Raw genomic sequence first — 72089 nt, 5'->3', positions numbered from 1 at the left:
CATCTTCCACTAATTCCACACCGAGTCTTTCTAAGTCTATCTGTATCGGATGCCGAACTACCACTGCTAACTGTGCTGTGTCTCTTGATTTACGGATCAGTGCATCAGTTACCACATTTGCTTTACCTGGGTGATAACTGATGGTGCAGTCGTAATCCTTGATGAGTTCCAACCACCTCCTCTACCGCATATTCAACTCTTTCTGTGTAAAGAAGTACTTTAGGCTCTTGTGATCTGAAAATATTTCACACCTCTCACCATATAAATAATGTCTCCAGATCTTTAGCGCATGTACAACCGTAGCCAATTCTAGATCGTGAGTAGGGTAATTCTTTTCATATTCTTTCAACTACCTAGACGCATATGCTATCACCTTACCATGCTACATCAGCACACAACCAAGCCTTTTCAAAGATGCATCACTGTAAATAACATAACCATCGCCTCCCGATGGAATCGTCAGAACTGGTGCAGTGACGAGCCGCTGCTTTAATTCTTGGAAGCTCTGCTCACATTCTTCATCCCACACAAATCTGGCATTTTTCCTAGTCAACCGCGTAAGAGGTCCCGACAAAGTCGAAAACCCCTCAACAAATCATCGGTAATAACCTGCCACTCCTATGAAACTCTTAACTTCCTGCACATTCCTCGGCCTGGCCCAATTCACCACTGCATCAATCTTGCTGGGATCCACTGAAATACCGTACCCTGAGATCACGTGGCCTAAAAATGCAACTTTCTCAAGCCAGAACTCACACTTGCTAAACTTGGCGTAAAGCTTCTCCTCCCTGAGTATCTGTAGCACCTGCCTTAAATGCACCTCATGATCCTCAAAACTCCTCGAGTACACCAGTATATCATCAATGAAAACTACTACCAACTGATCTAGATACTGGTGAAAAACTCTATTCATTAAGTTCATGAACACGACTGGGGCATTCGTCAGACCATACGGCATAACGAGGAACTCGTAGTGCCCATACCTGGTCTTGAAGGTCGTCTTTGCGACGTCCTCTACTTTTACTCTCACTTGATGATACCCGGATCTAAGGTCAATCTTGGAATATACCCGTGTACCCTGGAGCTAATTAAATAAATCGTCTATACGGGGTAAAGGATATTTATTCTTGATAGTAACTTTGTTGTTTGCTCTGTAATCAATACACATCCTCAAAGACCCGTACTTCTTTTTTACGAACAACACTGAAGCTCCCCATGGTGATACACTAGGTCGTAAAAACACCTTGTTTAGTAAGTCTTGCAACTGCTCCTTTAATTCTCCTAATTCAGCTAGAGCCATATGATAAAGAACCTCAGAAATTGGCGCAGTCCCTGGAGGTAAATCTATAGGAAAATCTACCTCGCGCACTGGAGGCAATCCAGGTAACTCCTTTAGAAAAACATCTAGAAATTCTCGTACTACTAGAGTACTATCAATCTTCAATTCATTTTCGGATACTTCTTTCACAAATGCTATAAACCCCTGACCTCCATCCAGGAGTAATTTGCCCGCCTGCACAGCGGATACCAACTGCGTTGGAGCATATATCCATGAACCAACGAATCTGAATTCCTGCTCTCCAGGAGGTCTGAAAATTACTTCTTTCTGGAAACAATCAATGCTGGCATGATTGGCAGCCAACCAGTCCATACCTAGTATTATATCGAACCCACACTTATCAAACACAATCAAGTCAGCTGGTAGCACTTTCCCCTGAATTTCTATCAGATAGCCCCTAAGTACCCTCTGACATCTGATCACTGCCCCTGATGGTGTGACTACTGACAGCACTATATCTAATAACTGGGTCTCACTCTCAGATAATTTAACATAAGATGCAGAAATGAAAGAATGAGTAGCAACCGAGTCAAAAAGAACAATGACTGGATGTGATAAAATAGTAAATGTACCTGTCATCACATCCGCAACAGCCTCTGCATCACTTGGTGTTAGAGCGTATACTCGCGTTGGGGCCACATTCCTCTACTGGCCACCACGAGGCGCGTGGTATCCTCCTCGAGCTACCTGATGTCCTCCCTGATAGGGCCTGGGAGCTGGGGCCTAGTCTAGTTGGCCTGGCCATTCATATACCATGTGATCGGGTCTCCCACAACGATAACATACACCTCTACCTACCTGGCACTCCCCCAAATGATGTCTCCCGCACCACTGACACACTGGGTTAGTCGGCACACCCTGCTTTCCATGAGGTCCAGCCATCAGCCTCTGGTTTCCCCTATCATGACCTCCTCTCCATGGACCCCTACTGGTGTCAGCCTGAAAACCCTGAGGCGTAGGCCTCTTCCTCTGACTCTGAGCTGTTACACCCCTTTGAATGTCACTCTCGATAATCGCAGCTCTGTCTACAACCTCTGTGAATGTTTGAGCCCTAAAACCAATCACCGGCTCAAAATGATTCTGCCTCAGTCCTTGTTCAAATTTCCCTACCTTTTTCTCTTCGTCAAGTGCTAAATGTGGAGCAACGCAACAACTCGACAAATCAAGCCATGTACTGGGATACAGTCATTTGCCCCAGTACCAGATGTAGGATGTAACGTCCCTCATTAAAATATAACATAATAAATACAATGGTCGACCCGAACCTGTGGGTAACGGGGACTCCTATCATACACAACGGAAAACCTACGCAGCAATAAACATAAAAATCTATACATCCATCCATAAAACATAATACCAGAGCTTTTATAACATTATAATACTGTACTCGTGTACATATCTATATACATCAAAATATCTCTAGGGTCACACAAAATAACTCTAACCCTAGTACAAAAATCTTACCCTCCTCACGGGGTAATCTTTCTAACTCAACAGCGGCCCTGACCCGCCGGTCTCTCAGGGGCTCCTGAAAAATTTAATAATGATGGGGGTGAGACACTTCTCAGTAAGGGAAAGTAAACTAAATACAGCTGTGTGACAACATGAATATTTAAAGTGCTTATACGTATACAGTACATTTCATAACTCTAGAAATAATCATAATATCATACTGGATAATCATGTACTTTTATATTCATTAATAAATCATGACATACATAAATATCTGTTATAACTCGTAATACTGATAATCAAACCAGGATGAATAGCTAGCTAATGTCATGTATTACCCCCCATGATGGGTTGTGCAGCCCGAAGGCGGGACCCGACAATGGCTGGCCGACCACTGCCGAATCAAATATGTCTGTAAGTATGATGGGCCCGCCGCACCCTGGTCCGGACTGCCAGGTGGATGTCTACACTCTACTGAAAGCCTCATCGACTATCCATCTCCCATCCCCTCGTGGGACGGTAGCACTAATAAGGTCTCGTACCAAAATCAACCCATAGCTACGGTACCGAGCTCCTGGTCTAAACTAAACTAACATCCTAGTGGTGATAACATATAATACATGATCATACATAACATCATTACGGCCTCGTGTCGAAAACATAGATACGGCCTCGCGCCGAAATCATACATAGGGCCTCGTGCCAAAATCATAGTAAATATGGCATTGCGCCAATAATATCAATACGGTCTCGTGCCGAAATCATAGTAAATATGGCCTCGCGCCAATAATATCAATACAGCCTCGTGCCGATAACATAAAATACGGCCTCGTGCCGATAACATAAAATATGGCCTCGCGCCAAATCGTTTCAGGTATATACATTCTGAAAATACATTGTTCATCATATAATCGTCAAAACCATCACAATATAACTTATCGTTTCATAATACCTGAAAATGTGTTTTACTTGTAAAAGCATTCATATCTTATCTCATTTCACGTAAAATAATATTCATGCCACACATGCTCTTGTTAAAAGTCATACTAAAATCATGATTTTCTGGCATCTCATACATACATATACCTTTTTTCTTATAATGGCATTATTTTCCAAACATACGTTTCATTTATGATAAACAATTATAACATAGGCTTTTCTCAAAATATATGTGCTTATAAATAATAATAACTTGCATGGAAAATATCTGTTTTTTTTTATTCCCTTACCTAGCTACTGAAAAAGCCCCTCAAATTTCCTAGCCTGACCCCCGTAGGATTTCCTACTCAATACCCTGAAACTCAAAACTCCCAGTATTAATCATCAGTATTTTCATGCGTACATTAATTCCTATAACTACCATAAAGTCTAATTTGACTTAAAAAGCCTTACCTTAACTTAGGGATGATTTTCAACTCCGTTTTCCCGACGATCCGCTTCGAAAAACTTGCAGGGAACTTTGCCAGAAGCGTCATGGTAGCCTCAGGTCTTCGATCCAGCATAAAACCAGCCCAAAATCGAAGAGAGAGAGTGAGGGAGCCGAAGAGGAGAGAGAGGAGAGAGAGAGGAAACTTAAAAATGAATTTAAAATCGGATTTTTCATATTTATAGGCGGTGGAATTCATCGACGAGACCCTGTGTTCGTCGACGAGTCCTTCACAAATTTCGTCGACGAGGCCCTGTATTTGTCGACGAAATTCAGGTTGCCTCAGAACCCCTCTCGGTATTTTCTCGTCAACGAAGCCCTGTGTTCGTCGACGAAATCTTTAAAGCCTTTGTCGACGAAACCCTGTGTTCGTCAACGAAGCTTGGAAGCTTCCCTTCTTTTCCCTTTCTCAAAATTTCCTTTCTTTATTATTTAAATTTCGTTTAAAAATTTGGGTCGTTACATAGGAACTCTTCCGCCTTCACACTTCGAACAATAGCAGGGAAATACCGCTCGAAGAATAGTTCCTTGAATCGATCCCACGTCATTGGAACTGGAACCAGTCTCCACTCCTCTATCAGACGTGCTGCTCTCCTCCAGCGCTTCGCCTCCCCTGTCAACTTGAATGTTGCAAATGCTACATTCTGCTTATCCGTACATGGAAGCACCTCCAATGTTTCTTCGGTATCCTGTACCCAATTCTCAGCTACCATCGGGTCATCACCTTCAGCAAAGGATGGGGGCTTCATGCGCATAAACTGCTCAATCGAACAGCCACGCTCCCCAGAGCTCCTAGCCATCTCAGCCATCACCTGCCGAGTGACGCTACGCAGTATAACATCTGTATCTCCTCCACCTATGCTAGAAGGTTCTGGCCTATCCTCCCCAGCATTCGTGCCACTACTTCCTGGGTCCATCCTAAAAACAAGAAACACACTTAAGCACTTTATTTCCTATACGAACCTATCCTGTACCAACTCAAAATTAATTACCTTCCTTAACCTTAACTCTATATCCAGTTCTGTCACCTAGACACACGACTTGACAATAATTTACTATGGTTTTCCTGAAATAGTCACCCTAGGAAAAACACAGAAACCACCACGGTAATCCTATACCCAGATACAGAACAAACCTCAAATCCTTTTCCTATACTTTGGTATTGCTTTTGCTCTAAAGTCTACAGAACCTAGCAACCTAGGCTCTAATAACTGTAACGACCCGCTTAATTTACATGGTTTTTTTTTTTACACTGTAACATTTAACATGCTCTGATACCATAACATTAACCTAAGCAGCAAGAAGCATAAATCACATAGACATAACCATATGTAAACATATATACAATACCAGAGTACAAACATGGTTCCCAAAATATACACATATATCTGTTTCCCAAAAGTACCCTTATCTATGCTGGGATACACAAAAATTCTCCACAAATATACTCACTATCTACTAACAGGGCAGTACAGTAGCCCCTTTATCTGCGAGCTTGATCTGCTCGCCTACCTGGATCACCTGAAAAATGATTCAACACTAGGATGAGCCAACGCTCTATAAGACGAAATATGCTATTACTAGTGTGTGGCAAATGAGCTACAATATTATGAAAATATGTTTTCATATAATCATGTATAATTGGATATGTAAATACAGTACAAGTGATAAAATCCACCACCCTTTCCATGTTGCTTAACATAACAGTATTGTAGGTTATTATTCAAAATACTTCTAATGTACATAAGTATGTTCCCTGTTTCTGTAAATTTGTAAATACGTAATAGTAATTGAAAACTTTCCCTGTGGATAGCTGTGTGTCATGATTTAACCCGTCATGATAGGGTTGTGCGACCCGTAGGCGGGATCTACACTGGCTGGCCGACCAGGGTAAAATCACTATACTCCATCGGTTTGATCTGCCCACCTCAACCTATATCTGATAGGGAGCCTGTCCACATCGAGGGCCTAAGTGATCGACCTACTACCACGTATTATCTAAATAGGTGGTTGCACTCATAACATAAATATCTGTAGCAACGATACCATGCTCTATAACTACATAGTCCAACAGGGTCTAATATTATATAATATATCTCTATATATATCACTATCTGATTTACCATGATTCTGAAATAACCATAATAACCATGATACTGAATAAGCTGTAACTGTAATCCATACGTCATAGTACTGAGAACTGTATAATCATAACACTGAAAACTGCATAATCATAGTACTGAAATTCGTATAATCATGGTACTGAGATTCGTATAATCATGGTACTAAAATTTGTATAATCATGGTACTGAAATTTGTAAAATCATGGTACTAACATTCATATAATCATGGTACTAGAATTCGTATAATCATGGTAGTATAATTCGTAAAACATATCCCCATACTATATTCATATTCTCAAGGCACACCATACTTTAATACATAATATTCATAATTTAATAAACTGTATAATATTTTAAAATTACCTAGCATAGCATATTTCCCTTACTTGACTACTAGAAAGCCCTTATGGTATACTGGCCTAGCACTCGCAAGGCCTCCTACACAACACCCTGAAACAACATTTTTCAAAACAAAATATCAGTATTTCTTCACCTACATCATTTCCTATAACTGTCATAAGACCAAAAATGGACTAAAAGGCCTTACCCTGAATTTGGGATGAAATCCAACTTCGTTTCACCAACGATCCACTCCGGTAGACTTGCAGAGAACTTTGCCAGGAGCATCGTGGTGGCTTCAGATCGTCAATTCGGCGACTAGTAGGGCCAAAATCGGAGAGAGAAGTGACAGGGGCCATAGGAGAGAGAGAGAGAAGAGAGAGAGAGTGTGCTGAAAATGTGATAAAAATATGATTTTTCACTACTTATAGGACCAGATTCGTTGATGAGACACGTCACCTCGTCGACGAGTCCTTCAGTAAATTTGTCGACAAACCCTACCCTTCGTCGATGAAATTCAGAGTAGCCCAAATCCATCTCTTGGTATTTTCTCGTCGACGAAATGGGACCTTGTCGACGAGATCCTGAAGACCTTCGTCGACGAAGCCTACTGCCTCCTTTTGTTCCTATTTCCATCTCTCTCCCTCATCATTATTTAAATACTATTATTCTTTGGGTCACTACACTGTTGATCAGTGTATATATCTAAAGGTCAGTGGGAGCAAGTTTATCTTCTTGATTTTGTATGTTGACGATATTGTGCTTGCCAGTGAAGATCTTGGTTTATTGAATAACACCAAGAGATTTCTTTTATGAACTTTGAAATGAAAGATATGGATGAGACAACTTACGTGATAGGGATTGAAATATTCCATGATAGATCATGTGGATTGTTAAGGTTGTATCAGAAGGGATATATCAATAAAGTTCTAGAAAGATTTAATATGGTTGAATGTAAGCCAACTCCTACTCCTATTTGTAAAGGGGACAAGTTCAGTGAAAAAGATTGTGCATAGAATGAGTTCAAAAATAAAAGAATGGAAAATATTCCTTTTGCATCTGTTGTTGGGAATTTTATGTATTTGCAGATTTGTATGAGACCAGATATTAGCTTTGCAGTTGGCATGCTCGGGGAATACCAAAGTAATCCCGGAATGGAGCATTGGAAAGCTACAAAGAAGGTTTTGAGGTATTTGAAAGGAACAAGACACTATATGCTCACGTATTGAAGGCCATATCAGTTTGAGGTGATTGGTTACTTCGACTCAGATTTTTTTGGATGTGTTGATAGTCGAAAGTCAACTTTTGGTTATTTGTTCCTATTAGCTAGATGAGCAATATCATGTAAGAGCGCCAAACAGATTATCATAGCAGCATCTACTATGGAAGTTGAATTTGTGGCATACTTTGAGGCCACAATTCATGCTTTGTGGTTGTGGAACTTTATCTCAAGACTTGGAATTGTTGATAGTATAGCCAGGTCGTTGAGAAATTTTTGTGATAATTCCACAGCAGTCTTTTTCTCCAAGAACGACAAATATTCTAATAACGCTAAGCACATGAAGCTCAAATATTTGGCCATTAAGGAGGAAATTCTGAAACAGATAGTGCTTATAGAACATATAAGGACTAAGCTCGTGATAGTAGATCTTTTAACTAAGGGGTTGACACCGAAGATTTTTAAGGAACATGCTGATCACGTGAGTCTTTGTTGTAATCGTTGATGTATGATTGTGGATCTTTATGTTTTGTTCTATAGCATGTATAATGATATCAATAACGGTATTTCTGAACATTTTTTTATTATTTACCATCAATTACGTAATTATGAAGATGAATTATTGTTAATAGGAATGGTCTTTGACAAAGACATTACAGGAACATTATTGTTAATTCCTATTATGGATTGTAGTTAAGTAATTGGCTAACATTATAGTACATGGAATGGAAGATGTAGCTTTAATGATATTTATCGCCATGACTCGTGTTAGTGAGTTATTTAATTATGATATTATGGTAATCTCACTAAAAACATGAACAAGCTTATAGTTATGCGCATATTATGTTATCTTATTAATCCAACTTAATGTCATTTATATGGGTCAAGTGGGAGAATGTTGGATATGTCCCAAAGGATATGTCCCACATGAATGATATGGGGCTCACATGAAGGATAAGTGCACCATATGATAAGGGAAATGAAATGACTTATGATAAGGGTAGTGAAAGGTCTTATCCATGGATTAACTAAAGGGTTTAACTTAATTAATGTGAGATTATAATGGTTGGAAGTTGAAGAGTTTCCCATGTATCTATATATATAGCTATTGTTATGGGGAGTAGTGGAATGGATATATTATTCTGTATGGTAATAGAATAAAAGTAAGGCATATAGGAATTGTCTTCTCTCTGCCTTGACTCTTTGTTCATCAGCCATATTTCAATAAATTTGGTGAAGTATGGAAAGAGATCAGGGTGAAGTGAGAGAAACAATTTCTACGAATGTTCTTCTCGATTAACATATACCATGAATGATTCCGGTATGTAATTTATGACTTTCTTTATTTTCTGCATAAAGGTAACATATATGTGAAATTCATGATAATATAAAGATCCTGTGTTTATAGTAAATAACAGCATGTAATTTCTAACAAAATTTTCTTCCCTTATCTTAATATTTTTCCGAGTTCTAAATGAGGCCTAAAATTTGAATCTAAAAGTTTTAAAATGAAGCCTCAAATTTTTTGCAATCAAACTCCACTATGCTTGGACCAAATATTAAATGGCTGTTTTGGTGTTATTTTTGTTTGATATTTTTTATTTTCATTACTATAAAGTGAAGAAATAAATAACGAATATGTTAAGTTTCATTTGTTTCTTTCAAAACTAAAATATGAAAAGTGTTTTTTTATTCTAATATTTAGAGTTTATTTTTATAAATAAAACCATATTAATTCATAACTAAAATCAAATAAAGTAATACTTTCTAGAAATTTGAAAAAAAATTAATAAAATGTATTTAAAAAATTACTAATTTGTAAATTTTTTGTGAAACTAAAATGAGTTTTGTAATATAATTATGAAATAAATAGCTATACTTATTTTAATTTTTATATAGCATCGCTAATTAGTATTTTTATTGTATAGCTATATCTTAATTATTATTTGACTAAAAGATAAAAAATAAAAACTTTGTTTTTCAATTTTATTTCTGATTTTTAATTTTGAATTTTTTTTTCTCAATTTCAAACTGTGGATCTAATCTATGGTTAAACGCTAAAAGCTAACAGTTAGCTATTGTACTCTCTAATTCCAGTCAAAAAAAAATAAAACAGAATTTCTTTGGTAGAAAAATTAAAAAAGAGTTCAGCCAATCATATCTTGGCACGTCGACTTTAATATTGTCGCGACGACGCTTCGAGTCTTGAGAGTTGACGCCCAAGTGGAAAACTGCTTGATGCATCCTTCGCCTAAATGCCCGTAACCAAACACGCCTTTATAACTGTTCAAACTTAAAAACTACCAGCCAGTGGCCACCAGCAACAATGGTAAAAAAACAAGAGAACCAATTCGTCTCTCCGACATCCGCCGCCATGGATTCCTCGCCTCCATCCCCTCCTCGAGACCGCCCGCCCCTATCCCCGACGCCCGAAGAATCTCCGCGGGATTCCGCGGCCTCCTCCGATCACACCTCTCGCGGATACTCCCCAAGAGAAAATGAAAGGCCGGCCTCGCCGCCGGCGCTGTCGTGGTCGCCGGCGGCTCAGTTACGAGATCAGCCTCCGTCACCTGTAGTTGTAGTGATGAACCGGGTAGTCCGAGAAGAGCCGATGGCGGTGGTGGCGGCGAAGGTGGACCCTGGAGATCGATTCCCCGGCAGGGTTGCGGAGGAAGGCGGCGGCAGTAGTGGAGAAGGGCAGCGATCGAGACGCACGTTATCGATTGTGCGGAGAGCGCAGAGGGAGAGTATGGTGAAGAAGGCGGCTCTAGGGCTTAGGGTGTGTGGGTTTGTGTTCTGTTTAATCTCGTTCTCTGTCTTGGCCGCAGATAGGAACAGGGGTTGGAGCCTCGACTCCTTCGATCGGTACAAAGAATTCAGGTTTCTCCCTTTCTCCTCGCAATCGAATAAATCCATTTGCAGAAAAAAGGAAATTGGATTAATTTCATGATGAATCACATGAACTGGTAGATTATAAATTTATGTGACCTGAAGAGAAGTTAATGCGCGAGAATGTGGATGGCAGGTATTGTATATCAGTGACAGTGATAGGGGCAGGGTACTCTGCGTTGCAGGCGTACCATATATCTATGGATGCCGGAAAAGTTCTTCCTCGCCATCTGCACTTTTACTTCGACTTTTCCATGGATCAGGCAAGTCTAGATTATCTATCTTCTTTATTTATTACTATTTCTTTTTGCTGAGTACTTTTCTTAATTATTATAAAGCTAAACTTGTGAGGAACCTTTACCTGAGAGGCACGGGCTGTTGGTGGTGGCAGTCACCTGTCACCGCCCGGTGGCTCGTGGGGAGGGTGGTGGGTGTCGGAAGTGGGGCAGTAGTCATTGAGTTCTGAACATATGCCTCGGTTGGCACTGCGTCTAATCATAGTAAAAGTCATCTCTTAAGTACAGTGTTTAGTCTATTTTACAAGAAAAATGAAAAACATGTTTTTGTTTTTGGTCGTTAGATTATCTGAAAATTTTCAGCAAAAGGGAAACAATAAAAACAGCTTCCAGTTTTCTAAAAATTAATGATTATCTCAATAAGCATATATGAATAATTTGCTGCGTTCTACTCCACCAATAAAAGGCCGGTTGTTTCTTCAAAAAATTTTCTATGAAAGATATGTTTGTCAAGAGGTGATTTCCCAAACAGAAACTTAATTTTATGATTGTATGATTGTGTTTGAAAACAGTTTCATTTCATTTCTCTGCTTTTGCAGTTCTTCTGCTTGCCATTTTTTGGAAATCTATTTCTAGTTTCTTAACTTGCGAAAAATTTATAATCAAAATAATCTATTTCTAAAGGTATGCTTGAAAACATCCTACTTATAATTTTCTATTTTATTTTTTAAAAATTTGATTGCAGTGTTTCAGTTCATAGTGTGTAAGCACATGTTTTTAGGGAACTTCATGATCATATTTGAGCTTTTCTTTTTTCCCTTTTTAAGATTAAAGAAAAAAAAAACCACATATAGAATGTTGATCAAAACAGTGAAATAAAAACAACAAAAATCAAATGTTCTTGAATTTTTTTCACAATTATTGGCAGCAACGTTATTTAGTAGACACGTTTCATTCACTTTTTTGTTGAAAAAAAATTTGAAAAAATAAAAAATAACACAAACAATAAACAAGAAATTCCCAAATCATCTTGATGTTTAGGAAGTTTGGAATGCATCTAGATTATGGGTGACCAAAAATCATGAGTATATGGGTAAAAATTCTTCTAATATAGCTGTGTAGAGAGAGCGCCATATATTTTCCTTTCATTGTTTATTTCTTTTCGCCCGGTGGGTGCGTGGGGGGAGCATAGCTTAACATGGTGCTTTTTTAATTTGGATTTCCGATGTAATACATTGTTTTAGCATTTGTGTTTTCCTTTTTACAGTATACTGCAACTAGAATGTGTTTATTTTGCTCTTATGTAACATTTAAAGTGGATGTATGGTTTTCCTTTTGGATTTTGTTGATTCCTGTCCTTTTTTCAATAACTTTATCCGAAAGAACAGGATGCCTTTCTTAATGGAAAAAGTGCCATGGAAGCCCAAAAAGAAAAGAAAGGTATCATTTGGTTTTCATATGGTCCATAGTTGTTTGAATTCTATAGGTTGGTGGCTTGTCGAATGTCAGCAAGTGGCCTCCAACTTGGTATGCCTGTATGCACACCTCCTCTTGTTCGATACCTTCTTGAAATTCTGTTTTCTGCTGGAGTGGTTTCAAATTGAATAGACCCTTTTTAAGTTTTAAGAGTAGTTGGATTGTTTCATACAACCATTGGATTTGATTCTTGAAGAACTGTTGGTTTGGCGTTTCTGTCTCTTTAGCAATTTTTTGAGTACTTAACTTCTTTAACTTTGTGCAATTATGTGCGAAGCTCCTTCATCATGTTCACCCCTTAAGGCAGTGACAGAAATATTGAACTTGGACCCTCTGAACCTCCCCGGGGCCCTGAGTAGGCCATTTGATATATAGCGTGTTGAAAAGCCTATGCAGTATCCTTAAAGAGTGCACCCATGTTCAAATGAGAGCAGCTTTTTTTTTTTTTAATAATTATTTTTCATTTTCTCAAAATGCTTATTACCTATTGAAATTCTGTAGTTTTGTGTGTGGAATGACAGATACTGGCATATCTTCTGTTATCAGCATCATCATCGGCTGCCACCCGAGTTGACGACTGGAAATCTAACTGGGGTGAAGACAAGTTCCCTGAGATGGCAAGTGCTTCTGTGGGAATGTCCTTCATGGCGTTTGTAGCCTTTGCCTTGAGTTCTCTCATATCTGGTTATACCCTTTCAACTCTCATACACACGTAGTCAGCTCTGCAAGTTTGTTAATTGTTTGAAGGAGAATTAAAGGTGCTAGATGTTCTCCTGCCGTATAGTTTAGTTTTGTAAGTTTGGTAAATGCTAGAAATTGCAGTGTAAGAAAATTTGACGTTAGTATTTGTGTTTTTTTTTTTCGATAAAAAAATTGTCTTGGATGATTTATGTATATCATTGGCACACAGGCAGAATTTGGCATGGATCATTGTTCTTGATGTTATCGGCATCTGCCTTCTTGATGGCTGTTTCATGCATTTTCCTGGAGCAAAATTCTCTGTGGCATTGTGTGCTTTGCCCTAAACGCACCCTTGTCCCACTGCAGGTGCATAATGCACGAAAGGGCTGAGCTGGTTGGATCGGGTGAATTGGCAAAAAAAGAGTCATTTAGCCGACCTCATCTAGTGGGACTTAAGGCTTCTTGTTATTGTTGTATTGAGAGGTTTGTTGGACACAAGTTAAATGATTTGGAGACACCTTGCTTGTTGAATTCACCAACTCTTTATACTGAATCTATGTAGATTCCTACTATTAAAGATTAGGTCTTGTTCCATTGTTATGGATTGGGGAATGCTAAAGCAAAAGAAAATGTCTCACTAGTAAACCTAATGACTTCAAAGTCTCTTAAATTTCTATAATTTGTGACTTGTATCCACTTTATAAAATGGTTGGTAGTGCATATGCCTCCTTTGAGGAGGATTTACTTTCCCAATAATGTTGGGGCTTGTCCTTGGAAGGGCTATGTTTAAGTTGGAATGCAATCCTTTTCCAATTTTTTGCAGCCTCCACGTCCTTGATAAGCTTGGCCTCCCTTCAAGTACTTTACATAATCCTTTAAAATGGATGGAGAAAAGTATCTATATTTTCCTTCGAAACAAGCAGTGCATTTTCCCAACCATGGTAATTTTTTGGCTTCACCACTGGTTGAACATTTTAGCAGGAGTTGTTCAACTCAAAGACCTAAGTTCTCATCTCCCAAGAAATAAAACATAAATTTTAGTTTGACAATACTGTTGATAGCACACTAAGATGGTTAACGAAGTCCATACATGGTTAATTTCCTTACGGTCCTTATATTTACTTCCATGGTAAACATTCTTATGATCCGATCTAGCTAATTAACCCAAGCTTCATTTGCCCATTTGTCCTCTTAGAATTGATCATGGCAAAATATTCTTAACTAAGCTTGTGAAATCATGTACAATTAAAGGAAAAAAGATAATACCCCAATTTAATACAAGAAAGTACAAACTCAAACACAACTTCTCCATTAGAGAATATCTACACTATTTTATTTAAAGCTTTTGTGGTGGATGTAGTGTTCACAATGTCCAAAGGAATCTCCCTTGCCAAAATCCTCCTAAAGTGTCAAGAAGACGCCCGTGTGCAGCGGCAAGATTACATCAAGTCTAACCTTAGTCATACACATCCTAATTGAAGGAAACACTTAAATGTTGAACCCAGTGACCAAGTCTCATGGCTTAACCACCCTCAAACCAACTAAGGTCCTCACTAAGGAATCATATTTGAACAGTAATAGAAATAACTCATATTTCACCAGTGCTGAGGGTAACTCTCATCCCTTTAGCATAACTGGGGTCTTACATGGTATCACCAAATTATATAGTCGATGATTAAGAAGGATGTATACCCAAACCTTTTAATTAGAGAGACCCGCACAATCCCATTCCCAAATGGGTCATCCATGGGACTCCCAATCCCACATGGAAGCCTAAGACACCCCTTGAGGATGTCAAGAGCCCACCCTTGAGCACTCCTCAAGGTTGCTCACATAAACCCCATTAGGATACCACAAGAGTATTATAACACATACTTGGTGTACCCTTAAAAGTCATTTTTTGAATTATTTTTAATCGTATATAAGTAGCCACCAAGGATCTAATGATCATACATCTTAATTTTGAGAACACTATCATTAGAACTATTAAGACCAACTACAATGTCACAAAAATATACTAAAATCAACGAGTATCTTTGTTGATAAATATACACAAATCAAGTTTTAGTGATACTCGTTGAACCCCAATACAAGAGGCTCTAACCAACCCCAAACTGAAACTCTTCACACTATCCAATTTTGTTTTTGATCCAACGGTAGAATTGCTCTCAATATGCCCCGAAGTCAACCTAAACTCAAAATCGAAACATTGAAGCTTCCTTTGAACCACACTTAGGTCTCTACTCCAAGCTAGGACTTTTCACATCCTAAGTAACAACTCAATCACAAGTTGGCCACCACCCTAACATACTAGTAGTTCTAAAAATTAACACACTCCTAGAACTCAGACTCACCATCCTTGATACAAATCCAAAACAAAACTTTTACTAGAGTTTTGAAAAGTGTTCACCAATTGATTCATGAAGGCAAACGACTTCCCAAAAGCCAAATTCAATCTGAAACCAGTTGAGACTCATCTTAATTCAGCCCACTGAACAAACAACCAAAATATAATCTAGTCAAGGCTCTAACAACCTAATTTTGATACCTTGTATGGTACCATATTTAGACGATCCATACCATCTTAAAAGATTTCATGTCGACCTTACCATCCAGGAATAGATCCTATCTCGAAAATTTCTCAAGTTAATATCAATAACCTCCTTCGAACCAAGCAAATTTCAAAGCTCGAAACCAACACACCATTTCAACAATGAGTATCCACTCAAAAGGCTTAAAAGACACAACCCAAAAGATGAATCCACACTTTGGAGTCTTTTCACAAATAACTGATCACAAAACCATAGGTTTACCATTACCAACAATCCAATGAAACTGAAACTTGACAAGTTGTTCCAAAGGCGAGCCGCACCCAAGGAGTCTCTCAAAAACAACTTCAAGGATGAGTCTTACCCAAGGAAACTTCACAAAACACAATCAAGCTCAGCCTCTAGGGTACACAACCCAATTCCTTATGAGATAACCAACATAACTCATAATACCACAATTCTGAAGTTAACTAACTGGCATAATCCAACCACATGATCAACACGGGAATTACCTTGAGTCTTCAAGTCTCAAACTGAAACCATAACTCAAGTGACAATGTTCAATAAAAAATCGATCTTCCAAGTCCTCAAACATTCAAATCTCGAAACCCAAATTGAAGCTTAATGATTCATTATCTTTTGTCCTCAAACAAAATCAATCCCAATCAAATTTCGTCATGGTTACCATTCAAATATCTTTGCCATTTCATTTGAAAGGCATCCCTTTAGCTAAATTATGCTGTATAAACTTGCACAATAATGGCAAACAAAAAAGGCGCTTTGGCCACATCGACTCATGTGCTCGCTAGTAACATGACTCAAATGCCCTTTAATAAAGCTCATCACAATGCCCTCAGCAAAACCCATCCCAATACCCTCTGGCATTTATTGATAAGGTAACAAATGTAAGTTGTGCAACTGTGCTTTCGTCAATTCCACAATAGCGGTCTCTAACCGCATTTGTTCCGACTGGAACATATCACACGAGCAATTGGGTTCCAATAAAGTCCAATAAGAAAACATTCACGGTTCCTTGCAATTCCACATTGCACTAGGTAAACATTGCCATTGTGACCAACACAAAGCCGCACTCAAGGCTTAAGAATATCTATCTAAGGTGCTTATAATTAACTCGTTCTTCCCCAAAAATAAAAGAATATGACCTCTATCCATGAGTATGAAATTCTTAAGTTTCGTAAAGAAATTCTTGGACTAACTCCTATTACCATCCCCTTCCACCAAATCTAAGAGTATCACCTCTACTTGTGAGGCGAGGACAATGCAAAGTCTCAATGGATAACCATTTGAGCTCCAATACCAACCACAATAGGATGTCTCCCAAAGTGTGACAAAAAACTCACCTTAAAGGCATAAGGGTCCTTGTTCCCATCCGTAAACCTCACTAGTTTTCAAGGGTACATGGCTTTCAATTAACCCGACGTTTGTAAGATATTCACTGAAGGTCAACTTTCATTTTGCTGCCCACCATAGGTTACATGACAAGAGGGGAGTGCGAGACAAGAACCTACTCAAAGATAATGTAACGACCTGCTAATTAAATGAGTTTTTTATTTTATTTTATACTATGATAATCTACATGCTCTAATACCCTATTGAGATAAGTCCATCCATAAACCTAAGCAGCAAGAAGTAGAAACTAAATAAACACATCTATATACGTTTATGTACAATACCAAAGTGCTAGTATATAATCTCAAAATATACATATATCACTGTTCCCAAAATAACCTCAACTAGTCAGGGCTATACAAAAATGCTCCCAAAAATGATACTCACTCTCTGATAGGGCACTACTGATGCCCCTCTATTTGCGAGCCTGGTATGCTCGCCTACCTAGATCACTTGAAAAATATATTAACACTGGGATGAGCCAATGCTCAGTAAGGAGAAATATTCTATTGTTAGTGTGTGGCAAATGAGCTACTATATATATCATGAAATCTGTTTTCATATACACATGAATAACTGAGTACAAAAGTACAGTACAAATAATAGAATACACCACCCCTTTTTCCTATTGCTTAACATGAAAGTATTATGTTTATAATTCAAATACTTCTAGTGTACATAAGTATAGTCCTTGTTACTGTAAATCCGTACGTATGTAATAGTAACTGAAACTGTTCCCTATGACTATCTGTGTGTCATGACTTGCCCCCCCTCATGACAGGGTTGTGTGGCCTGTAGGCTGAATTTATCCTGGCTGGCCAACTAAGAATAAATCACTGAACTCCGTCAGTCGACTTGCCCACCTCAACCCATATATGGATGGGGAGCCTAACCTATTCAAGGGCCTAGGTGGTCGACCTTACCACGCATTATTTGAATAGATGGTTGCACTAAATAAGTAACATAGCATCTGTAGCAACAGTATCATGCTCTGTAGCTGCAAGTCCAACAGGGTCTGATATCATAATATATATATATATATATATATATATATATATCTATTTGATTTGTCATGATTCTGAAGTACTGAAATAATCATGATGCTACATAGACTATAATTGTAATTTATACGTAATACTGAGAACTGAGTAATCATAATACTGAAGCTGCATGATCATAATACTGAAATTCGTGTAATCATGGTACTGAGATCCGTATGTTCATGATACTAAAATCCATAAAATCATGGTACTGAAATTCGCATAATCATAATATTGAAATTCATAAAATCAAGAAACTAAATTCGTAAAACATATCCCCGTACCATATACATATTCACAAGTCACACCATACTAAATACATAATTTTTTTAATTAAATAAATTGTATCATATTTTAAGAAATGCCTAGCATAACATATTTCCCTTACCTGACTACTGGAAAGCCCCTAGGGAATACAAGCCTAACACCCGCAGGGCCTCCTACAAAACACCCTGAAACCAACATATGTAAGAACATAATATCAGTATTTTCCTGCCTACATCATTTCCTATAACTGCCAGGAAGTCAAAAACTAGATAAAAGTCCTTACCCTGAATTTGGGATGAAATCCAACTTTGTTTTTCGGACGATCTGCTCCGGCAGTCTTACAGAGAACTCCACCAGGATCGTCGTGGTAGCTTTGGATCGTCGATCCGGCGACTAGTGGGGCCGGAAACGAAGAGAGAAGGGAGAGAGAGTCGTAGGAGAGAGAGAGAGAGAGAGGAGAGAGAGAGCGGCGAGAGAAATGAGAAATATCCCGATTTTCCTCCTTAAATACTTCCAGATTCGTCGACGAGACACGTCACTTCGTCGATGAATCTTTCAGTAAATTCGTCAACGAAGCCCTGTATTCGTCGACGAAATTCAAACCACCCCGGACCCTCCTCGGTATTTTCTCGTCGACGAAATCCTTGAGGCCTTCGTCGACGAAACCCTGTGTTCGTCGATGAAGCTTGGCAAATTCTCTGAAATTATGATTATTTAATATTATCTCCAAAATATAATGTCGTCGACAAACACTCCGTGTTTGTTGATGAAGTCTACGACCTCCTTCTGTTTCTGTTTCTATTTTCTCTCCCTCTTTAATATTTAAAATACTATTATTTTTCGAGTCACTACAGATAACTTGCTCCTTCCCCCCTCTAAATGTCATAAACCAAATACTCATAATCGAGTCAATGCAAACATTTTCAATCTTATTCTCATTCAAGGCTGAGAGATCCACTCTAATACCAAATGTCAAATATGTGAAGTTCACAATGGCTAAAAGGAATCGCCTTTGCCAAAATTCTCCTAAAGAGTCAAAGACTCATGCTTCTATAGTGGCAAGACTACACCAAGTCTAGCCCAGCCGTACACATCCTTATCCAAGGGAACACTCAAGTGTCTAACTTGGTAGTCAAGTTTCATGGCTCGATTTCCCTTGAACAAACTAAGGTCATCACTAAAGGACCCATATTAAAATGGTAAGGGAAATAACTCATATTTCACTAGCACTGTGGGTAACTCTAATCCTCTTAGCACAATTGGAGTCTTAGAATGAACTGCGTAATTGTATAGTCAACAGTTAAGAAGGATGTACAACCAAACCTTTAAATCAAAGAGACCCGTGTGATCCCTTTCCCAAATAGATCATTTATGGGGCTCCTAATTCCACACGAAAGTCCAAGACACCCCTTGAGGATATCAAGAGTAGCCTTTAAGCACTCCTCAAAGTTGCTCATATAGTACCCATCATGATATCGGAGGAGGTAGGACACACACCTGGTGTACCCGTAAGAGTTAATCTCTGAAGTATTCTTAATCATATATAAGTAACCACAAAAAATCTAATAATACATCTCAAGTTCGAGAACACCACCATCAGAACTATCTATACCAACCAACCATAACATCACATAGACATATTAAACCATCCTTATGACAATCGCACAGTCGCATCCATGTTAAGAGACCATATACCTTCAAGTCAATAATTATACACCAAAAACATGCACTAGGGTTGTAGAGCTGTAAGACCCTAACACCCTATATAAATAAATATGGATTGCTTGTGTGACTGTGTCTCTCAACATTCTCTTAAGCTTACAATCCTTTGAAAGACTTTGTGACAAAAATACATGAAAATATTTTTAGCTTCAAAAGCTTCCATTGAGTAAGAAGAATAGAAATCAAGGGATTTGATAGATGTCTTTTGATCCTTTTGAATGTGTCATAATGCCTTTCCTTTCCTTCAAACTCCTCATGACACATAAGCTTCAAAGTGGCACAAAGGCCTTGACTTTTTTATGCCACAATTGAGATGAAAAGTGTAAAAAATAAACTTGTCTTAAGCACCTTTGTGATTCCCTATTATTATTAGAAGGATTAGCCTCTATACTGACCTTAAAGGTACTTTTGTATGCCTTAGTACCTCTACTATAGATTAGAAAGGCTAGAAAGTGTTTTTAAAAAAGTTTCTTGCACTCTCCCTAAAGGAAAACTTGAATTTGTTCATCATTAGGCCACATTGTCTAGCCTTATCAAAACTTACCTAAAGTTTAAAGAAGAATTTCAATTTTGGGAGTTCTTTTACAAATTTTTCAATATATACTTCTATGAACTTTGTCAAGGATATCATGAAAAATCCTATTCATAATTGTTTAGCAGGTTACTCTAGAGTTTTTTAGGCCCAACAAACATTCAAATTTGCCAACAAAATGATGTTCTTAGGCTTGTCCTCTCCCCCCACCCCCCAAAGACTTTTGAAAAGGAATTTTTAAAAATGAATTGATGAAAAAAGAGTTGATTGAAAATCTTGTAACAGTTGTCCCCCTTCCACCTAAGGAGCTATTAGAAAGAAAAAATTAGCTTTGAATATTTGGTAAACAAGTTGTGAGGTGCCTACAAGTATTTAAAATGACTGAAATGGATATTTATTTAGGAAATGTAATTAATGCATCAATAATTTTGTAATATTTGAAAAAAAAAGTAAGTGTTGACTTTTTGAGTCTGATCCCGTTTTGATAATGACAAACCACTTGTATTTTATCTGTGTATTTAGTATATGAACAAGTTTATAATTCAGCACACACATAAGGAAAAGGAAAATGGAAGCTAGAAGGGACTTAAAGATCATATCGTTTGGCGTATTCCATGGAAGACAGAAGAGCAAAGAAGAAGAAGACATATATTGTTTTTATTTGTAATGCATTCAGATATAGTTTGTAATAATGCATGTCTTGCATGGTATGATACAAAAGCTCAAATGACCATAGACAGACAGTAGGGCTCCTAACCTTTCATAAAAAACTGTTTTCTAAAATGATAAAATCTTAGAAAGGTTTTTAAAATGTTTTTGAAGTAAAAAAGGGGTTGAACCTTAATTTGTTCAAAGGCCCCGGTCGACCGGCCCTTACACATTTTGAAAGCCCCATTTGACCAGCCTTACACTTGGCCAAAATCCTTAAAATTGTATGTGCCCAGTTGACCGGTCATCCCATGCCTTATTGGCACTAGTCGACCGACCTACTCCTTTTACCTTGAATTGTTAAGCCCCAATTGACCGGCCACTTTTTTCCTTCTGAACCCCAGTCGACCGGCCTTCAAGCCCGGTCAACCAAACCTTAGGCGTGGCAGACCATTTCTTGAGGAATTGGAAGGTCGCCTAAGGCCAGCCAACCAGCAGTCTCCCCAGTTGACCAGGCCTCTCTGAAATTTGAATTTTTACCTAAGGCCAGTTGACTGGAGCAGTCCCTTGTCGACCAAACATCTCGGGTTGACCAATTTTTTAAAGCCAAAAATGTCATTACTTTTTGATTAAACACATTAATTAATGACCAACAAGTCCCTAACAGTCAAATTTTTTAGAGACTCTATAAATACCCTACTCATAACTCATTTATTAACTTTTGATTATCTTGAAAATCCTCTCTAATATTTTGGGCTTTATTCTTGCAAGCATCTACTCTCTTTCTCTTATTCATTTGAAAAATCATTTTGAAAGAGAGCTTTGATTATCATTCACTCCCTTCACTTGCAAATCTTTATTGCACTTGAGGGTTGTTAAAGAAAGCATTCTTTAAGCATTTATTTTTTCACATCAAAAGTTCATCTACTCTCGTATTTGTACTTATTTGGAAAATCCTTTTAGAGAGTTGATCTCGAGTTTTTCCCATATATTTTTCTTGATAAATATTTTTGGAGAAATTTTCTTATAGTTTGGGAATTTTTTTGCATCTCCATTGCAAGATTCAAAAGCTCACATATTCTTTATAATTAAAATATTTTTGGCAAAAACCCTAGCTTTCTAGGACAATATTTATGAATATTATTTTTGAAGAAAGCGCTTGGGATTTTAAGATATTTGGAGGCTTTTATTGTGCACTCATTTTTCATCAAAGATCATATACACATATTTGTGCAAAAAATCAATTGATAGAAAAACCCTAGGTTCTCCTACATTTTTATTGAAAAATATTTTGGAGAAATATTAATTAGGGTTAAATCTTTGAAGTATTCATCATATATATTTTATTTAAAGATTGCAAAAGTTTTGATTGAGAAAATTATCATACTCTAATGAGCTTAAACTCATATCATCTGAGGGTGTATATAGAGATATTGTACACATCAACTTATTTGACAAGTACTTTATTTGTACGTAAATTTTCATATCCGTGTGCTGGTTTGGCTCTGTCCGGTTAAGGGAGCTTGGAGGGCACCATCCTATAAGGTGTGTACGGTTGGCTCCACCCGGTTAAGTGAGCTAGGAGGACTCTATCCTGTAAGGAGAAATGGTTTGGCTCCACCTGGTAAGTGAGCTAGGGAGACTTTGCCTTGTAAGGAGTACTGTAAATGGCATTGCTCTGCCCAGTTAAGTGGGCAAGGTAATGGAATCCTTTAGCGGGTTGCGGGTTGGCTTGAGGCGGGGACGTAGGTAAGATTAGCCAAACCTCGATAAAAATATTGTGTCTGCGCTTTCTATTCCATTATCTCTTTACATTCAACACTTGTATGCTTATATTTAATTAGTTGTGATTGCTGTATTTATTTCAAATATTCGCATACATTATTATTTGTGAGATTGACGTCTATTTAGAAAGACCCTAGGTTGTGTAATATTGGTTTTGATTTTGAAAATAGGACGTACTTGACTTAGGAATTTTAAAATACCCAATTCACCCCTTCGTGGGAATACACCATTCCTGTCAATTGGTATCAGAGCCTCATTGCAAAAACCTTAATCGCTTGTGTTAAAGATCGCAATGGTTCAAACTGGTGCATCTCTATTCTATAAGGGACATTTGAAAAAACCTGATTCGTGATAAATGGATTAAATTGATTAAGAGAGGAGTAAAAAGGTAATTGTGCAGACTTCATCGACGAGGCCATCATTCGTCGATGAAGGCTAGTGGCTCCTCGTCGACGAAATTCAGAGGCTCGTCGACGAGGGAATGCCGAGAGGTTCGAATATCTGGCTCATCGACGAAACCGCCGTCTCGTTGATGAAGAAGGCATCTCGTCGACGAATCCACCCGAATCAAAGGGTTATAGATATCCAAATGGGTTGCTTTGGAGCTAAGTAATATCAAATATCCTCTTCCTCTCTCTCTAAAACTTGTATCTCTCTTTCTCTCTAGATTTCTCTGCTGTTTGTCCCTTGATTCGTAAATCCAATGTTACTGAGAGGATCAGAGAAGGATTCTCTACGTTTCTAGCGGATCAGAATCTCGTTTCGAGTAGTTTCGGGTTTCGGGCCAAAATCGAGGTAAGGCTCGGTTTTCCTTTCTGATTCGAAATATGTGTAGTAGTATAAGTTGTAAGCATGTATTGTACTGTGTTTTGTAGGTTTTGGAGTTTCAGTTCGTAGTTTCGGGGATCGTAGAATTCATAGTTGGATTTCGGGTTAAACTAAGGGGATTTAGTTTATATCAGTTACTTTTCGAAATCGGGATCGGTAAGCTTGTAGGCTATGATCGTATGTATGTTTTGATAACTTATTTGGGGAAATCTATCAGGTAAAATATGGGATTTTTGGGTTATAGTTTTTGGAAAAAAATTGAGATTTCGGGTATCATCTCTGCTTTGTTTGAAAAACTATTTGTTTTGTTTAAACTGTATTATTGAGATGACTGTTATCCATATTTGTATAAAACTATATACTTGAATTGGAAAATGATATGATTTGTTGTAAACCAAATAAGTGTGGTATGTATGGTTGTATGTAATTGTTCCAGGTATTTTGTAAAACAACTATGTGGCGGCTAATTACCATACACTGATGAGTATAGGAACATGAGTTCCAAAATGATTCCAGGTTTTGTGAAATTGGCTAGGGGCGACTAATTACCGTACGCCAAAATAACTATGTGACTGCTAATTACTGTACGCTGCGCCATGTACCGGTGTGAAAAACCGTGGGCGAAAGTGTCCGACTCTATATCCGAGGGTGTGAAATATCACCTGTGTATCCCGGCTGGTCACCGAGGGTGTGAGCTACACTGTATTGGCAATGTAATCGCTGTGAAGCTTCGAGTTTCATGGAGTAGTTGCGTATTAGTGTGAGCTACATCGTATTGGCAACGTAATCACTGTGAAGCTTCGGGTTTCATTGAGTAGTTGCATATTAGTGTGACAACACTGACCGTATGTTTGGGTATTGTATGCACTAGAATGGATTTGTGAAAATACTGGAACTGTATGGAACTGTATGGAAATGTTTTCAAACTTTATCGTATTGTATGGTGTTTTGTTTTACATAAAATAACACTGGTATGCCACACACTGATATAACCTTCTTTCTTCCTTACTGAGAGGTGTCTCACCCCAAATGTACATACAAATGTTTTCAGGTCCTTCAGGTAGCCGTAATTAGAATCCTAGCATTTGGAAGCAGGGGTGTCGTTAGCTGCTGTTAGTGCCTAACTAGGTACGAGTTTTGTAACCGGGTTGTCGTGATGGTTTTTGTAGACACCCGGAGTATGTATTGTAATTATGGGATTGCATATCTTAGTGTTGTATGGGTTTGTATATCCTAGTGTTGTATAGACTCTGGTATGGTATGTTATATGGATAGATGAAACATTTTTCGCTGCGTATTTGATGAGTATGGATGTATATGTGTATGTGAACAAGGCATCCGTATACCCCACAGGGTCGGACCCCTTTATTGTATTGTATTATGTATGTTTTAATTGATACAGAGATGGGTTAGGTTACTATATTCAAACCTGGGACCCATATGCAGGTTCGGGGCGTGACAACTTGGTATCAGAGCTAACTAGGTTGTTAGGTCTTGTAGACTTGGTTAGGTGAATTGATGTGTATATATCAGAGTATAGGATGTAGGAAATGGGTAGTGTAGGTCGAAGATTGTGTTGTTGTTAGACGGGGACTCATTGGCGGTGTTTTGTGTCCTTCCTAGAATGACGATTTCAGAAAGATCACGGCAAACTATTGATGGATGAGTCAGTGTGACGGGACAAGCCTAGACCCATGGGATTGGTAGTTAACATGATTAGGTGTTTGATTGTGTTAACTGTGTATGATGTAGGAATTCTAACTGATTCGTATTGTTTTCAAAATGGAGAATGGAGCCCAAGGATAATAACTTGGAGAGTGGCTTCGAGGAGACGGCAAACGATCAGTCTCCTTTTGTGTCTCATGGTTTGGCGAGGCAGGTGATCCGAGAGATTGGGCGGAGTGTTAGGAGATGCGAATGCTCTCCTACTGATGCAGGGTATACCATCGAGTGGTTCACACGCATGCACCCTCCGACATTTACGGGAGGACTTGATCCGATTGTGGCGGAGGACTGGGTCGAGAAGACCGAGAGGATTTTGGAAGTCTTCCACTACACTGAGAGACAGAAGGTCCTGTATGCTACCTTCTAGCTGACTGGGAAGGTAGGGCGTTGGTGGACTGCGGTGAGTCTGCTTGAGAGGTAGAGAGCTGGTCCATCTGGTATGACGTGGAGTTGCTTCAAGGAGGTATTTTTTGAGAGATACTTTTCGGTCTCCACTCAGGTTGTCGCAAGGAACTCTAACAGTGCAAAGGTATGCCGCCAGATTTATCAAGTTATCTCGGTTTGCACCGTACTTGGTCCCAAATGAGTACGAGAAGGGTTGAAGGTTCGAGAGGGGCTTGAGGAAAGACATCCGCTATCTTGTGGGGATGTTGTAGATCCATGAGTTCTCTGTTTTGGTGGATAAAGGCACCATAGTTGAGACCGACCTTCGGGGAGATGAAGTGGTGTAAGATCAGGGGAAGAGGCCGGCATCTTCTGGTCCTCGGAAGGGACAGTGGAAGAAGAAGAAGAACTACAATTCAGGTTATCGGTAGAATACCGAGCGATAGAGTTATCAGGGGGATCCATCCTCCGCACCATGCGCTAAGTGCCGTAAAAGGCACGATGATGAATGTCAGCCATTCTGGGGTAACTGCTACAACTGTGGCAAACTGGGCCACAAGTCACGGAGCTATCAAGAATCGAGGAGAGATGCGCCTGCACAGAGCCAGAACCGTGGAAGTAATCAAATGCCTCGGGGGAACTACTTGGCAACCACGGCTTCTGCAAAGGTATATTCACTTACTCCAGCAGATGCGTAACATGCTGGGAACGTGGTGACAGGTACCATGTTACTGCTTTTGAATAGAGCTGTTGTTTTATTTGATTCGGGAGAAACTCATTCGTTTATATCTGCTAGTTTTGTGAAGTTATGTGGGGTTGAAACCCAAGATATGGACGAGAAATCATCTGTGGCTATGCCGACTGGGAGTGTAACGATCTATAGTAAGATGTTAGGAAACTGCCCAGTTGTAATTCAGGGGAGACTGCTACCAGCAAATCTTGTAGTATACGACATGTCTGGTTTTGATGTCATACTGGGGATGGATTGACTATTCTCCAGTTTTGCAGTGATTGATTGATTGTCGTAGGAAGGTAGTAGTGTTCAGACATCCTGGGGAGTAGGAGTATGAGTTCATAGGATCGTGTGTGCGTTCAACGCCATAGGTTCTATCAGCATTACAGGCGAGGAGGCTACTCTCAGATGGATGTTAGGGGTACCTATCTTGCGTGAAGGAACCGCCGCAGAAGGAGTTGAGGCTCAAGGAAATTCGAGTGGTCAACGAGTTTCTGGATGTGTTTCCTGAAAAGTTTCCAGGTTTACCTCCAGATCGTGAGGTGGAGTTTGCGATAGAGTTGCTACCTGACAAGGCACCGATCTCTAAAGCTCCATACTGGATGGCTCCAGAAGAACTTCGAGAGTTGAAGGAGCAGTTGTAGGAACTTCTGAACCAGGGTTTTATTCGATCGAGTGTTTCACCTTGGGGAGCTCTAGTATTGTTTGTGAAGAAGAAGGACAGGTCGATGCGCATGTGCATTGATTATTGTGAGATTAATAAGGTAACTGTGAAGAACCGTTACTCATTGCCTTGTATTGATGATCTCTTTGACCAGTTGTAGGGAACGCAGGTCTTTTCGAAGATCGACCTACGGTCACGATATCATCAAGTGAGGGTTAGGTTCGAGGATGTAGCAAAGACCACTTTCCAAACCAGATATGACCACTATGAGTTCTTGGTTATGCCGTTTGGTTTGACCAATGCGTCGGTAGTATTCATAGATCTGATGAACATGGTTTTCCATAAGTATCTGGATCAGTTCGTAGTGGTGTTCATCGATGACATTTTGGTATACTCGAGGGGCCCGGAAGAGCATGAAAACCATTTGAGGTTGGTATTACAGATTCAGCGGGAAAGGAAGTTGTATGCCAAGCTGAAAAAGTGTGAATTCTGGTTGAATCAGGTAGTATTCTTAGGCCATGTGGTGTCTAAGGGTGGTATCTCAGTTGATCCTAGTAAGATTGAAGCAATGGTCAATTGGGCGAGATTGAAGAGTGCGCAAGAGGTTTGGAGTTTTTTGGGACTGGCGGGTTACTATTCTCGGTTCGTAGAGGGTTTCTCTAAATTGTCTGGACCTCTGACATGATTGACCAGGAAGGGGGTAAAGTTTGACTAGACTAGTGATTGCGAGCAGTGCTTTCTTGAGTTGAAGCACCGACTAGTTACTGCTCTAGTATTAACCAGGCCTTCGGGGGATGGCGGGTTTGTGATCTATAGCGACGCGTCCCTGAAAGGTTTGGGATATATGCTTATGCAACAGGGTAAGATGGTAGCTTATGCTTCTCGGCAACTTAAGAAGTATGAGAAGAATTACCCTACACATGACCTAGAGTTAGCTGATGTTGTTTATGCCCTGAAGATCTGGCGACACTACCTGTACGGTGTTTAGTGTGAGATTTTTACTGACCACAAAAGCCTCAGGTACTTTTTCACGCATAAGGAGTTGAATATGAGGCAGAGGCAGTGGCTAGAATTGATCAAGGACTACGATTGCACGATCAGTTATCACCTAGGAAAGCTAATGTGGATATTGACGCATTAAGTTGAAAGTCAGAGCATATGGCAGTATCGGAAGTTGTAGCTCAGCATCATATCGGGTGGGATATGGAAAGCCTTGGCGTAGAGTTGGTGTTTGGTAATCATCAGGCTTTCATTGCTAGTTTGGTGATCTAGCCAACTTTGATTGAGCGTATAAAGACCATGCAGGCTAGTGATGCAAAGTTGGCAGGGATTGACTGCGGATTTTAACATCTCTGATAGAGATGTGTTGAGGTTTGGGAGCAGGCTGTGTGTTCCAAATGACGATGAGATCAGAAGGACGATTCTGGAGGAAGTGCATCGTTCTTTGTATACGGTATATCTAGTTAGTACGAAGATGTATCGGGATTTGTGCGAGTCCTTCTGGTGGAGTGGTATGAAGAGAGGGATTGCCTGGTTCATGGAGCAATATCTGACGTGTCAGTAGGTGAAAGCTGAATATAAGAGGTCGGCAGGGCCGTTGCAGCTTTTGCCTATTCCGGTGTGGAAATGAGAGCACATTTCCATGGATTTTGTTACCGCCAGCACTTCACGGGTAGAATGCTATTTGGGTAATCGTGGACAGGTTGACGAAATCTGCTCACTTTGTACCGATGAAGGTTAGCTATCCTTTGAGTAGACTAGCAGACTTGTATGTGCAAAAGATAGTGAGAATGCATAGGGTACCAGTGTCCATTGTTTTAGATCGAGATCCGAGGTTTACTTCTCGATTCTGGAAGAGCTTGCAAGAAGCACTGGGGACAAAGCTTACTTTTAGTACGACGTTTCACCCCCAAACTGATGGACAGTCGAAGAGAATGATACAGATCTTAGAAGATATGTTACAGAATTTTGTATTAGACTTTGGTGGTAGTTGGATTTAGTTTCTACCATTGGTGGAGTTTGCCTATAACAATAGCTTCCAGGCTAGTATCAGGATGGCACCTTTCGAGGCTTTGTATAGACGGAGGTGTCGATCTCCTTTGTATTGGGATGAGGTCGGTGAATGTCAGGTTTTAGGACCTGAACTCGTGTAGCAGGCATCTGAGAAGGTGGGTTTGATCCGGGAGAGGATTAGATTGACTCAGAGTCGGTAGAAGAGTTACGTGGATGTTCACCGCCGTGAGTTGGAGTTCGAGGTGGGGGGGTAAGGTATTCCTTAGAATCGCTCCGATGAAGGGAGTGATGAGATTCGGGAAGAAGGGCAAGCTGAGCCTGAGGTATATCAGACCATTTGATATTCTTGAACGTGTGGGTCCAATAGCCTACCAAATTGCACTTCCCCCTACGCTCTCGAGGATCCATGATGTATTTCACGTATCCATGTTGAGGAGGTATGTACAGGATCCGTCGCATGTTATTAGTTACGAATCTTTAGGACTTGGGGATGCTTTGGTGTATGAGGAAGTACCAGTTCAAATTTTGGACCGAAAAGTTCAGAAGTTGCGTACCAAGGAAATACAGTTAGTAAAGGTATTGTGGCGGAATCACGCGGTTGAGGAAGCTTCTTGGGAACTGGAGGTAGAAATAGACTGGAAGTATCCGCAATTGTTCTGAGTAGTAGTCTTGATAATAGAGTCAGTATGGGTATGTATGTAAGTATGTATGTATGTATGTATGTATGTATGTATGTAATACTCTGTTATCGTATTAGTATTGTGTGGTTAGTCTCTGGGAGAGTCCTGTTGTATTATGAACTCCAAAGACTGTGTATGTATGTAACCACGGTATTCTTCCGCCATAAGTGAGGGAATGTATGTATGCATGTATCGTAATGGGGCTGCGTATAAATTGCTGCCGGTTCTACTTAGTGTATGTATGTATTGTGACGGGGCTGCGTATGAATGGCAGTCAGTTCATCTTAGAGTGTGTATGTATTTGGTAGTATGAATGTGTTCGTAATGAGAGATTGCAAATTTCGAGGACGAAATTTTTGTAAGGAGGGGAGGTTGTAAGAACCCGATTCGTGATAAATGGATTAAATTGATTAAAAGAGGGGTAAAAAGGTAATTGTGCAGATTTTGTCGATGATGCCATCATTCGTTGACGAAGGCTAGTGGCTCCCCATCGATGAAATTCAGAGGCTTGTCGACGAGGGAATGCCGAGAGGTTCGAAAAAAATTAGAAATATCTAGTTTGTCGATGAAATTGCCGTCTCGTCAACGAGAAACCCGGTAAACTCGTCGACAAAGAAGCCATCTCGTTGACGAATCCACCCGAGTCAAAGGGCTATAAATATCCAAATGGGTTGCTTTGGAGCTAAGTAATATCATATATCCTCTCTCTCTCTCTCTAGAACTTGTATATATATCTCTCTCTAGATTTCTTTGCCGTTTGTCGCCTGTTTCATAAATCTAACATTACTGCGAGGATGAGGGAAGGATTCTCTACGTTTCTAGCTGATTGGAATCTCGTTTTGAGCAGTTTCGGGTTTTGAGCCAAAATCGAGTTAAGGCTCGATTTTCCTTTCTGATTCGAAATCTATGTAGTAGTATGAGCTGTAAGCATGTATTGTACCATGGTTTGTAGGTTTTGGAGTCTCGGTTCGTAGTTTCGGGGACCATAGAGTTTGTTGTTAGATTTCAGGTTAAGGTAAGGGAATTCAGTTTATATCGGTTACTTTTCGAAATCAGGATTGGTAAGCTTGTAGGCTACGATCGTATGTATGTTTTGGTAACTTATTTGGGGAAATATATCGGGTAAAATACGGAATTTTCGGGTTACAGTTTTTGGGAAATTTTGGGGATTTCGGGTATCATTTTTGCTTTGTTTGGAAAACTATTTGTTTTGTTTAAATTGTATTATTGAGATGACTGTTATCCATATTTGTATAAAACTGTTTGCTTGAATTGGAAAAAGATATGATTTGCTGTAAACCAAATAAGTGTAGTATGTATGGTTGTATGTAATTGTTCCAGGTATTTTGTAAAACAACTATGTGGCGGCTAATTACCATACGCTGATGAGTATAGGAACGTGAGTTTCAAAATGATTCCAGGTTTTGTGAAATCGGCTAGGGGCGGCTAATTACCGTACGCCGAAACAACTATGCGGTGGCTAATTACTGTACGCTGCGCCATGTACCGATGTCAAAATCGTGGGTGAGAGTATCCGACTCTATATCCGAGGGTGTGAAATATCACCTGTGTATCCCGGCTGGTCACCGAGGGGTGTGAGCTACACTATATTGGCAATGTAATCGCTATGAAGCTTCAAGTTTCATGGAGTAGTTGCGTATTAGTGTGAGCTACATCGTATTGGCAATGTAATCGCTGTGAAGCTTCGGGTTTCATAGAGTAATTGCGTATTAGTGTGACGACACTGATAGTATGTTTGGATATCATACGTACTAGAATGTATTTGTGAAAATACTGGAATTGTATGGAACTATATGGAAATATTTTCGAACTGTATCGTATTGTATGGTGCTATGTTTTACATAAAATAACACTGGTATGCCACACACTGATATAACCTGTTTTCTTCCTTATTGAGAGGTGTCTTACCCCGAATGTACGTACAAATGTTTTTAGGTCCTTCATGTAGTCGTAATTAGCATCCTAGCATTTGGAAGCGGGGGTGTCGTTAGTTGCTATTAGTGCCTGACTAGGTATGATTTTTGTAACCGGGTTGTCGTGATGGTTTTTGTAGACACCCGAAGTATGTATTGTAATTATGGGATTGCATATCTTAGTTTTGTATGGGTTTGTATATCCTAGTATTGTATAGACTTTGCTATGGTATGTCATATGGAAAGATGAAACATTTTTTGCTACATATTTGATGAGTATGGATATATATGTGTATGTGTACAGGGCATCCACATACCCGCCAGGGTCGGACCCCCTTATTGTATTGTATCATGTATGTTTTAATTGATATAAAGACATGTTAAGTTACTATATTCACACCTGGGACCCATATGCGGGTTTGGGGCGTGACAACATTCATGTATCAGGCCTCCGGTATTTTGTGGTGTTAATTACACCTTAAAGAAATAGAAAATGAGTGTATTTATAAAATCAATGGTTTGAAAAGCCTGACAAGTTATTGCTAAAAGAATTTGTATATGTTGACTTTTTGAGTCCGATCTCTGTTTTGATGTTGATAAATACAAGTATTTCTTATGTGCATGTTTTAGTGCGTGAATACGTATTATTCAGGTCACGCATAAGATCAAGAAAACATTGAAGCCAAGGAAGGTCTTGTTAGCTTTACCATGATCCCAAGAGGAATGATGAATTGGTACTTTTAAAATTAACGCCCTATGTTGGTATCCTAACAGCAGTATATTCACAACCCTATGGACAATCTAGTGCAAGTAAAGTAAATCAATTATAATATGCATAGGAAATTAAATAACACAATTTAATTAACTATGCATGCACTAGAAAGCAGTAAAGAGCAGTAACACGAAGAAATGTTATCGAGGTTCGGCAAATTGCCTACGTCCCCGCCTTGGCTAACAAGTACAAGGATTACCACTAAAATGCTCACTTAAACGGGTGGAGCGCCACCTAAACAAACTAGGTCAATTAGCATAGGGCTGATCTCAACATTTACAACCAATCCTTACCGGGCTGGATTACCGCCCCTCAGGCTACACCTGAAAACACAACAGTATGTTCACAATAAAATGGTACAGTGATAATGCTTTCATGTAAAGTAGATATGTATCCAATCTAATCAATCACATACACTACCAAATGATATAATGAAGTAAGCTTAATGTGGTCTTAGATGTCTACTCTCAAATATTTATTCAAACGTTGCAATCAGTGCATGAGAGTGCAAATAATATGATCTTTGTATCACACAATATATTCAATCACAATGCTCAAACAAAGATATTAGCCACACTTCAGATATCTCAACAGATGATTTTTCTTCAATGTATAAAGCTCAAGAGATGTATAGATTTTGTTTGCAAAAAGGATTTGATCTTTGTGTTCAAAAAATAATATCACTCAAGGAATATTGCAACAAAGATCTTTATAACATAAACAAATATCTCCTCAAGAATTTTTCTCAAAATGAAACACACGAGATATTTGAAAATGATTTGAAAAGATTTTAGCAACAAAAATCGAATAAGAACGTCTTAAGATATTGCAATGATGGTGCAATACTCAGAAGCTCAAGTGAAGTCTTCTTAGGAAAGACTTATTAATAAAGTCCCCTAAGAAAACTTGAGGTCGTGCTCTCAAACAAAATAATATCAAACAATCACAATTTAAGAGAGCAAACCTATAAGACAAGAACACTTAATTCAAACTTACAAACGGATTTTTAGCAATATGGCAAGGTAAGTATGAGTGTAGGATACTAGGAAGTGAGAGAGAATGAATAATTATTATAGGAAGATGTAGTGATTTAAAAAATAAATAATTAATTAATTAATATAATATAACATAATAATATATTAACATATAATACGATATATATATATATATATATATATATATATATATAAAAGTTAGCATCAGGGTAGCTTCCCTATGGCATGGAATTGAAATTTGGAAATTCAATTGAGGTAGAGCCCCTATGCGTCTCTCACATCTCTCTCCCAGCGTCTCTCTTCTCATCTCCTCTCCCACTCTCCTCAATTTCTCGGCAAATATTTGGCCGATTGAAAATCGAAAAATACCACTAGGCTCCATTCTCCACCACCGACATTTTTATTAGAGTGGATTTGACATAAACATATCTCCTGGGATAAGGTAAATTCTCACTTTTACCTCAATTTTTCTTAAATCTTAAGTTGAATTGATGATTGGACACCACCACGAGAATCTAAGGATGATTCTCTGCAAGTCTAACGTAGTGAATTTCTCGTGGGATCGTCGTAGGCATATCCCCAAAATTAGGATAAGGGGATTATTTAGAGATTCATTTTTATTTAATTATTGTAGATTTGGAAATGTTAAAATACTGGACATTTTAAGATTGAACTAGGGTTATTGAATTTAGGGTTCGGGTGAGCGCTGCGAGTATGATTTTGGGATCCCTACAAGCGTAGTTCAGGAAACCAAGTAAGATGAATAAATTATAGCAGTTATTTTGGAAAATAGTGAATGAACTATTTTGTGAAAATGGAATATGATGAGTTACCTAAAAAATTAGTATATTGTGAATATTAGACAAAAGTTGTGTGACATATGACGTATATTGAAAATGTGAAATATAGTGATGGGTAATTTCTGAGAAAATAATGAAATGAGAATTATTGATATATTAATGCAAAATGATGAAATGTCGAATTTATATGTGAATAGAAATCGTTTCTATGAAAATAGGAATGTGTGAACTACTGATATGGGTATTTTGAGAAATATTGAAACACGTGAATTATGATATATGCTAGTATGTGAATGAAATGAAGATATGTTTTATTAAGAAATATTGAAACGAGGATATATATATTGAAGAGTATTTTCTGAAAAATGATGAAATATGCAGTACAGAAATGTTTTACTAGGAAATGTTGAATAATGTGAAATGAGATATATATGTATTATTATGAAATGAATTTTGAAATGTGAATATTAAAAATGGAAATATTGCAATGTAAATTCTGCAATAAATATATTGAAATATGGAAATTGAAATGTGAACATTGCAAAGTGCAAAACCTGTAATGGGATCATTAAATACTGGGAAATGTGAACATTGCAAAGTGCGAAAGCTACAATGGGATCATTGAAATGATTGATGAAATCCCAATATCGCATAATGATTGCGTGTATGTGATAATGATAACCTTGACGGATGGTTATGGAAACCCTAATGATGGGTTGTGATATTAAGCACGTTACCATTGCTAGTGAGATGTTAGTGCAACCACACGGTCTTATGGAGAGTGTGGTGTGGGCAGTCGACTGAGCCGTTTAGTAGAATTGTTGTGCCCCCTGAGTCCAGATAAGGGCTATAGGTAAGCCAGTCGTACTATAGACGCATGGATGGATTTCCATTTTGATCTAATTGGGTAGACCAACCGCAGTTAGATCCAGCCTTTGGGCCGTACAATCCTATTCATGGGGAGAAGCATGATGTGGAAAAGAGATCCTCAAGGTAGCCATAAGTTATAGACACGATGTTGGTACTGAATACTAAGGATACTCATGTTCTGGATAGTGAAATTGAAAAATGGATATGTGTGAGTTAATAACATAAATAATTGAAGCGAAGTAAAACTCTTCACCTAAGGGCTTACTGAGTAAGGTTGTAAGAACCTAACCCAAGAAGTACAAATTAAATAAAAAAGTAAAGGGTAAAAAGGTAAAATTAGAAGGCTTCTTCGACGAAGCCATTGTTCTCATCGATGAAGGCCCTCATACTCTTCGTTGCCGAAATTCAGAGCCTTGTCAACGAAGAGATACCGAGCGAGTTGAAAAATATCAAAATAGGGTTTATCGTCGAAGGTAACGGTTCATCGATGAAATGCTTAGATGATTTGTCGACGAAGGAGCCATCTCGTCGACGAATTGGACCCAGTCAAAGGTCTATAAATAGGATACTTTGGTTGCTTCATTGCAAAGAAACTCAAATTCTCTCCCTCTCTCTCTAGAATTCGAAGGAGACTCTCTCTCCATCTATCTCTAAGGTTTCAGGTCATCTGTTACCCGAATCAACGATCTGACATTACTACGTGAACTAGGGGGAGAATCTCTACAATTATAGCGGATTGGATCTTCGTTTTGAGGATTTTTGGGTTTTGTTCCAAAATCGAGGTAAGGTGCTGATTTAGTTTTCGGTTCGGTAGATTTGTAGTAAGTAGGATTATATTTAAGTATTGTTCTTCAGTTCTTAGGTTTTGGGAACTCGGTTCGCTGTTTTGGAGTCGTATAGTTATTGTTTCAGTTTTCGGGATAAGGTAAGAGGTTTCTGTTTACATCAGTTATTTTGTGAAATTTGAATTGATAAAACTATGGTTTATGATTCTACGAATGTTTTGATTACTTATTTGGTAAAATCTATCATGTGAAATGACGAGATTTTTGGGTTACAGTTTTTGGGAAAATTAGGGGTTTTAGGTATTATCTCCTTTTTTATTGGAAAATTGTATATATGATTAAATTGTAATATAGAGATGATCGTACCTTTGATTATTTTAAACTTTATTTTCGGAGTATCTGATAAGAGATTATTTGTTTACCTAAATAAGTGTGGAATGAGTTGATGTGTTGAATGATGTGCTTTGTGAAAAAACGTGTCAATTAACTACCGTAGGCTGTGAGTTGTTGAAATGATATATAGGAACATAAGTTCCAAAATGTTCTAACTTTTGTGAAAATGCTTAATCAGAATAATACCGAAGGCCAAGGACAATCGAAGCGTGTCGATTAACTACCGAAGGTTGAGATATGAGGCGTGCCAGAATAATGTTGTTGGCGGCTGAGTCGGTTAACTATCGTAGGCTCAGATGTCCGGATTTTGCCAAAGAGTGTGCAATACCACTAGACAATACGGTTTATACCGAAGGGTGTGAGAACACCATATTTGCATCGATTCAATGCTGTGGGGGCTCATGCTATGCCAAGCTACCGGGGCACCAGCTTTTTCCAAAGATTGTGCAATACCACTAGATAGGTCGGTTTATACCGAAGGGTGTGAGAACACCAGATTTGCACCGGTTCAACGCTGTGGGGGCTTATGCTATGCCAGGTTACTGAGGGCACCGACTTTTTCCGAAGGGTGTGAAATACCACCAGACAAGCCGGCTTAGGCCAAAGAGTGTGGCGACACTGGATTGTATTGCTTTGTATCGTATGTATACTAGAACTATATTGTCAAAATACTGAAATTGTGAAATGTTATGTTTTGCTATTAAAATAACACTCATGTGCCACACACTGATATAACCTGATTCTCCCTTACTGAGAAGTGTCTCACCCCTATCATACAAATGTTTTTTAGGTCTTTCGAGTAGCCGACACTAGCGTCCTAGCGTTTTAGGAGCATGGTTGTTGGTTAGCATTGTCATAGTACTTGTGTAAGTACCGGGGAGTCATTTTGGGTTATGTAGACACCCGAGGTTATGTTTTGGTATTGTGAAACTAAGATTTTGGGTATTGTATAGACTCTGGTATGGTATGGTGGAATGGAATTGTAAATGCATAGGTTGAATTATTCCATTGCATATATGATGTGTATTTTGTATGTGATGGTGTAAAGGGTATACATGAACCCTACGGGGTTGGACTCTTATATTGTGTTGTATCATGGATGGTTGTATGATACATGGACAGGATAGGTTACTAAATCACACCCTGGGGCCCAAGTCCGGGTTTGGGGCGTGACAAAGGTGAGTGCCTTGATAGGTATTAGATGTAGTCATACCTGACTGCATAACGTATTAGGGTAGAGGAAAACTATTTGTATGAGTGGGTAATCTTCCCTATTCTCGGGAACTTCACTGGTAAACTTGGGTTGCGTGTGAATGATTTTAAAAATGAAATTAAAAACTTATGAAAATTTCTGTTTTATATCTATATGATTATGAGCGTATATCAGTTATTTTCTCAGAGAATATGATAATTTAAAAGAGTATATTATGATATGATGAAACTCATATTGTCACACATTGAAAGTAATTTATTCCATCTTATTGAGATGTGTCTCACCCATATATCTAAATATTTTAGGAAGCTATGATAGAGCAGATGATAGAGCTCTGGGATAGTGGGAAGCTGGTACCCTAATATACAAGGTGAGTGCTTGAACTAGGGTAGTGTCTGTTTCCCTAGGATGTTTTGTTTTTTAGGAATGTGTTAAACATATATGTAGATATGGATGATTTAGTACTCTGGGTAATTGTATTTTGGATGGTATGTATATTGTGTCTTCCGCTGTTAGGTTAACATAAATAAAATGTCTGTTTACTTGGTACCCAATGCGGGTCAGGTCGTGTGAGTGATTTCAGAATTGTTGACGTGATCGATGTGATGTTTAATGTGTATGATTTAATTATTATTGATGATTTTATTTTATTTTTTTAAAATAGTATGAAAATCGGGGCGTCACACTAGCTATAGTTTGGCAGGGAGTGCAACCACACTGGTATGAAAGGGTGGTATTGGATAGTCGATTTGACTTGATTACAGTACTACACCTAAAGGACATTCCAAGAGACCCCTTTTGAGGTACATTCCGGGAGACCCTATTGAGGTACATTCCGGGACAGGGTAGGCAAATAGTACTTACAGACGGGGTAATTTGACTTACCATTGGTCGGCTGGCCAGATGCTAAGTCTAGTCTTCGAACCGTACAACCCGTCATGAGGGGAAGCATGTCGTTGGCACAGTTAGCCCAAGAGGTTTGGTTCTTATGTGCATATATTTGCGAATTTACGATAAATGGGCTATATTGAGCTGAATTATGTTATAGAGGAAAGCATATGTATTTTCAGTTATATAGGGAGTATAGTTTTCAAATGTCATTTTTTGTTCAGTTAAATCAATGGAAATATTATGTTCATACTAAAACTTATGTTAGTCACACACTGATGATAATATGATCCACCTTATTGAGAAGTGTCTCACCCCAATATCCATTTCATATTTCAGTTCTTATAGGGAATCAATCCTAGCGTGCCACGGAGTTTTTGTTAATTTTTATAAGTGTGGTGAGATACTTGATTTTGTTATGTTCATTTTATTTGGGATGTAATATATAACCTAGAGATACAAATGTGTAACTGGGATGGTTTAGAGGTCTGGTAATGTGATTGAGGTTTATTTAATTTTTGCTACATGTTATAAATGAGCTTATGGATAGGGACGCCCCGGACCCTATTTGGGTTCGAGTTGTCATGTTTATGGTATCAGAGATGTTGTGTAGGAAATGGTAGCTCCCCGGGCCCATCGGGTTCGGGGCGCTACAATAGACATCTTTGATAGCTTCCACATATTAAAATATATATATATTTTAGGCATCTAGTTTTTTTTTTAAGGGCAAGTTATTTTCTAAGTAGTGTTTTCTGCTAATATTTTAATGAATACTCATTATTCATGGAGGCCTTAATTTATTATGTGAATATTGGAATATATATTGTTAATTGAATTGAACGAAAGAGCAAACTTAATTTTATTGATAATGCAAATAACCTTTTTTTATTGTCAATAAATTATTAGATTATCTTGTTGGTAGATTCTTTAATAGTAATCAAAATATTAAAAATAGAGTGTTATTCAAAAACTCTGGAGGTGCCTTGTATATTTTACTCAAAAATTTTTATTTTACACATTTGAATATAAAATAGCGGTTTTTGGTAAATTAAACAGACGTCCTTACTAAAAATTCTCATTTTCCCCACTCAAAGACAACAAATATAAAAAAGACCAAGTTTTATTGTAAATAATATTGTTTAAAATAGTTATTACTAGTTTTAAATGAGAGTATATGTGTTCTTTAATTACTTGTCTCAAAATTTTTAAAAAATATTTATAGTTTATTATTTATATATATTTGTCCTCATTGAGAAATATTTCTAAATCTGCTACAATTTTTAATATCAAAAGGTAAGACCGAACTCTAAAATATGAAAAAATTATGAAAATTAAAATTAAAAATGAGAAACAAAAACTAAAAGCCAAAAACGATAACTTGTTCAATTAATATTTATAAAACTAATACTAATTAAAAACTTGATTGAACAAATAATCATTACTCCTTGAATCAAATAACAATTAAAAAATGATTTAAATGAAAAAAAATATAAAAGTAAAAAATATTATAATAAATAAATAATATTATAATTATTTTACTTAATTATTATATTTTAGAACTTGTTTTGTAGTGCTATAACTATAAGAAAGATCGAACTATACATGAAAAAAATAATAGAAAATATTTTAAAATGGCATACTTTTAAAAAAAAATTCAAGAATATTTTTATTTTTATTATATTTTAAATTTGCATAATCATTTTATTTTTTTTAAAAATTTAAAATATGCATATAATGTGCCATTTAATTCACATTTTTTTTTTAAAAATTTTTAAATTATATCAATTATCAAGCATGTCATTAGAACTTACCCGGTTGAAACGACCGGGAAAAAAATTTCAACAACTGGTTTTCTTTTTCAACGAACTGGTTCTTTGTCCAGACTCGCCAGAGGTTAGGCCAGTCACTTCCCAAAAATTTTTTTAGTTTGTGTTCTTCTTCCATGGAGATCACTTCAACTTCTTCCATACCCCTCTAAATTGAAAGCGTTGAAAGCTCCGCCATCCTTAAACTGCACGCTGACGTCTCTGTTCCTCGTGTGAAGGAAGACCAGTGGTTTCTGCGGCACTTCGTCTACCGGTAAGTCGCCTCTTTTTCCTCCTAGTTCTTCCTTGGAGAGTCTCTGTTTTCGTCTTTCTTCTGTGAAAATCGACTTTGGTACTTGGATTGAGTTCTATAATGTTCTTGTAATTTTAGTAAATGGGTGTTGGGCACGTTAGCACACAAGTTCGTGTGTGGGATTGATATACATAGGTGAGCACCGACTTGATCCAAAAGTTTGGACTAATCATGTATATAAACACCCATCATTCATTTAATTTTTTCAATATTGGACATATTCACAAGTGAAATTCTCGACAATCTGACGCTGTTTCAATTGCTTCCCTTTGAAGGGAATCAGTCTCTCTTCATGGGAGTAAACCCAATTTTTCAACAGTTGCTGAAGTTGTGAGTCTTACCATCACGTCTTATGTGACTCATATTGCATTTTATGTGCCTCCAAACTAATCCTACTAATCTTACTTCTCACGTCTTCAGAGTTGCTTCTTCAAAATATAAGGTCCTAGGCGAATGTTTTAATTAGAACCTCTTTATATTTAATTTAACTTTTATTTTTATTTAAAATTAAATTTTCTAATTTTTTGAGATGCAAAATCACAGAAAATCAGATAATAGAAAACGTTGAAGTGCAAAGAAAATATCACAAAGAGTGAGAGAGACAGAGAGAAAGAGATGAGAGTAATAGAGAGTTAGAGACGAGAATGACTGAGAGAGAGCGCCTGAGACCGTGTGAGGGAGGGACGAGATAATAGTCAATAGAATATTTAAAGATATAATAGATGTAGTCAATTTCAACTTTCAAGAGTTGTGCAAAATGGTCATGAGACATTGAGACTTGAAAAAGAAAGAATTAAATTGCATTTACTTCACTTTTCAAAATACAATTTCATTGACTTTTGAAATAGTGGGAAAGTCAATCGTCAGTGAGAGAAAAGAGTATGAGAAGAGATGACATCATAAATAATGTTAACATTAAAAAAAATTTGGAGGCCTCAAGGCAAAATGCTCAATGGCCTTATGGTCAAGCCGGCCCTATACGTCTTGATCCTATTCGGATTCATTTTTCAAGCTTAAATGATCCTTATTGGTCTCAGTCACATACTTGGTCCTCCAATTGTTAGCATGCCAAGAGAATAAGCTTCATGCCTCGACTTTTTTTTTTTTTCATATTGTTGCTCATCCATAGTTACTAGCACCGGAGGAGTCCATGGATGGACTTAATTTACATGAGTGAGCACCAACTTGACCCAAAAGTTTAAACCTATTTAATCTTGGACTCAACCATATATATAAGCACCCATTAGCCAATCAATTTTTTCAATGTGAGACAAACTCACAAGTGAAATTCTCAATAGGACAAGCATGATTTGGAAAGGGAATGTAGTTGGCATGGATCACTTTTAGGAATTCGAGGAGTTTGGACAGCGGAGTTTGCCCGAGGTTTTCATTGTGCTTAGAAACCGCAGTTTGATGAGCCCACATGCTGCATTGCTTTAATTTGGGTTGCTGAGAAGAAGAAGTGATCATGTAGAGCTATGTTACTGAAGTTTCAAAATACCTTCTAGTTTTAAGATTCCAATTTTCATTTTATTTATAATCTGTCAACTCATCTATCTCCAATTGGGTTTCTTCACTGTCATCTATACCTTTCCACTGCATTTTTGAATTGGGTTAGTTGTCTCCAATAATGAACAATTCTTGGTTGATAAATGGAGTTTAGGAGTTCTTTGTGAAGAGTAAGCTTGCATACGACTGGTGGTGAAGTTGAAGATACTGCTTGTTTGGGACCAAAAATCCAAACTTCAAACCTGAAACAAGCCAAACCAAACTGAAAAATCAGATAACCAAATGTATCAATCAGAGTCATCTGACTGTCAAAAATTGGGTTATGGGTTCAATTTCAGTTCGCCAATATCAATAATTGAGTTTAACTGAACGAAACCAATATCTTATCAATATTTTATATTTATATCATATATATACATATTATATGTATATTGCAGAAATATATGTTATAAGCCTTATTTTACTGTTAATGATTTCGAAACATCAAGAAACCCCATTGGTGTTGAATGTTTGAATGGCATTGTAATAATTTTGAATGATTTTTTGCTTGCTTAAGTGAATGTATGATGGATGTTGTAATGATCTGTATGCTGCTGCACTTTTTTTTGCGCATTTTGGGATGTGCAATTTGTATACTCTACATGCTAAATAATTATACATTTTCAATTTTTTTGGTTTCAAAATTTTCATAATTATTCACAGAAACATTTCCCATAGTTTCATTCAAAATTTCATCAGATATTATAAGTTCCCACCATTTCTTCAAATTGACATTGAAATCAAAATTCAAATTGAAAGTTCCATAAATATGAACTCTTGAAGTTTCTACTGGAATTGAAGTTTATTAAATTGATGTCATGGGATGTATTCAAAGTGAGGAATGCATGTAACGTTTTGATGCCTTACATAGTGCAGGCATGAACAGTCAGCTTATAGAATCTAGAGATGGAGCCTTTTGACGTTTTTTTTTTCCTGATAAAAAATGAAGATTTTATTAAGAAGAAGAAGTACAACAAGGAGCATAAGTAGGCCTCCTTAAAATACACAAAAAGAAAGAAAACAAAAACAAAATAAATCAAAACAGCACAGCTAACCAAGTACACTGTCAGAAAACAAAAACCCTTCGAAACATTCAGCTGCGAAAACCTGCAAGGAGGCCAAATACTGAATCCTGCCTATCCTGAAGCAAAACCAATGACATCCTTTTGCCCAAAAAAATCCTCGCATTCCGTTTGAAGTTGCAAATCCCCTACAGAACTGCAAAAATTGAACTTCTCCACAGCGCCGAAGTATCTTTACCCCTTCCAAAACGTGAAAAATGGATAGCCAACAAATCTTCCTCCAACTCCAGACATGCCCTAGTGTGTGTATGTGCATGTGTGTGTGTATATTTTTTAAAAAGAGAGATTAGCCCATATTATTGGTTAACCAAAATTCAGTTCATTTTAATTTTTTAGCAAGCTGAAAATTAGTATTATGTTTTGTTCGTTTAAGCAAATCTGCCACCTCAAGTAATTGAGACTATGATATTGTGACTAGTTAGTTTTGAAGTTTTATAAGTTTTCAAGCTTTTATCTTAATGAGGTGCCTTTGATGCAGACTGTTTCAGGCTATGATGTTGGTGGTTAAGGTGGGAGGCTAAGTGAAGAAACTGAAGGAAGTGAATGAAGTATATTGGAACATCAGTGAGAATGTGTTGGATAAGCCTAAAGAGTGTGGTTGTCTGCCCCGAGTACACTGATTTCGAAGAGAGGCCGCTGGCTTTAAAACCCAAGATTCGTAGTCAAAGCTGCCAGCCTTCCCCTTGCCATTGAGACTGCTTATGATGGCCTTCAATAGTCTGTGTTTTCTGATGGTAACTATCCTTGTTCTGGGAGGTGCTAGAGGTGTTGAAACCTTGGTCATTTAGGTGTACATTGGTTTTGTGCCATTTCTTGATGTCCTTGTACTCCAAGTCCAACAATTTTAGAGTTCTTACTTAGTAGTGATACTAGACCCAAGCTCATGTTATGACTCACCCTGCGTTGGGAACATGGATTTTGGAAATTTGGATTTACATGGATTTGGACAATACGTAGTATAAAATTGTATTAAGTTTCTTCCAAACCCACAATTCCACACATCCAAATCCAAGCTCCAAAATCCATGCTTTCTAACACTAGAATTGAATTGGTGCTTGATGCATGCTAGAATTAAATTTGTGCTGGATTTAATCTCTCTGATTAGTTTACAAATGTCTGATGCAATTTGCCAAAAAAATTTCCCTTATCTCACTGTTTTCTTTCTCTCTAAAGTAGATTGCTATATTGCCTTTGTATGCATAGAATATAAAATTAATTTTCATTCAAAAAAGCAGTTCTATCGTTAACAATACCAATTAAATACTCACTGGAACTGCTTCACACTCGCTGAATGTCTACATTGCCATATTAATATTTCATTATAAAACTGAGCCATGGAACTGTGCATTTACTAGGAGTCAATCTAACACTGGAAATAACATTCTTTAAGGCCCCATTTGGAACTCAGAAAATATCACAGAAAGGAAAGGAAAATATCATGAAATCCTCATTTACATGTTTGGTTATCAAGGAAAATAAGAAAGAAAATAAAAAGTATACTAAATCTATAAACAAAAATTTGATCTTACACACCATTAATATTTAGCTTTTTCTAATTTTTAGTCATTTTAAAATAAATATTCATTTTTGATAGTATTTAATAGAGAAAGAAAATATAAGGGAAAATGAATTTCCTCTTTATTTTCCTTTGGTTTCCTTTTTCCACATAAAATCCTTGATCCAAACGGGCTCTAAGTAATTGGTTCATCCTCTATGTCCTTTCAACTTCACAAGAAGGTACACATTTATCTGGCTCATTCAACTCACCCTCTAGAGTCTCACCAATGTCTTAGCAAAATCTTTGATATGTTACTATACAAAACAGGGGAAAATAAAAAAGCAAAAGGGATGGATGTGTAGAATTCCATCTGCAAAACGCAGAGAACATTAGACTTAGAATGATTCTCTGATTTATCCCTAACCAAACACAACCATTAGACAAACAAACACAATTCTCCAAATTATGCCCACCATCTAGTCCCCACTTTTCAAATTTACCCAGACAATGTATTTTTCAATTTTTTTTAATCTTTTTCAATGTCAACAATCAACTTATTTGATTTGGTTCCTATGTCACTATCATTACAAAGTAGATCAAGTTATAATAGCAGACCAGCAAGATCTTACAAGAAGCCTTCTTGTAAGAAGTAATAGCTTTGGCCCAACTTTAAGTAGGCATAATGTTTTTAACGGGGAGAAGTTATAGGGCTGACCTTATGTGCACAAAAAGCACCAGACAAGCCCTACATTGTGGGTTGTTAAGTCTATGAGATGGATGCCCATTTTAGGTCTCGAACTTGGTTCTCTTAACAGCTTATCGATAGTGTCTTTATCTTTTTTTTTAATAACACTCCATGTTTTCTATGTCTGTTTCCTACATAGACACAGAAATTTCATGATAATTTTATGGGATATCTTATTTTTTAAATTATGACTTAATTTTATTTTTTCAATATTTTTTTGAGCTATATAGAAGCACACAATTTGTTAGACATTTTAGGGACAGTTCAACTAGAGGACTTTACATGCTGCTAAAGACTTTGCCATAATATTTCTATAGAAAAGACTAAACTGAGATATGGATTTTGTTTTTTTGTTTTCTCTTTTGTGATTGACAGACTCAGCATATTTCATACCATTTAAGAAGCCCTGAGATGCATCCCATGTAGTGAGCTTATTCTTTTGCAAAGTTGTCCAGCTGCATGGAGTACCCAATATGATTAGTTGATTGAAACTAGAAGTTCTTTAGCAACTTTTGGTGGACCTTATGGCATTGTTGTAAGCTGCCTAACATTATGGTTCATTCATCCTCGGACTGATGGTTAAAATGAATTAGTGAATTGGACTCTTGGTGATATCATTTGATTCCTTTGCTGTAATAGACCAAAGCTGTCAGTTCATAGCTTTCCTACTACCATGTTCGCCTACAAGACTACAACAACATGGTGAACAAATCCACAGGGCAGACACTGTTTTGAGGTTGTTTATTAGAGGGGCTTGCAGCATACCTTAGATTTTTTTCCTTCATGAAAGATCCTAGGGTACAGTATTGCAGCAGAGTATATGGATGAATCCATTTGGGCAATTTAGACGTTAAACAGAAGCTTGAACAGTATAATGAAAAGTACAAGGAAGCTGCAGGTATGCACCATCACAGGAAGTTCTTTAAAGAGGGAGACATAGTGATGATATTTCTAGAAGGGTGTTCAACTTTTTAGGGTTTTGAGAGTATGACTAGCATTGTAAGACCACTGGGCATCTTAGACGCATGATCAAAAGTTCAGTATTCCAGCCACACCTCTTTGCCCATTGTGGCTGATAGGATTAATCACTTTGGTGTTAATACCTTAATTTTCTTTGCTTCAGACTGTCACATTTACGTAACAAAGACACAACTTTGAAGAGTGTTGTCATAGAGAGATACTATTTTGAATGAACCAGTAATAAACCAAACGAATCTTGGCATGTTCGCAAAGCAAACATGTGCCCTTCCTTTCTGCTACATTTTCAAAGATCTTCCACGGGACCAGGTCAATGGCTAAGATGAACCAACGAACTGGATTCCCTATACTTTCCACTAAATCGGACTTGTTTGGTGGTGGCCCCCAAACCTTTCTATGACTTAAAACAATTCTGTCTTCTATTTTAAGCAAGATACGTTGTTATAAGGCCCTTAAGTGAAGAAAAGAAAGGAGTATAAATGAATATCAACGTAATTCCTCCTGCTGCATTATGGCGTTAATGCTTGATTTGGAAGTAATCAAAGTTCTGGTTCTTCTTTTTAGTTAAGAAGGATGAATGTTGTAATCACAGACTATGCCATGCCTCCTGCAGTTGATTAGAAGGTATATGATATCAAATTATGTATGGAACACCATGAAAGAAATAGCTTTCAAAAAAGAAAATATAAACACAGAACAAGCTGCTTTAATCAAATAGATTTAGCTCTAAATAGCCTGAGATGGAGTTGCAGGCTGTTGGTGCTGGCTAGCTGCCTCCCTTTGCTTTGGCTTGCTTCTGTTTTGCTTTTTAACCTGAGTCCTCAGTTTGTTGAGCTCTTATATTTTTCCCTGTTCTTGGTGTTGTGGCTTAGTTTTATTTAGTGAATTTTCTTTTTGGGTCTTTTTTTTTCTTCTAGGGTTGCTTTTGTTCTCTTCTTCATATACTTAATTATATTTTATAAATGTGGCCTTTCCCCTCTTCAAGTTAATAAAAGGGCAAATAGCTTCAGCTGAACATCCTTTCATATACGTCTTTTACAAATTTTACAATGTTGCACAAATTGCTTGGACAAGGCTGGGAACATTATTAATTTATTAACTTAAATATCATGTTCTGTAGTAGTAGGTGAATTTTGTTCACATGATTCAAGCAACTAGCATCAAGCAGGAATGACATACTTCCCTTACTTTATTTTTATGTCTAATCATACATTAGGAAATATCTTTCATTAGTCTATTTAGGCCATCTTCAAACAGTTTCTTTTTCTATTCAGGCACTTCACTTGCAATCCAAGCACCAGCAATAGTAATCAGACCTTGAAATCTCCAACATTTCATCTGGGGTCATCTTCTCGAGCTCACTTTGCCTCCATGATGCAAAATTATTTCTGTTTGGTGAGTCAGTTGCAAGTGGGTAGTCTTCCATCTTATGAACTTGGGATCTCATTCTCGTGTAAAGTCTCATAGTTGCAACACAGTCCTCATAAGGATCTTGTATGCCTGTTTGAATATCATACCTAAAATCCAATAAAAAAGAAGCCTCATTATTATTTTAAAACTTGAACTTGGTGCATAAAATTGTTGAAGATGAATGCAAGGTACTTGCCCGAGGTATGTTTGAGTAAGGTACTTGAGTGAGTTGGTAAGCTTGCTTGTTTTCATCAATGGTGGATATTTTGCTGTGTCCCTGTAGTCACATTCATCCAAATACATTAGAAATTAGTTGATTTCTACACAAAGGGTTTCTGCAAGTTTGTAGCATCTGTAGTTTTAACTGTTGTGATTGTTTTGATTGGACATCTGAACCAATCAATCCAAAAACAAGAAAAAGGTGCTCTGCTGGCAGTTAGAGCTATCCCTAGTTTCTAGGATATAACTTGAGAAACCCCTGAAGTGATTAGTCATTGGATTGAATGAAATTGTCAATCTGTTTCTTTAAGTCCTAGAGTTCCTTATGTTAGGCTTGTTAATATTTGAGTCACTTCTTGCTTCCTTGATGAGCTTTACCTGATCATGACTGCTGGATACTCCATTCCCAAGCTGCGGAGATCACGATCCAAATCATGACCAACAAGAATCCTTGCTTTTCCACCTCTAGGTTGAATCTTCCACATGGGTTCCCCATTGCACAGGAAGTCTTGAAGTTTCCACTGCACTTGCCTAAGTGGCATTCCATCTTTTAAGACCTGCGGCCTTATGCCTGTTGTCTCATACCTAGAAGTAATTCACGAAATTCAATTTAATGCACAGTTTAATTGATTGGCACCACTGTAGGTTTTTGTAGACTTGTTGATACCTGTAGTTTGTGACTTTAATATGAGGTTTAACATAAGTATGGAAGATAATGTTTTCATTTTCATCAATGATGCAAACCCTTGCACAAACATCTAGGGAGCCATCACTACCTCCACCAACCAATTTGCAAGCCAGTGCAACTACTTGTTGGCCTCTAGTTCTTCCATTATCAATCTTCAAATCATCATATGTGCTCAAGTTGGGAATGCAGGCCTGGAAAAGAAACAGCACAATACTATATATTTAGAAACAGGTCTAACCATGACGAAGTCCTATGGTATATGGTATTTGGTATATATTTGCAAGTTTGAGGCTTAATCCAGAATTTACACGGAAGAGTCGGCATGTTCGTTGGTGAACTAATACGGCGCTGGGGCTGTCAAGAACAGCTAAGCAGATATTGCATCCTTGGATGCTGAATATCTTTGCACACTCTACTTTTGGCAATGGACCTGGTGGCAAAGAAGCATATCTATGATTGTTCTTTGAGGAAATAAATCTTTAGGAGCTCCTGTTCTTTATTTCACACTTACCTATGAGATGTTCCCTTAGAGAGTCAAAGCATCTGCAATGTTTTTTGCAAATTCCACAAATTGGCTCATGAACCGAGTGATATGATGTTCTCATGTGATCCACAAGGTGCTCCATTTTATTGAATTGCCTGAAGCAGGCTGTGCACTTTTTCCTGGTGGTGATGGGCATTGAGTTAGTTGTAGGTTCACGTAGGAAAATAACTGCATCTTTTATGCCATCAGAAATCCACAATCATGGGAAGTCTCAAAGTAGTAATATTGTCTGTGTGGATGTGTGTTTGTGTATGTGTGTGTGTGTGTGTGTGTGTGTGTGTGTGTGTGTGAGACAGAGAGAGAGAGAGAGAGAGAAGGATGGAGTACCTTAGAGACTCAGAAGACTCAATCCTGTATTCCATGATAGTAGTCAATCAGCCTTCTGGCTTTTGGTTTTGCACAAAGAGAAGGCTAAGTTGAGCATAAGGGAGGGCATAGGAAGCTACTTATACTGTTTTGAGGAAGAGATTTACTTCCAACTTAGTCCTCAAAAGATTCCAGCAACCATTGGGTTACTTGAGCATCGGAGGTTTCTGTCTATCAGCAGCATGCCTGGTTGTATCTTTCTAACATAAAGCATTCACAGTAACCCAGTTGCCTGGGGGTCCAGAATGAAGCCAGAATATTTATCCTGATACCTGTGTGTATGTGCACATCCAACACCATACCTAATGAACATTCAGCCATTTCATGCTTGCTGCTAGACATGATCATGATGGTTTCTGCATCAATGCTTTCTGGAGCATTTATCACATTTTTAGCTGAATTTACCTTTTACAGCTCTTGACAAATCCATCGGTCTATGCATCTTGCATGTATTTGGAAGTAAGCTATTCTGTTGAGTATTTCTTTTTCCATGTTTTAGCTTGCTGTTTTTCCACCAAAAATAGACAAACATGGTAGAATCATAAAACAACAACAAAAAAAAAACCAAGCCTTAAGTACCACTACGTGGGGTCGGTTATATGAATCATTTTTTGCCAATTTATGTGATCATGGACCATTTGTTTTGACAGATTCAAGGATATTAAATCCTTACTCACTATCTTTTCTCAAGTTATTTTAGGTCTACCCTTATCCCTTCTACTACCCCCCACAGTAACTAACTCACTCTTCCTCACTGGTGCACTATGTGGCCTACGTTGCAAGTGTCCATACCATCTGAGTCATCTCTCCCTTATCTTATCTTCTATAAGAGGTGCACCTAACTTACCGTGAATATGTTCATTCCTTAATTTATCTTTCAATGTTATACCATGCATCCATCTAAGCATTCTCATCTCGGCAACTTTTACTTTTTGGATATTATGTTTCTTCGTCGCCCAACATTTCCAATCCATATACCATAACTAATCTTTTAGCTGTCCTATAAAACTTCTCTTTCAATTTTAATGGTATTCTACGATCACAGAGCATACTTGAAGTACTTCTCCATTTTACCCAACCTGCTTTAACTCTATACATTACGTCATCTTTAATTTCTCCTTCAGTTTGCATAATAGATCCAAGGTATCGAAATCTACAAGTGCTATATATTTCTTCATCATCAAGTTTAACTTTGTCACCAATATTCCTCCTATCATTACTAAAATTACATTTCATATATCTGTCTTATTTCTATTTATCCTAAAGCCTCTAGATTTCACAACTTCTCTCCATAATTCTAACTCAGCCTTTACTCCGTCCCTAGTTTGATCAATTAATACAATATCATCTGCAAACAACATGTACCATGGAACCTCCTTTTGAATACTCTTAGTCAATTGATCCGTCATTAAAGCAAAAAGATAAGGAATCAAAGCAGATCCTTGATGTACACCTTTGGTGATTGGAAATTCTCTAGTTTTTCCATCTATAGTCCTTACAATAGTCATTACTCCATCGTACATATCCTTAATAACATCAATATACCTACTACATACACCCTTTTTTTTCTAAAATCTATTATAGAACTTCCCTAGGTATCCTATCGATCATATATTTTCTCAAGGTCAATAAATATCATCTGCAAGTCTCTCTTCTTTTCCCTAAACTTTTCTATTAATCTTCTTAAAAGATATATAACTTATGCGGTAGATCTCCCAGGCATAAAACCAAATTTATTTTCAGAGACCTTTGTTTCTAACCTTAATCTTTGGTCAACTATCATGTCCCATAGTTTCATCATATGACTCATAAGTTTAGTTTTGTGATATGCTTGCAAGAGTTGCATGGAAAAAGAAAATATATATATATATAGAAAAGCCAAAAAGCATGATGGTCTTTTTAATGTTTGTAGATCTTTCTATATTCCACTAGTGTAGAAGTATCCAAGAATCAGGTTGGGTTTGAAACAGTAAGTTGGTCAAAACGCCTGGGGTGTGATTTACATTGAAAAATATAAAATCACTTCTGCTGCATTTGGGAGCATGGACTTTGGACCTTGGATTTAAATTTGAGTGAATTTGGATAAATTTAATATAATTTTGTATTACATCTTATCCAAATTCAATACAAATTCAAATCCAAGACTTCTTCAAACATAGGGTTCATGTTGTTTTATTCTCTGATCATATGTTGGTGGCCATCCTTCTTGGTTGTCCATTATTTCAATTTTTTGAAAGGCGAAATTATTGTATTTGTGAACTGAGGAATAAAGGATTGGAGGAGATTGCACTATCCTTAACATAAACACGTATCTTGCATAATTGCGCAAGGGACACCGCCTAACTATTCTCAACACCAATATAAATAAAAAAACTATGTGTATAAACTTCTCACTTATGCACAAAAACTGAGCTAAGCTATACTAAAACTAGTAAAGGCTGAACACTTGGAAGGCATAAGGTCTATGAGACATTGAGACTTCATTAGAACATTGGTTTTGGCATTAGAGTATCAATTACTTTAGAGAAGGTAATCAGGTGGCGGATTATTTGGCTCGTCAAGGCGAGGAAGGTAACACGAGGAGATATTTTGTTGGTAATGTGCTACCGAGTAAAATGAGAGGTCTAATTCGTATGTATAAGATTCCAAACCTTTGTTTTAAAATATCATAAATTGGTTCTCCTATGTTTTCCTTGGTTTTTGTTTTGCAGGTGATTGACATCAGTTTGCAGGTACTTTGTTTTTTATCGTGTTTGTTTTGTTTCGTTTCATATGGTCTAGTCTTGGTTAGTTTGATTTAGTTGGATATTGGTTCGGGTTTCATTAGGCTTTTGTTGGTTTTGTGGCATGGGATGGTTTTGCTAGTTTCTTTGTAAATCCCTTGTGACATGTTTGTAACCACGGTTTTCCTCTATCATAAGTGAGGGCAATCAATAAATTTGGAGTGTTTTTTTTTAAATAATAAATAAAATAGAGCCAATATGATATCCAATATAGCAGATTAAGTCACCGAAGTCGATCATTGTAAAATCCATGACAGGCTTAACACTCTGTTTAGAAGCATGGAATTTAAGTCTTGGGTTCTGAATATTGTGAATTTGAACAAAGTGCAATACGAAATGATCCTGTACGTTAATGTCAAATTTAAGGCTTGGACTTCGCACTCCCAACTGCAGTGTGAAAAACATCACATCGGCTCGGGTAAGGCATTAAACAAACACATTGTTAAAGAGCAGCTAGGTCTTGAAAGACAGAAAATAAGATTTCAATTTGAGAGGTGCGTAACTTCTTCATTCTGGATTTTTTCCGCCAGGCAAGAAAGCAGTGCAACAGTGACTAAGGGATGGATGGTGGACTATGGAGATAAAAGTTCTTCACACATGGGTTCATGGTCAAAATTGAATATTGTTTCTTTCATAATTTGGGCATGGGTAGAGTTGTGCTGTGGATGGCTAGATGCAGATAAAAGTTCTCAATCACCTGGGTGCGTAGACTTTGTTCCAGGGACAGTGAAGGGGATGCTGTCCTACGCAAAGGGTTGGTGGAGTTGACTTCAGAAGCAATATGGGGAATGTCATGGGGACTGTCTTTTCAGTCTTTATCCATGGACCGACCTCTAAAAAATATGCTCTTTGAATATACCCAAAATTAAACAAAAAGCTATAGACTCCCCCAAAGAGACTTGACCTTTTCTTCCTCTTTTTTCTTTGTGCCAACCTTTGTGGATTCTGGTCCATGCATGGTCCATTGCTTCTGAATCCATCTCTGATCACTTGTCTTTGTTCCGTATGTCAAACTCTCAAGCCTGCAGAAAGTAATCCTGAACAAGAGAGAAAAAGAGTTGCCCTCCCCAGCTACTAACTCCCTCCCTCCCCACCTACTTTGGTTTCACAAAATTAAAATGAACTTATGTAAACCATTCTTGAAATTAAATCGACTCAATTTTTTTTTTTTTTTTTTTAAAGTGAGTCAAACTTATAGGGTAAAAGACATTCACATTTTGATAAAAAAATTGAAATCTTCTTTGAAATTTCAAAATTGTCATTAATTGTCCTAAAATTTTAAAAATGTTACAGACCTCTATTGGGAATTTTTAAAAAGATACAAATATCTCCTAAAAAAAACTTTTTTTTTTAAAGGATAAAAAACACTTACCTCCCTTAAGGTTTGCTAAAAAGACAAGGACCTCCGTTAATTTTTTCTTGACCCAAAAGTTTAAGCTCATTAGGTCTTGGGTACAACCATGTATATAAGCCTCCATTACACACTCAAATTTTCTAATGTAGGATAAGCTCACAAGTGGAATTATCAACAATCTCCCCCTCACTTGTGAATTCCAACTGCTCCCCCTTGAATGAAAGTCGTCTTCTTTATGAGAGTAAGTTCAATTCTCTAATAGTTGCTCAAGTGGGTCTTACCACTAACGTCTTACATGCATTGGATTGCATTCCACGTGCCTCTGAACCAATCTACCTCTCACGTCTTGACCTTATTCGGATCCATCCCTAGACTAGATGATCCTTATTGGCGGCCTTGATTACATACTTGGTCTTCCAACTGTTAGCACGTTAGGAGAATTAGCTTTACGCCTCGACTTTTTACGATGTCGCTCACACAGAGTTATGAACCAAATTGTTGGTTCTGATATCACTTCTTAGGACAGGAGGAACCCATGAGTGGACTTGATACACATGAGTGAACACCAACTTGATCCAAAAGCTTAAGTCCATTGGGTCTTGGGCCCAACCATGTATATAAGCCTCATCATCCACTCGAATTTTTCAATGTGGGACAAGCTTACAAGTGGAATTCTTAACATTCTTTGTCCTTATTAAGCCCATTTCACGTTGCCTACCTTCAAAGCAAAAGAGACATCCCTATCAAATGGAAATCAACTTTCAATTTTACATCCATATCTAATTGAAACAAAAATAATATAACTTCGAATTACTTGCAATCTTATTTGTTTGACAATATTCTAAAACAAGTAATGATTATTATTCTTTTGTTTGTTTTAGTTACTATGTATTTTTAATGTTCTTCACATTTTTAAACTTTGTCATGGTTCAATTCATACTTGCTTTTTTGCTAGCAAGATGAGTTTTGGACTAATACTATGTGTGCAATAACACGAGCATATGGTAGAAAAGTATAGTTTTAAATATGAGTCTATCTATAAAAAAATTTATTATTTTTGCTTCAATTAGATGTGGACGTATAATTGAAGGTTGATGTCCATTTGATAGATATGTCTCTTTGTTTTGAAGGTAGGCAACGTGAAATGAGTTTAATAAGGGTAAAGAAGGGGAGAAAAATTCAACAACAATTAAAACCATACTACAATATGTAACTAAGGGAAAAAAGGGAAAAAAATACTTTTAAAGACAAATTATACCATGCTAGCAACATATAATTAAGGGCAAAAGAGGAAACAAATTGTTTTTAAATACATTATGTAAATAAGGGTAAAAAGGAAAAAAAAAATCAATCACATCACTTGTAGGAAGCTAGTAGCTCTTGATTGCGGGCTTAATTGAAAAAAAAATTTATTTTAAAAAATTATTTTTAAAGGCATTATGTAAATAAGGGGAAAAGTTTGAAAATTACATTATGTGCAGAGAGCTAGCAGCTCCTAATTAAGGGCATGATTGAAAAAAATTTATTTTTTAAAATTATTTTTAAAGATATTATGTAAATAAGGGTAAAAAGGAAAAAAAAATTAAGTCACATCATATGTAGGAAGCTAGCAGCTCCTGATTGAGAACATAATTGAAAAAAAAAAAATTTGTTAACTTTCGTAATACTGACAGAAAGTTGATATGAGGGGGTATGAGTATTCATAGATTCAAACTTAAAGAGGACGTTTGGAGGATTTTAAAAACCTCAAGGGAGGTCCTTGTCTTTTTTGCAAACCTTAGGGGAGGTAAGTGTCTTTTTTCCTTTCTTTTAAAAAAAAAAAAATATACTAGGGGAGGTGTTTGAGAAACCTCAAAGGAGGTTCCTGAAATTCTTTAAACTTTAGGAAAAGTTCTTGAAATTTTTGAAACTTCAGGAGAGGTCATTATCTTTTTGTTAAACCTTAAGGGAAGTTAATGTCTTTTGCGCAACTTTGTATTGTACATGTATATAATTATTAGTTCAAAAATATTTCAATGAAAAATAAATCCAAATGGAGATATTATAATGACTTAGTTATTGCTAAAAAACATTATTGCAAACTCGAAACATCTTGTTTTTTGTTAAGAACAATAAAAGAGATATTCATTGCTTAATTTGAAAAAAATTATAGCTAGGTTCACCCAATGTTTGATGCATTGGGATGGAGTGAAAACTTATATGATAAACATGTAAAATTATAAAGACTAATTTTAGTCTAGTATACTAAATAAATCATAAATTTCTCTACTTGTAAGACTCGGGTACTAACACTTTTCAAGAACTCTTTTCGTTGAGTTAGTTAATATTTACATGATCAAGTCTGCTTGCACAACCATAAAATATGTAACAACCCGCTTAATAAATTGATTTTTTTTTTCATAATAGCAAATAACATACCTTGATTCCATAGTATTAACCTAAGCAGCAGGAAGCAGAAATCATACAAACATAATTATAAACCATTATATACAATACAAAACTAATACCACACAATACCAGAGTACCACATGTTTCCTAAAATATATACATACATCTCTTCCCCAAAAATACCCTCAACTAGCTAGGGTTAGTACCAAAAATCCTCCACTGTACTCACTTTACTAACAGGGCACTATAGACGCCCCTCTATTTGCGCGCCTGATCTGTTCGCCTACCTGGATCACCTGAAAAATATTTCAACACTGGGATGAGCCAACGCTCAGTAAGAAAAAATATGTTATTACTAATGTGTAGCAAATGAGCTTAAAATACTATGCAAGATCTGATTTCATATAAACATGTATAACTGGATATGTTAAGTACAGTATAAGTACGAAAATGCATCCCCTTTTCATGTTGCTTAACATAACAGTATTGTAGGTTATAACTCAAAATACTTCTAGTGTACATAAGTAGGGTCCCCAAACCAGTAAATTCATACGTATGTAATAATAATTGAAAATGTTCCCTGTGGCTATCTATGTGTCATGACATAACCCCTCATGACAAGGTTATGCGGCCTGTAGGCGAAATTTACCCTGGCTGGCCAACTAGGAATAAATCACTATACTCCGTCAGTCGATCTGCCCACCTCAACCCATATCTGGATGGGGAGCCTGTCCACGTCAAGGGCCTAAGTGATCGACCTACTACCATGTATTATCTAAATAGATGGTTGCACTCATAACATAACGTAATATCTGTAGCAACGGTACCGTACTCTGTAGCTGCAAGTCCAACAAAGTCTAATATCATATAATATATTTCTATACATATCTATCTGATTTACCATGATTCTGAAGTAATCATAATAACCATGATGCTGCAAAACGTATTGAAATTTGAATAATCATAATATGGAACTGTATATTCGTAATACTGGAATTCGTATAATCATGGTACTGAGATTCATATAATCATGGTACTAAAATCCGTAAAATCATGGTATTGAAGTTCACATAATCATAATACTTAAATCCGTAAAATCATGGTACAGAAATTCATAAAAATCATGAAACTACAATTCGTAAAACATATCCCCGTACTACATACATATTCACAAGCCACACCATTCTTTAATACATAATTTTCGTAAATAAATACACTGTATGATATTTAAAAATTTCCTAGCATAGCATATTTCCCTTACCTTAACTTCGAAAAGCTCCTATAGAAAACTGGCCTAACCCCAGCAGGGCCTCGTACACAACACCCTGAATACGATATTTTTCAGAACTAAATATCAGTATTTTTCTTCCTACATCATTTATTATAACTACCACAAGGCCAAAAGGAGACTAAAAGGTCTTACCCTGAATTTAGGATGAAATTCAACTCTATTTTCCCAACGATCCGCTCCGGCAGTCTTGCATAGAACTCCTCCAGGAGTGTCGTGGTAGCTTTGGATCATCGATCCGGCGACTGGTGGGGCCGGAAACGAAGAGAGAAGGGAGAGAGAGTCATAGGAGAGAGAGAGAGAAAGAGAGAGAGAGAGAGAGAAGAGAGAGAACGGCGAGAGAAATGAGAAATATCCCAGTTTTCCTCCTTATATACTGCTAGATTTGTTGACAAATACTTTAGTAAATTCGTTGATGAAGCCCTGTATTCGTCGACAAAATTCAGACCACCCCAGACCCTCTCTGGGTATTTTCTAGTCGACGAAACCCTGTGTTCGTCGACGAAATTCTTTAAACCTTCATCGACGAAATTCTAGGTTCGTCGACGAAGCCCTGGAAATTTTCTGAAATTTTTATTTCCCTCAAAATGCAATGTCGTCGACGAACGCGAGGCATTCGTCGATGAAGTCCACGGCCAACTTTTGTTTCTATATCTATTTTCTCTCCCTCTTATTATTAAAATGTTATTATTCTTCGAGTCACTACAAAATAAGTTACATGGGTCATAAGGACGACAAGAGAATAATATTACACACATTCATTAGCACAAAATGGGCAAGAGTTAGAAACATAATTTATCAAACATCACTTATGTAGAGACTCAGAAATATACTAGCAATTAAATAATAATAAGGAAAAGGGAGTTAAATGGGAGAAAATAAATTCAAAGAAAGGAAAAATCAGGGTTTGTTGACGAACCCTTAGGTTTTGTCAACGAACTTACTTGTATGGTTCGTGGACGAGTACTTGAGTTTCGTTGACGAAGAGATTTTGAGAGGGGTATTTCAGACCTTAATGGTTTGTCGACGATCTCGCTACCTTCATCGACGAAATCCCTTCTTAGGTTTGTTGACGAGGCAACGTGTCTCGTCGATAAAGCCACGTGGACAGCTGCCTACATATAGCCGAAAATCACATTTTTAGTGAGGAAAAATCCATATATTTCATTTTCTCTCTCTAAGTTCGGCCTTCCTACCTTCTCTCTTCAGATTCGGCTTTGTTTTACCCCGTTTCGATGATTGGAAGTTACCACAATGATCCCATGGTGATTCTTTGCAAGACTACTAGAGTAGATTGTTGATTTGAAGTTCTTGGGCACCATCTCAAAATCAAGGTAAGTAGGTTATTTTAAGGTTTTCATGGTTATTAGGTATTTCTGGACTCAGGAAATGTATTAGATGTTAATATACTAGAGTTTGAGTTGATTAAACTGGGGTTGATGTGGTTTTAGGGTTTGGAGTTCTGAACAATGCAAGCATGGGTTAAGGATCCCTGCGGGTGTTTCCTTAGGAACTCAGGGTAAAGCTGATAAATAGTTAATGGTTTAGAATTTCATGGATAAAATGAGATATGTGAGCCTGGGGAAAATGTGAGTATAGTTATTATTCTGAGTTCGAGTTGATTGAATTAGAAAATATACATCATTTCAAGATTCTGAATTTGATACGCTATGGGCGTGAGGATAGAGTTGGAGTCTGGCCTCCCAGTCAGTTAGGTAAGGAAAATATGTTATGCCAGTTAAATTAGATATTTTTACTAGTAAAATATAGTATATAATTATAGGTTTCCAGAGTAAGATTTTGAATAGTTCAGAGTAAGAAATTATATAGTTTTACAAATTATATTTAATGAATTTTAATTATTGTGTGGCATGAGAATAGTGGTATAGTACATAATTCTACACAACTTTTACAGAACTACGATTATATAGTTTTTACAGAATCATAATATACAGATTATACAGTTTTATTTACAAAACTATGACTATACAATGTTTTATAGAATTATAGTTTACACCGTTATATAGAATTATGATATTCAGTTTTCACAGTACCATGATATTCATATTTCAGAACCATAACATACAGATATTATAGTTTATATAATTCAGTTTATTACAGTGTTATGGTTAACACCGTTTATTATAGAATCATGGTAAAATAATATATATATATATATATATATATATTATATAGTATCAGACCTTGATGGACCAGATCAGATTACAGAGCACAGTACTATAGCTATAATAGTTCAAAGTGCAACCACACATCTCAGATAAAGGGTGGAATTTATGAGTAGTCGATTGTGCCTTGGGAGAGACGAAGACTCCCTGGTAGTCCAGGTTGAGGCGACCAATCTAACGACAGAGGTTTTCAGTTGACTTATCCTGGTAGGCTAGTCAGTGTTGAGTCCAGCCTATAAGCCGCACAATCCTGTCATGAGGGGTTAAATCATGACATATAATTATCCATTCAGGGAAGTTTTCACAGTTATATATATGTATATAGATTTTCAGAAAATAGAAAGTGTAATGACCCAAAGAATAATTGTATTTAAATAATAAAGAAATGGGAAAATGGGAAACAGTAACAAAAGGACACAGCAGGTTTCGTCGACGAGAAGATACCGAGAGGATGTTTTGGGTGACTCTAAATTTCATCGATGAAGGGGAGAGTTCGTAGACGAATTTCCTCTTGACCTCGTCGACGAGGTGACGAGGCTCATCGACGAAGCCCCTAGTATAAATAGCCTAAAACTCAGTTTTTATACAAAAAATCGACACAAACACACTCTCTCTCTCCTCCTTACGATTTCTCTCTCCTCTCTCTTCGATTTCGGCTCTGTCGTTCACCGGATCGATGATCTGAGGCCACCACGACGCTCCTGGGGAAGTTCTCTCCAAGTCTGCCGGAGCGGATTGTCGGCGGGACAGAGTTGAAATTCATCCCTGATTTAAGCTAAGACTTTTTATGTTAAATTTGGTCTTACCGTAGTTATAGGAAATGTTATTCACAGAAAAATACTGAATTTTAGTTCTGAGAGTTGTCGTTTCTAGGATGTTGAATGGGAAACCCTGCGGGAGCAGGACGAGCGCATTTTAGGGGGTTTCTTTTCAGTGTCAGGTAAGGGAATAAACTAAAACAGTTATTTTCCATGCAAATTATTATTATTATTTGTCAAAAAATTAATTTTTAAAAAAGCATGTATTATATTTGAATATTATTGAGAAAATGCATATTTGGGAAATTACTGCCGTTATACAAGAAATATGATTTTAGAATAAAATGTATGATTTTACTCAGCATTGTGTGACATGAATATTATTTTACATGATAAGTATTATGTTATGGTAATTTTACAAATGAAGTATGATTTTCAGAAGTTATGAAATATTACAGTACATTATAGCTTCAAAATACATGATAATGATTATTTATCCAGAATGATATGTATGAAATATTCGGTACAAGGCTGTGATTGATAGCCGGCGCAAGGCCGTGTTTTACATATGATTTCGGCGTAAGGCCGTATTTATGAATGTTCGGTGCAAGGCCGCAGATATGAAAGAAATTGACGCAAGGTCATATGTTTGTATGTTATTTCAGAAAATGCTATCAATCTATTTATGGTAGACAAGTATATTATCATGTATTATATGTTATCAGAGTCCGGATGTTAGTTTACTTTAGTTACATGAGCACGGTACCGTTGCTATATATATCAGCTATATATGTTCAAACTTATGCTAACCACCCCATAAGGGGGTGGAAGATGGATAGTCGATGTGGTTTTCAGTGTAGAGTTGTAGACGTCCACCTGGTAGTCTGGACTAGGGTGTGGTGGGTCCATCGTACTTACAGACATTTTTTACTCGGAAGTGGTCAGCCAACCATTGTCGGGTCCCGCCTTCGGACTGCACAACCCTTCATGGGGGGTAATACATGACGTCAGCTAGCTATACATCCTGAGTGAATTTTCAGTATTACTGTTATATCAGACATTTTATGAACTGTATGATTTATTAGAAAATACGAAAGTATATGATTATTCAGTATGTTATAATGAATGTTTTCAGGTATATGAAATGTACTATATATGTATAATTGCATCAAATATTCATGTTGTCACACAACTATATTTAGTTTATTTTCCCTTACTGAGAAATGTCTCACCTCCAAACCTAAACAATTTTCAGGAAACCCAGAAGGACCGGTGGATCGAGGCCGCTGTTGAGTCTATTGTACTACCCCGCTAGAAAGGTAAGTTTTGATCTAGGAATAGTAGATTGGTGTTGGGGGTTCCTAGATATGTGTATATTTTGTATTTTTGGAGATTGTATATAAATACAATGTTTTGGATTGTAGTTGAGTATAGTATTATGTATATTGTGGTTTGGAGAATGATAAATTACATTTACTGCTGCCTAGGTTCCGCTGTGTATGACAGGTATCCCCGTTAACCACGGGTTCGGGTTGACAAGTTTACTTATTATGTTTTATTATAAAATAAGTTAAGCAAGTCATTATAGTTTGGTATCAAAGCCTAGGATGCTAGGTTCTGTGGACTCTAGAATGCAGCAGTAATAATACTAGAGTATAAGATAATGGAATTTAAGATCTAGTTTTGTAGTCTAGATGTAGGACTTCCATGGTGGTCTGTGTGTTTTTCTTGAGGTGACGATTTTAGGAAAGTCATGGTAAACTATCGTTGGGTTGGGTATCTAGGTTGCGGGATTGAACCTTGAATTAAGATTAGAAGTGATGAATAAATTAAGGAAATATAGTATTAGTTGGATGATATGTTATGGTGATAGGGCTTTAACTTAAGTTCTTTGTTTTTCAAGATGGACCCTGGTGGTAGTAGTGCCCATGCTAGTGAGACTGAGGGTGCTAGATCCTCAAATGCTGCGGGTGCAGATTTAGATGCAATTTTGCACAGCGTGGCACAGCAGGTTATGGCAAAAATTGCTAGAAGCTCAAGGGAACAGTGTAATGACCCAAAGTATAATGGTATTTAAATAATAATTAAGAAAGAGAAAAATGGGAATAGAAAAGAGGGCGCAGCAGATTAGTAGAGTTCGTGTATAATAATGGTTACCAGTCCAGCATCGGCATGGCACCATTTGAAGCTCTATACGGTAGAAAATGCCATTCTTCGTTATATTGGGATGAGCGACAAGTTGTCGGATCAGAGCTTGTACAGCAGGCGTACGATAAGGTTCGGCTCATTAAGGATAGAATTAGTGTAGCTCAAGGCCGACAGAAGAGTTATGTCGATAATCGCAGCAGGAATTTGGAATTTGATGTGGGTGATCATGTATTTTTGAAGATAGCTCCGTTGAAAGGGGTTATGAGGTTTGGTAGGAAGGATAAACTTAGCCCTAATTTCATCGGTCCATTTGAGATTTTAGAGAAAGTGGGGCCGATGACCTATAGGCTAGTTTTGCCAACTACACTATCCAGGATACATGATGTATTCCACGTATATATGTTAAGAAAATACGTCCCAGATCATTCTCATATTATCAGCTATGGTGAGTTAGAGCTCAGTGATTCGCTAGTCTATGAGGAGGTACTAGTGCATATTATGTATAGAAGAGAACAGAAATTACGTAATAAAAAATTCCTTTGGTAAAGATTCTATGGAGGAATCATATAGTAAAAGAGGCCTCTTGGGAGCTCAAGGAACAAATCAGATAGAAATACTTGCAATTGTTCCAAGAAGTTCATATGTAACTAGAAATGTAAGTAAAAGCGTAATATTTCTTTTGCAGGTACATATAATACTTTAGTTAGTAAGTGGTATTTTAGTTTTGGGGGAAATTTTCTTTTGGTTTATGTAATCTCCCAAGACTTGAAATGTGACCACGGTATTCCTCCGCCATAAGTGAGGGTAAGTAATAAAATAAGTAGACCGTTTTGCCATTAAGGGATGATGAGTTGTATGAATAGTAAATTTCGAGGACGAAATTTTATAAGGAGAGGAGAATGTAATGACCTGAAGTATAATGGTATTTAAATAATAATTAAAAGAGAGAAAAATAGGAATAGAAAAGAGGGCACAGCAGACTTCATCGATGAACGCGAAGTGTTCCTCAACGACGCGGCAATTAGGCTCATAGACGAGGGTAAGTCTCGTCAACGAGAGAATACCGAGGAGGGTTTTGGCAATTCCAAATTTCGTCGACGAGGGGTGAAGGTTCGTCAATGAAACTCTTTAGGGACTCATCGATGAGGTGACGTGTCTCGTCGACGAATCCGGCTCTATAAATATCCTAAAACTTGGATTTAAACACAAAAAAATTAGAAAATTTTCACTCTCTCTCCTCTCACGATTTCTCTCTCCTCTCTCTTTGATTTCGGCTCCGTCGTTTGCCAAATTGACGATCTGAGGCCACCACAATGCTCCTGGGGAAGTTCTCTCCAAGTCTGCCGAAACGGATCATTAGTGAGAGTGAGTTGAAATTCATCCCTAATTCAAGGTAAGGCTAAATATTCAGAATTTGGTATTCCCGTAATTATAGGAAAGGTTATTCATAGAGAAATACTGAAGTTTAATTTTGTGAATTATTGGTTTCAGGGTGTTGCTCAGGGAGCCCTGCGGGTGTAGGACGTGTAGATTTTTAAGGGGTTTCTTTTCAGTATTAGGTAAGACAGTTATTTTCCTTGCAAATTACTATTATTTATCAGCAAATTAATTTTCAGAAAAACTTGTATTATATCTGAATATTATTGAGTAAATGCATATTTGGGAAAATACTGCTGTTATACAGGAATTACAATTTTAGAATGAAATGTATGATTTTATTCAGCATTGTGTGGCATGAATATTATTTTTACATGATATGTATTATATTATGACAATTTTACGAATAAGCATGTTTTCAGGAATTATAAAATAATGCAGTATATGATGATTTTGAAATACATGATAAATGACTTATTTACTCAGAATGATATGTATGAGATTTTCGGCGTAAGGCCATGAATGATAGCCGGCGCAAGGCCGTGTATGTTATATGTTTCCGATGCAAGGTTGTGTTTATGAAATGTTCGGCGCAATGCCGTATTTACGAAATGTTCGATGCAAGGCCGTATTTATGAAAATATAGAAATGCTATCAATCCATTTATGTTAAATGCTATATTATCACGTACCATATGTTATCAGAACCTGGATGTTAGTTTAGTTCAGTTTCAGGAGCACGGTACCGTAGCTATATAGATTAGATATCTATGTTCAGACTTGTGCTAACCACCGCAAAGGGGGTGGGAGATGGATAGTCGATATGGCTTTCAGTATAGAGTTGTAGACGTCCACCTGGTAGTTTGGACCAGGGTGTGGCGGGTCGATTGTACTTACAAACATTTTTGACTCGGCAGTAGTTGGCCAACCATTGTCAGGTCCCACCTTCGGAATGCACAACTCGTCATAAGGGGTAATACATAACACCAGTTAACTATTCATCCTAGGTATGTTTTCAGTATTATCAGCTATACTAGACATTTTGTGAACTATATGATTTATTAGAAAATACGAAAGTATATGATTATTCAGTATGTTATGATGAATGTTTCAGGTATATGAAATGTACTGCATATGTATAATTACATCAAATATTCATGTTGTCACACAGCTGTATTTAGTTTATTTTCCCTTACTGAGAAGTGTCTCACCCCGAACATTAAATGATTTTCAGGAAACCCAGAAAGACCGACAAAGCGTGACCGTCGTTGAGACATTGTACTACCCTGCCAGGAGGGTAAGTTTGGACTAGGATCAGGGGATTTTGATGTGAGGTCCTAGGGATGTTTTGTATTTTTAGGAGATTGTATATAAACACAATATTTTGAGATATACTTGACTCTGGTATTATGTATTTTGTGATTATAAGTTTGTGATTTACATTTACTGCTGCCTAGGTTCCGCTGTGTATGACAAGTGTCCCCATTACCCACGGGTTCGGGTTGACTATTTTACTTATTATGCTTTATTATATGATAAGATAAGCAGGTCGTTACAAATAGGGTGGTCCGTCGGCAGGCCACGGTAGCTCAATCGAGAAACTCATTAAGATAAATCCCCCGGCTTTCTCAGGAGGAACTGATCCTACAATCGCTGAAAACTAGGTGCAGGAGATAAAGAAAATATTTGCAGTGTTGTAGTGCACAGAGGAACAGAGGGTATTGTTTGCTACCTATAAACTGACTGGAGAGATCGAGAGATGGTGAATGGCAGTGAAACTCTTGGAGCAACAAAGGACAGTACCTGTGGAGATGACCTGGGAATGGTTTAAGGTGACATTTTTTTACAGGTATTTTCCAGCCTCGTCTAGGGAAGCTAAGATAGAGGATTTCCTGAATCTGAAGCAGGGACAGTAGACCGTGCAGCAGTACACAGCGAGGTTCATCGAACTATCTCGCTTCGCCCCGTACATTATTCTAGATGAGACGAAGAAGGTACAACAGTTTGAAAGAGGTCTGAGGAGAGAAATATATAAGTAGGTGTCGATACTGAAGTTACAGGAATTTACTGAGCTAGTAGATAGGGCCACTATAGCAAAGATTGCGGAGCGGATAGAGGCTGAAGAGCATAGGCAAAAGAAGAGATCCGCACCTTCTAGTTCCAAGCAGGGAGTCAGCTGTGGTTCGTGGAAAAGAGGTGGCTACTATAGAGATCGGAGGCAGGAGATAGGGAATCGCGGTTTTCAGGGTGTGCAACCATCTCCAACTTACCCAACTTATGGGAAGAGACACCTGGGGGAGTGTCATGTCGGGCGAGGTGTTTGCTACCGACGTGGGAAGTCAGGGCATATGATGAGAGACTGTCAAGTTCAGATTGGTGCTACTCCTGCTTCTATACCTGCTCGAGGAGGCTACTAGGCGCCATATGGAGGCCATTAGAGGAATATGGCTCCAGCCAGAGTTTTTGCTCTGACGCTGAGTGATGCTGAGGCTGCTGGCGACATGGTGACAGGTACAGTTAATATGTTTTCATTTAAAATTATTGCACTATTTGACTCAGGGGCCACGCACTCGTTTGCATCTGTGGAATGTGTTAAATTGTGTGGGGCTGAAACACAAACATTAGATGTTGAATTATTAGTAGTTACACTGATTGGTTCAGCAGTGGGGTAGAGTAGGATGCTCCGTGGTTGTCCAGTTGATGTTCAAGGGAGAATTTTATCTGCTGATTTAGTAGTGTTGGACATGCATGGGTTTGATATCATTTTTGTCATGGATTTTCTAGCAGCTAACTTTTCCAGTATAGATTGTCGTGCGAGAGAAGTAATATTCAGACCGCCAGGAAGACCAAAATTCAGATTTATAGGGTCACGAGTGCAATCTCTACCTTAGATGGTCTCAGCTATTCAGACGAGGAGACTACTCCTGAGTGGTTGTCAGGGATTTGTGGCCTTCGTGAAGGAAACAATAGGGAATGAAGTGAAGCTCATCAGTGCACCAGTAGTAAAGGAGTTTACCGATGTGTTTCCAGATGAATTATCTGGTTTTTCACTTGATCGTGAGGTAGATTTTTTCATTGATCTACTTCCAGGTATAGTGCCAATCTCTAAAGCACCGTATTTAATGGTGCCAGCGAAGTTGGTAGAATTGAAAAATTAGTTGCAGGATTTACTTGATAAGAGTTTCATACGACCTAATGTATCCCCGTGAGGAGTTTCGGTACTATTTGTGAAGAAGAACGATGAGTCTATAAGGATGTGTATAGATTACAGGGAGATTAATAAAGTGACAATCAAGAACAAGTATCCTTTACCCCGTATAGATGATTTGTATGACCAGCTCCAGGGTACACGGGTGTATTCTAAGATCAACCTCAGATCAGACTACCATTAAGTAAAGGTAAGAGCAGAAGATGTATTGGAAACGGCTTTTAGAACCAGGTATAGGCATTACGAGTTCCTTGTTATGCCATTTGGTCTGACGAATGCTCCTGCAATATTTATGGATTTGATGAATAGGATCTTCCATCCATTTTTAGACTAGTTTGTTGTTGTTTTTATTGATGATGTATTAGTCTATTCGAGGAGCTATGAGGAGCATGAGATACATTTGAGGCAAATTTTGCAGACACTCAGGGAGAAGAAGTTGCATGCTAAGTTCTGTAAATGCGACTTCTGGCTCGAGAAAGTTGTGTTTTTGGGGCACGTTATCTCAGGAGATGGAATTTCTATGGATTCTAGTAAAATTGATGCGGTAATGAATTGGGCTAGACCGAGGAACGTCCAGGAGATCAAAAGTTTCTTGGAGTTAGCTGGATATTACCGTCATTTTGTCGAGGGGTTCTTAGCTTTATCAGGGCCTCTAACATGACTGACGATGAAGAATTCCATATTTGAATGGGACGACAGCTGTGAGCAGAGTTTTAAGGAAAGGCTAGTCACAGTGCTAGTATTGATCATTCCGTCAAGGGGTAAGGGTTATACTATATACAGTGACGCATCCTTGAAAGGACTTGGTTGTGTATTGATGCAGCATGGGAGGGTGGTGGCGTATGCGTCTAAGAAGTTGAAAGAGTATGAGAAGAACTATCTTACCTATGATCTTGAATTGGCTGCAGTGGTACACGCATTGAAAATTTGGAGGCATTACCTGTATGGCGAGCGGTGTGAGATTTTCTCCAACCATAAGAGTTTAAAGTATTTCTTCACTCAAAAAGAATTAAATATGAGACATAAGAGGTGGTTAGAACTAATTAAAGATTTCGATTGTACCACCAGTTATCACCTAGGGAAAGCAAATGTGGTAGTTGATGCGTTGAGCAGGAAGTTTGTTAGACTAATGCTAGCAGCTGTGGAGATTCAGTATTCGATCCTAATGGATCTAGAGAGATTCAGCATTGAATTTATCGAGAGTGATCCTCCAGTATGTATTGTTAGTTTAGCGGTACAACCTACTCTGTAGGAAAGAATTAAAGCTACTCAGAAGGAAGACCCAGAATTAGCAAAGGTGATAGATAGAGTGTAGACTTGTCAGGGAGAGGAATTTTGCATTTTAGGCGATAAAGCTTTACGATTCCGTTCCAGATTATGTGTTCTTACTAATGCTAACATCAGGAAGACTATTTTGAAGGAGGTTCACAGATATTTGTATACAGTTTATCCCGGCAGTACGAAAATATATAGGGATCTGCGAGAGTTTTACTAATGGAGTGGTATAAAGAGAGAGATCATCGAGTATGTAGCGCAGTGTTTGACGTGCTAGTAGATAAAATCTGAGCACCAGAGGCCAGTAGGTCAGTTGTAGCTGCTATTTATCCTAAAGTGGAAGTGAGATCATATATCCATGGATTTTGTCTCAAGGAAACCATCAACATTGTGTGACCAAAATGTGATTTGGGTAATAGTAGATCGGTTGACGAAGACCGCCCATTTCCTCCCTATCAAGATCAGCTACTCCCTTAATCGTTTGGCGGAGATTTAAATTCAGGAGATAGTTCGTTTTCATGGGGTGCCAGTATCTATTGTGTTGGATCGAGACCCGCGTTTTACATCACGGTTCTGGAGAAGCTTGCAGGAAGCTTTAGGGTCTCAGCTATCGTTTAGCACGACATTCCATCCTTGGTCGAATGGGCAGACTGAGAGGACGATATAGATATTAAAAGATATGCTCTGAACGTGTGTATTAGATTTTGGGGGTAGTTGGACTCAGTTTATGCCGCTGGTAGAGTTTACATATAATAACAGTTATCAAGCCAGCATTGGCATGACACCATTTGAGGCTTTATACGGTAGGAGATGTTGATCTCCTTTGTATTGGGACGAGATAGGTGAGCGGCGAGTTGTGGGACCAGAGCTTATGTAGCAAGCGTATGATAAATTTTGGCTCATCAAAGATAGAACCAGTGCAGCTCAGAGCCGACAGAAAAGTTATGTTGATAATTGTCGTAGGAAATTAGAATTTGATATTGGGAATCATGTATTTCTGAAGATAGCTCCGTTAAAAGGAGTTATGAGGTTTGGAAGAAAGGGTAAACTTAATCCTAGGTTTATCGGTCCATTTGAGATTCTAGAAAAGATGGGACCGGTTGCCTACAAATTAGCTTTACCACCTGCATTATTCAGGATACTCTACGTATTCCATGTTTTCATGCTAAGGAAATCAGTTATGGTGAATTAGAGTTCAGTGATTCGCAATTCTATGAGGAGGTACCAATGCAAATTTTGGATAGAAGAGAATAGGAACTACGTAATAAGAAGATTCCTCTGGTAAAGGTTCTATGGAGGAATCATGCAATAGAAGAGGCTTCTTAGAAGCTCGAAGAACAGATCAGACAAAAATACCCACAATTGTTCCAAGAAATTCATATGTAATTAGGAAATGTAAGTAAATGTGTAGTATTATGTGTAGTATTTCTTTTGCAGGTACATGTAATACTTTAATTAATAAGTGGTATTTTAGTTTTGGGAGAAATTTTCTTTTGGTATATGTAATCTCACAGGACTCGGAATGTAACCACGGTATTCTTCTACTATAAGTGAGGGTAAGTAATAAAATAAGTAGACCGTTTTGCCTTTAAGGGATGATGAATTATATGAATAGTAAATTTCGAGGACGAAATATTATAAGGAGGGGAGAATGTAATGACCCAAAGAATAATGGTATTTAAATAATAAAGAAAATGGAAAATAAGAAACAGTAAGAGAATGAGGCAACAGGCTTCGTCGATGAACGCTTTGCGTTTGTTGACGACGTTGTATATTGGGCTTATCGACGAAGGTGTGCTTCATCGATGAGAAGATACCGAGAGAATGTTTTAGGCGACTTTGAATTTCGTCGACGAAGGGGAGAGTTCATCGAAGAATTTCCTCTTGACCTCATCAACGAGGTGACGTGGCTCGTCGACAAAACCCCTAGTATAAATAGCCTAAAACTCAGTTTTTACGCAGAAAAATTGGCACAAACACTCTCTCTCTCTCTCTCTCTCCTCCCTATGGTTGCTCTCTCCTCCTTTTTTGATTTCGGCTCCGTCGTTTGCAGAATCAACGATCTGAGGCCACAACGACACTTCTGGGGAAGTTCTCTCCAAGTCTACCGAAGCGGATCGTCAGTGGGACAAAGTTGAAATTCATCCCTGATTTAAGGTAAGGCTTTTTATGCCAAATTTGATCTTGCCATAATTGTAGGAAATGTTATTCATGAAAAAATATTGAAATTTAGTTTTGAGAGTTGTCGTTTCTAGGGTGTTGAACGGGGAATCCTGCGGGAGCAGGACGAGCGCATTTTAGGGGGTTTCTTTTCGATGTTAGGTAAGGGAATAAACTAAAGCAACTATTTTTCATGCAAATTATTATTATTATTATTATTATTATTATTATTATTATTTATTATTATTATTATTATTATTATTATTTATCAGCAAATTCATTTTTAGGAAAGCATGTATTATATTTGAATATTATTGAGAAAAAGCATATTTGGGAAATTACTGCCGTTATACAGAAAATATGATTTTAGAATGAAATGTATGATTTTACTCAGCATTGTGTGACATGAATATTATTTTACATGATAAGTATTATGTTATGGTAATTTTACGAATGAAGTATGATTTTCAGAAGTTATGAAATATTACAGTACATTATAGTTTCAAAATACATGATAATGAATTATTTATCCAAAATGATATGTATAAAATATTCGGTACATAACCGTGATTGATAGCCAGCACAAGACCGTGTTTTATGTATGATTTCGGCGCAAGGTCGTATTTATAAATGTTCAGCGCAAAGCGGCAGATATGAAAGAAATTGGCACAAGGCCATATGTATGTATGTTATTTCAAAAAATGCTATCAATATATTTATGTTAGACAAGTATATTATCATGTATTATATGTTATCAGAGCTCGGATGTTAGTTTGCTTTAGTTACATGAGCACGGTACCGTTGCTATACAGATCAGATATCTATGTTCAGACTTATGCTAACCACCCCACAAGAGGGTGGGAGATGGATAGTCGATGTGGCTTTTAGTGTAGAGTTGTAGACGTCCACCTGGCAGTCTAGACTAGGGTGTGGTGGGCCCATCGTACTTACAGACATTTTTGACTCGGCAATGGTCGACCAGCCATTGTCGGGTCCCGCCTTCGGGCTGCACAATCCGTCATGGGGGGTAATACATGACATCAGCTAGCTATACATCCTAGGTGAATTTTTAGTATTATTGTTATATCAGACATTTTATAAACTGTATGATTTATTAGAAAATATGAAAGTATATGATTATTCAGTATGTTATGATGAA

At 37.5% G+C, this 72089-nt stretch overlaps 2 protein-coding genes across 4 annotated transcripts; one reads left to right on the top strand and one right to left on the bottom strand.

Annotated features, from left to right (window-relative positions):
- The first annotated feature begins 10137 nt into the window (after positions 1-10137).
- LOC131168539 (CASP-like protein 4A3) lies at positions 10138-13774 on the top strand. Of its 3 annotated transcripts, none has more exons than XM_058128046.1 (4): positions 10170-10778; positions 10924-11050; positions 13021-13257; positions 13547-13774. In XM_058128046.1, the coding sequence occupies exons 1-3, from the start codon at positions 10225-10227 to the stop codon at positions 13213-13215; spliced, it is 876 nt and encodes a 291-aa protein (XP_057984029.1). In that variant the 5' UTR covers positions 10170-10224; the 3' UTR covers positions 13216-13257; positions 13547-13774. The 3 variants fall into 3 exon arrangements, with proteins under 3 accessions (XP_057984027.1, XP_057984029.1, XP_057984028.1); XM_058128045.1 differs by having other exon boundaries at positions 13410-13774; XM_058128044.1 differs by lacking the exon at positions 13547-13774 and having other exon boundaries at positions 10138-10778; positions 13021-13422.
- A 34077-nt stretch (positions 13775-47851) lies between these two features.
- LOC131168149 (RNA exonuclease 4) lies at positions 47852-50059 on the bottom strand. The gene is made up of 7 exons (XM_058127399.1): positions 49968-50059; positions 49608-49759; positions 49405-49526; positions 49076-49287; positions 48787-48993; positions 48386-48466; positions 47852-48296 (listed from the first exon to the last, which is right to left on the bottom strand). Exons 1-7 carry the CDS (start codon positions 50000-50002, stop codon positions 48059-48061), a joined length of 1047 nt encoding a protein of 348 aa, XP_057983382.1. The 5' UTR covers positions 50003-50059; the 3' UTR covers positions 47852-48058.
- Positions 50060-72089: the final 22030 nt, after the last annotated feature.

The sequence above is a fragment of the Malania oleifera genome, chromosome 11 (assembly GCF_029873635.1).
Source record: "Malania oleifera isolate guangnan ecotype guangnan chromosome 11, ASM2987363v1, whole genome shotgun sequence".
Lineage (NCBI taxonomy): Eukaryota > Viridiplantae > Streptophyta > Magnoliopsida > Santalales > Ximeniaceae > Malania > Malania oleifera.
The sequence above is the reverse complement of the archived record's forward strand: the minus strand, read 5'-3'. Positions and strand labels throughout refer to the sequence as shown.

Coding starts and splice junctions, on each gene's coding strand:
- LOC131168539 (XM_058128046.1), top strand. CDS start 10,225: ATGGTAAAAAAACAAGAGAACCAATTCGTCTCTCCGACATCCGCCGCC. Junction 10,779..10,923: donor GATCGGTACAAAGAATTCAG/GTTTCTCCCTTT, acceptor TGTGGATGGCAG/GTATTGTATATCAGTGACAG. Junction 11,051..13,020: donor TCGACTTTTCCATGGATCAG/GCAAGTCTAGAT, acceptor GTGGAATGACAG/ATACTGGCATATCTTCTGTT.
- LOC131168149 (XM_058127399.1), bottom strand. CDS start 50,002: ATGGAATACAGGATTGAGTCTTCTGAGTCTCTAAG. Junction 49,288..49,404: donor GAACATGCCGACTCTTCCGT/GTAAATTCTGGA, acceptor TTTCTTTTCCAG/GCCTGCATTCCCAACTTGAG. Junction 48,467..48,786: donor TATCCAGCAGTCATGATCAG/GTAAAGCTCATC, acceptor ATGTGACTACAG/GGACACAGCAAAATATCCAC.